At 43.3% G+C, this 72,089-nt stretch overlaps 2 protein-coding genes across 2 annotated transcripts in view; both read left to right on the top strand.

Annotated features, from left to right (window-relative positions):
• The window catches only part of ptchd1 (patched domain containing 1), a 33,597-nt gene extending 26,997 nt beyond the window's left edge, over window positions 1-6,600 (top strand). Inside the window, exons 3-5 of the mRNA XM_056434359.1 lie at window positions 3,102-3,507; window positions 3,697-3,841; window positions 5,274-6,600. Coding sequence (XP_056290334.1) covers window positions 3,102-3,507; window positions 3,697-3,841; window positions 5,274-6,404 — 1,682 coding nt within the window. The 3' untranslated portion in view covers window positions 6,405-6,600. The remainder of the gene's footprint in view (window positions 1-3,101; window positions 3,508-3,696; window positions 3,842-5,273) is intronic.
• Window positions 6,601-21,530: 14,930 nt separating this feature from the next.
• On the top strand, window positions 21,531-60,433 carry LOC130206623 (adhesion G-protein coupled receptor G2-like). Its single transcript, XM_056434674.1, is given in 25 exon segments — window positions 21,531-21,630; window positions 23,231-23,556; window positions 24,362-24,626; window positions 26,618-26,691; window positions 27,801-27,866; window positions 27,968-28,005; window positions 28,125-28,223; window positions 29,323-29,381; window positions 29,474-29,521; window positions 52,664-52,834; window positions 52,944-53,017; window positions 53,108-53,244; window positions 53,331-53,487; window positions 53,943-54,098; window positions 54,246-54,258; window positions 54,261-54,367; window positions 54,662-54,707; window positions 54,818-54,921; window positions 55,924-56,048; window positions 56,149-56,417; window positions 56,517-56,616; window positions 57,615-57,901; window positions 58,678-58,779; window positions 59,464-59,574; window positions 59,665-60,433. Coding segments are annotated over 25 exon segments (3,057 nt in total). The 3' UTR covers window positions 59,688-60,433.
• The last annotated feature ends 11,656 nt before the right edge of the window (window positions 60,434-72,089 follow it).

Below are 72,089 nucleotides of genomic sequence, written 5' to 3'. Positions count from 1 at the left end.
GTATTGGAAGCTCATTTTGCAAGTGACTTTTTTTTCGTCCCGACGACCAACAACAGACGGATTGGAAGCTCATTCTGCGCATGCGTTAAATGCGTTTAAAAAAAAAACTAGTTAAACCTGAAATTGAATTAACTGAGTTAACGCGTTATTTTTCACAGCACTAATCAATATAAAGAACATAGATACACAGGCATACAATCATACAAATTAAAGATTTTTTAAATAAAATATATTAATATAAATAAGGGTAAACATTCCAACACCTACACACATATATCTATTTATGCACATACAAATATACCCTCCTTTAAACATACACACATAAAAGTGCCCCTAATTTCTTTTTAAATGCCCCTGGGTTTCAGTCAGTGAGGGGAAAAATTACCCCCTAAAAAATATGTAAATGCCCTCCCGTGAATACCACTGCTCTCTCTGTTAATATAATTCTTTTTTAAATTCGGTTTTAGGCGAAAGATTGCCGCGGCACTAACATCGCCGGCCAAGTGCGACTCCAACAGATGTGAATTACAGCCGATACACCGAATTTAATGAAGCAGGGAAGAAAGTTTATTAAATGTGGATCGATGGCGCCACTTAATAAAGGTCATTATGGTATGTGGGAGGGGGGGGGGGGGCGTGGCCTCAGCTCGGGCGGGTTCGGTCCTGATGCGGTGACGTTGACTATGTCGCAGTGCAAACTCTCCCCCCCCCCCGGTTTATTATAGGGAATAAAACACTTTAATCACACTGCAAGATTTAAAGAGCCCAGACACATACATGCGAGATTTTTTATAACAATATGTATTTTCCTCCAGTCACTTTCTTTGTGTATTTGTTGTTGTCGTATGTCTTGGTACACATGATATTCAGGTTCAGGGTACACAAACACGCGAAGAACAACACACATCAAATGCTGCTCCCTCCCAAGAAAGAAAGAAAAAAGAAGAAGGCAAAAAAGCATAGAAAATAATTAAATAAAAATAAGATAAATATTTTAAATAAAAATGGTCCACTCCTGAGTGTAGTGGTGTATGTAATTGAATAAAAATAAGATAAATAATTTAAATAATAATGGTCCACTCCTGGGTCTAGTGGTGTATATAATTAAATAAAAATAAGGTAAATATTTTAAATAATAATTGGTGTATGTGCTATGTATGCTTTCAGATAGGAGTGTGTATGGTGTGTGTGTGTGTGCACACAGAGCAGTTCAACCAATTATTATTTCTTAATTCCCAAATGCCTTGAAACCACCCAAAATTCAGCAACAAAAAAAAGAAAGTCAATTATTTTACATGAATTCATGTCAATTATTCTAACGTTAAATGTGATTCAGTTATTCTGTTTTAACGGCTTAGATCACATGATCAAAGGGAATAGAAAACAGAAATACATCTCCATAACTCATCATTTAAACAAACCAGGGAGCATCCAGGCTGGTGGCCCCACACATGGAGTCCATACCATAATGACTCTGTAACGTGGAGGAGGAAAGGCTTCTGTTCGGGCTTAAAATAACCGAGAACAGAGGAGACTCGAGGGGGAATGGAGTACGAGAGGGAGGGGTGGAGGGGGGGGGGGTGAGATGGGGTGAGATCCGGATTCTCTGAGCAGAAAACGAAGTTAAACGGCAGTTAGGAGGAGGGGGAGGGAGGGAGGGAGGGAGGAGGGAGGGAGGGGCGGGGTTTTCACAATCAAGGAGGCAGACGGGGAAGAAGAAAGAAAAAAAAAGGTGGGAGGAAGCGTGAGGCGAGAAAAGAAGGGATGTGATTACAGAGGATACGGGCAGAAGGAGACGAACGGCACGGAGACGAGAGAAATAAATACAAATAAGTGGATTTGTGTGGACGATTCGGCGTCTTTCTCCCGCTGAAGAAATGTAGTTAAATAACAAGGGAAAGAAGATATATAGAAGAGAGAGAGAGAAAACACATCATTTTTCATTATTATTTATAACAAAAAGAAAAAAACATATATATATATATACTGTATATATATGTACTGTGTATATATATATACAGTATATATACAGTGTATATATATATATATACATTATTATAACAAAAAGAAAAAACATATATATATATATTCTGTATATATATATATATCCTGTTTCTATATATATCCTGTATATATATATATATATATTCATTATTCATAACAAAAAGAAATAAAAAGAATATAAATATATATATATATATACAGGATAAATATACATTATATATATGCTGTATGTATATATACAGTATATTCCACACTGTCTTTATGTGTTCCCCTTGGTATCATTATTGAACAGTATTGAACACTATACTGTGTAACACAGTAATATCACAGGTTCTGATAGGCTGATGACAAAAGGACACGCCCCTTTATCTTCTGGCTATACATTTTTTTCTCACGTCTTCGTTATCCGGCTCGACGTGACGTCATTTAATAAATATTAAAACAATCCTTGTTAGCAAGTGTTGTCTGGAGCCTCTCACCCCCTCCCACTGTCATTCACTGTCTAATTCCCTCGCTTTCACACACACACACACACACCCCACACACACACGCCACACACACACTCACACACACACACACCTACGCCTGAAGTGGCGGCACTTAAGGTGTTAAGTGTTTCGCCGTGGTGAGGTCAATGGAGAGAGAGAGAGAGAGAGAGAAGATGGGGGGGGGGAGGGGTGGGTTGCAACTGGTGACTCATGGATGCCATGGCAACCATTGTAGAGGAAACCATATTTTTTTTAAACACACACACATCTGTTTGCACGTATATAAACATGGACGTTTATGCGCCCGCTCAAAGACGCGGTGCGTTTAAATCCCCGTAAAATAGAGCGTCGATCCGAACCATTGAACGCAGCATCGGAACTGTGTTCTTTAACCGCAGTTTATACGCTTACACATCTGTTAATTAAGGAGGATTTGGGTTAAAATGTTTTTATTATTCAGCATCTGTATTGACTGGTGAGTATAAAAAAAATAAAAAAAATTACCCACAATGCTTGAGGAAAGAGGCGTAATAACGATCCGTGGCGTTTCATATCGCTCGTCGTTAATTGACGCCGCCTAACTGTCGATTCCGTCCGCTCCCCCGCCAGGCCACGGGCTCTTCGGCTCCTTCGAGATGCTGTCGTCGTGGCGACGGACCCGCGATGACCAGCACGTGAAGGAGCGCGTGGCGAGCGTCTTCGAGGACGTGATGCTGCGCTTCTCCGGCTCCACCGCGCTCCACCTGACCACGCTGGGCCTGGCGGCGTCGCCGCTCACCAACATGGAGGCGGTGCGCCTCTTCTGCCGCACCGCCGCGCTCGCCGTCGCCGTCGGCTACGTGTACACGCTGTCCTTCTACAGCTCCTGCCTGGTGTTCACCGGCTACCTGGAGACCGGCTACCGGCACGGCTGCTTCTGCCGCCGGGTGCCCAAACCCGACCGGCTGGACTCCAAGCCGGCGTGGTACCGGTGCCTCATGTACACGCGCTACCAGGAGGAAGCGCCGGCGAACAACCCGCCGCCGCCGCCGCCGCCGCCGCACGGGGTCGATCACGATCACGGCCACGCCGCGGCGAACTCCAACCTCACGCAGACGCACGCGGATCCGCCGCCGCACTCCAGCCCCCACCCGCACACGGCGGACGGACACGCCGCCAACTCCACCCACCCGCACCTGCACCCGCACCCCCCCCCGGTGATCGCCGAGCCCAACCCTCAGGACTCCCACCTCTTGCTGGGGTGCGTGAGGCGTTGCTACGGCGACTGGATCACCAACACCTACGTCAAGCCCTTCGTGGTGCTGCTGTACCTGGTCTACATCTCCTTTGGCTTGATGGGCTTCCTGCAGGTAGGGGCAGCAGTTACATAATCACATGTGTTAACCACATCCGGGACATCACATCCTTCAGGGTTCGGTCGGTTAGGAAAACCTGGAAAAGTCATGGAATTTTACAAATGTTTTAATCCAGACCTGGAAAAAAAAAATCCCCAAAAAGTTTTGGAAATGTGTTATATTCCTTTCAGGCCAGGGTTCTGTAAAAAAAACATTTTCTTAGGTACTTCTTCAAAGAACCTATAAAGGTGTCTCAAAGAACCTTCAAACAATGGTTCTTTAAAGGCCCCATTTCTGGTTCCACAAAGAACCTTTCAGGCCAGGGTTCTGTAAAGAACCATTTTCTTAGGTACTTCTTCAAAGAACCTATAAAGTGGTCTCAAAGAACCTTCAAACAATGGTTCTTTAAGGTACCATTTCTAGTAAAAGAACCATCCATAAAGAACCATTCAAACCAGGGTTTCTTTAAAGAACCATTTTCTTAATTACTTCTTCAAAGAACCTATAAAGGTATCTCAAAGAACCTTAAAAAAATGGTTCTTTAATGCACCATTTATGGTTCGACAAAAAACCTTTTTAACCAGGGTTCTGTAAAGAACCATTTCCTTAAAGAGATATTCAAAGAACCTTCAAACAATGGTTCTTTAAGGCCCCATTTCTGGTTCCACAAAGAACCTTTCAGGCCAGGGTTCTGTAAAGAACCATTTTCTTAGGTACTTCTTCAAAGAACCTATAAAGGGGTCTCAAAGAACCTTCAAACAATGGTTCTTTAAGGTACCATTTCTAGTAAAAGAACCATTAGAACCATCCATAAAGAACCATTCAAACCAGGGTTTCTTTAAAGAACCATTTTCTTAATTACTTCTTCAAAGAACCTATAAAGGTATCTCAAAGAACCTTTAAAAAATGGTTCTTTAACGCACCATTTATGGTTCAACAAAAAACTTTTTTAACCAGGGTTCTGTAAAGAACCATTTCCTAAAAGAGATATTCAAAGAACCTTCAAAACATGGTTCTTTAAGGCCCCATTTCTTGTTCCACAAAGAACCTTTCAGGCCAGGGTTCTGTAAAGAACCATTTTCTTCGGTACTTCTTCAAAGAACCTATAAAGTGGTCTCAAAGAACCTTCAAACAATGGTTCTTTAAGGTACCATTTCTCGTAAAAGAACCATCCATAAAGAACCATTCAAACCAGGGTTTCTTTAAAGAACCGTTTCCTTAAAGAGTTCTTCAAAGAACCCATAAAGGTGTCTCAACCGAAAAAATGGTTCTTGAGTCGGTGATGGTTCTTCGTAGAACCACAAAGCCTTTTAAAGAACCCTCCCTGTTCTGTGTGTGCGGTGGTGGTGTGTGGTCACTATGTGGCATCGTTTTAAACACACTCCCCCTCTATAAAAACACGAACACATTAATAAAAAAAACCCAACCCTCTCTCTGTCGTCGTCAGGTGACTCAGGGCTCCGACCCCAGCGCGCTGGTCGCCATGGACACGGCGACCGTGCTGTACACGCGCGCCCAGCAGCGCTACTTCAGCGCCTACTCGCCCGTCATCGGCTTCTACATCTACGAGAGCGCCCCCTACTGGAACGCCTCGGTGCAGCACGACCTGCTGGAGTACGCCAAGGGCTTCCAGCGCATCAGCTGGCTGGAGGCGTACCTGAGCTACCTGTCGGAGCGCAACCAGTCCGCCAGCCAGCCGCGCGAGAACTTCACGCGCACGCTGCGCCGCGCCTTCCTGCGCGAGCCGCGCTTCGCCCACTTCGCCGACGACATCATCTTCGCCGAGCGGGGCCCCGGCGAGGAGCCCGACGTGGCGGCGTCGCGCCTCTTCCTGGTCGCCAAGACGACGGAGAACAAGCGCGAGGAGATGTCGGTGCTGCTGGACACGCTGCGGCGCCTGTCGCTGACGTCGCGCGTCCGCTTCCTGGTCTTCAACCCGTCGTTCGTGTACCTGGACCGCCACGCCGCCGCCGTCAGCTCGCCGCTGCGCCACTCGCTGCTGGCGGCGCTCCTCCTGCTGGGCCTGTCGTCGCTGGCGCTGGTGGAGCCGCTGGTGGCGGCGTGGCTGGGCCTCACGCTGCTGTCGGTGCAGTTCGGCGTGCTGGGCTTCATGACGCTGTGGGGCGTGGAGCTGGACTGCGTGTCGGTGCTGTGCCTGATCGCGGCGCTGGGCCACGCCGCCGACTGCTGCGGGCCGCTGCTGTGCGGCTTCTCGTCGGGCCGCGGCGGCAGCCGGACCCGCTGGGTGAGGGTGGCGCTGGAGCGGCACGGCGTCCCCTCGCTGCAGACGCTCGTCTGCTACGGCGCCGCCCTGGTGCCCGTGGGCTCGGTGCGCTCCAACCTCACACACACACTGTTCCGCTGCCTGGCGCTCACCGCCGGCTGCTCGGCGCTGCACACGCTCGCCTTCCTGCCCACGCTGCTCACCTTCCTGCCGCCCTGCAAGGACCGGGGGGGGGGCGGCGGCGGGGGCCCGCCGGCCGACGGCGGCGGCGACGGCGAGGTGCAGAGGCAGGAAGTGGAGGGCGTCGAGATGAACGACAGCACGCGGGTGGTCGACCAGATCACCACCGTCTGAGCGCGGGGCGACGACGAGGAGGACGATGACGATGACGACGTTGGGTTTTCTTTCTTTCTTTTTTTTTTCTTCTTTTTTTCTGGGCCCCTTTGTTGCCATGGCGACTGACGGCCCGGGAATTGGTTTTCACTGTGAGCTGCCGCTTCTGCGTCTGCGGACGCCGATTTCTTGTAAACGGAGGAGGAAAAAAAGGAGAGTGTCACCGAGAGGAAGACGGGAGGAAAGAAAGGGGGGTGGAGAGAGAGAGAGAGAGGGAGGGAGGGAGAGAGGGAGGGAAAGAGGGAGAGAGAGGGAGAGAGAGAGGGAGGAAGGGAGAGGGAAAGAGAGAGGGAGAGAGAGAGGGGGAGAGAGAGAGAGAGGGAGAGAGAGGGAGAGAGAGGGAAAGAGAGAGGGAGAGAGAGAGGGAGGGAGAGAGGAAGAGAGGGGGAGAGGGAGAGAGAGAGAGGGAGGGAAAGATAGGGGGAGAGGGAGAGAGAGAGGGAGAGAGAAGGAGGGAAAGAGAGAGGGGGAGAGGGAGAGAGAGAGGGAGGGAGAGAGAGGGGAGAGGAGAGAGAGAGGGAGGAGAGAGAGAGGGAGGGAGGGAGAGGGGTAGAGGGAGAGAGAGGGAGAGAGGGAAAGAGAGGGAGGGAGGGAGAGAGAGGGAAAGAGAGAGAGAGAGAGAGAGAGGGAGGGAGAGAGAGGGAGGGAGCGGGAGGGAGAGGGAAAGAGAGAGAGAGAGAGGGAGAGTTTAGTGAAGACAGAAGAGGAAGATGGGTTTCCAATGCAGTGTATCCATGGTTACCTGCTTGTTGCTAGTGCTGTGAGCCCGCCCCCCCCCCCCCCACACTCCTCAAACAGCCAATCAGAGGCTCAGGATCCACCAAGGTCTGTGATGGCATCGCGGAGGAAGTGTCAACAATTTTTTTTTTTTTTCACGTGTCAACAAAAAAGTTGCTCTCCGATCTGATCCCGTCTGTTTTTGCTACTGATTTGTTTCCGTTCACCACGCACAGATATACGGCGCTGCCGCCGCGCCGGTACCACGCCCGTGTTTCTACCTTGATGCCGGACAAATAAAGTAAAATCAAGAAAACGGGTTTTGTACGTGGTTTTGGATTTCGATGCAGGTTTTAAGCATTTTTTTTATTTTTCTCATGTGGGGAGATATGACATATACAGTCCGGGCGCTGCTTGTGTTTTATTTAGTTTTTTTTTAAGGTGGAACCGCTCGCAAGATTAGCCTCGAGTTTGTAACTAAAATATCACGAGTCGTAAAAATTGCATTTTTAACCATCCGAGCACTCGCATCTGAAGAAAGAACGCTTCAGATAATAAGGACTTTTCAGAATGTCTTTGAGGTAAAAGAAAAAAGAAAAAAAAAGCTAGATACAAAAAATATGGATTGCAACTATGTTGATATGTTGATATTAGGCTTGAGCGATATACCAGGGTATGTAAAAAAAAAAAAAAAAAAAAACAGGCTGTATGATGATCAATACAGTCATAAATGCAAACACTCTGCTTTCTACGACGCTGTATTGATGTGATGTGATGTAGTGCACAGCTCCCGCCACCAGAGGGCGTCTCTCCACGGTCGAGCTGAGCTCAGAAAGATGGCGACTTGAGTGCTTTTTAATTTCTTCTTCTTTTTTTTTGTAGTTTCGAAGAAGATTCAAACCAAAGCGGTTCGTAGCCTCGTGATTTTTTTAATCCGACCGCCGGTCTGCCGCCATATTCACGCCCACCTGTACGATCATATATTCATATGTGCGCCTTACCATTAGCGAGTGAACGTAGCGAGTACAGCGGGGTGTACAGTTTAGGCAACCTGTCCGTGAGTAAACGCTTCGACTCCCATGTATTGCTTGCCACCTGCTGCTGATTCAAGTAAAAAAAAAAAAAAGGGGGGATGGGGGGCGGGGGAAGCCTCCGGATGGGGATGGCTTTACTATTTTCTTCCTCTTTTAGCGACGAGCCGCACTTTAGAGCTCCCCCCCCCCACCCCCCTCGCCTGAAAATTAAAAGAATTGCAAAAAATAAGAATTGAATTCTTCTTTGTTTTTGTTTTTGTTGGATAAAAAAACCCAAACCCTCTATTCTGTCTGTAAAAAAACGAAATGGCGTGTGGTTTACAATTTCAACCAATCGCCTCATGACATCCATCAATCCATCAATCTGCACCGTAGTGTGTGTGTGTGTGTGTGTGTGTGTGTTCACTGGAACTCTAATTTCCACTTCTTTCCACAGAAAAATAGACCCAATGAAAACTCTTGACAGTGACCCCTCCCCCCCCCCCCCCCCTTCTCAGTACAATAGTGTAATATAGACACGGACTATGCTGCTGCTATCTACTATATACAGTAGGCCTTACTATCATGGTTACTATGGTTACTTAGTAAAGTGTCAACAGCTATTCATCAGCGAATCACTACGTATGATGAGTTTTATTCACGTCCAATCAAAATCTGGTCTTAGACATTTATTTACATGCATCGACCATTTTTATTCATATACACTACCGTTCAAAAGTTTGGGGTCATCCAGACAATTTCGTGTCTTCCATGAAAACTCACTTTTATTTATCAAATGAATTAAATTGAATAGAACATATAGTCAAGACATTGACAAGGTTAGAAATAATGATTAATATTTGAAGTATTAATTTTGTTCTTCAAACTTCAAGCTCAAAGGAAGGCCAGTTGTATAGCTTATATCACCAGCATAACTGTTTTCAGCTGTGCTAACATCATTGCACAAGGGTTTTCTAATCAGACATTAGTCTTCTAAGGCGATTAGCAAACACAATGTACCATTAGAACACTGGAGTGATAGTTGATGGAAATGGGCCTCTATACACCTCTGGAGATATTTCATTAGAAACCAGACGTTTCCACCTAGAATAGTCATTTACCACATTAACAATGTATAGTGGGTATTTTTGATTAATGTTATCTTTATTGAAAAAACAGTGCTTTTCTTTGAAAAATAAAGACATTTCTAAGTGACCCCAAACTTTTGAACGGTAGTGTATATCTCTCTGCTTTCCTGAACCCAGGACTAAATTATCATGAAATCAGTTTATTGCAATCGGTTACCGGCGGTTACCGTCGTTCCTCCCTTCATGTAACTAAAAACGGGCATCGTCGAGGATCCGTACGGGTCGCGTGACGCCATCGAGGCCGCGTTCCTCCACTCGCTTTGTTTAATCTCTTAATCCAACTTCATCCGAGGCGTCGCCCCGGTTACGGAGAACGGCCCCGGAGGCTGGGCTGGAACCCGGGAAGCGTGTTCTGATGTATTCGCCTTTTCTTAAATAACACAATGGGAGTTTTTGTGCGTTGGTGCCTCCAGTTGGTGAGTAGACGTCAGAGTGTCCGGTGTAAGATGGCCGCCTCCAGTGTGTGTGTGTGTGTGTGTGTGTGTGTGTGTGTGTGTGTGTGAGAGGCCATTCCCTCTTCGTGGTGAAGCCAGATGTGTAAACAGCTGCAGACAGACGTCACGTTTACAGACTCACAAGATGCTCAACAACCTGCAGAGGAGAAGAGGTGAACGCACACACACACACACACATGGACACAAGGACAGACACACAAACAGACACATGGACACACACATACACACACACACAAGGACACACACACGGACAGACAGACACATGGACACACAGACACACTCGGACAGAAACAGGGACACATGGACACAGACAGACAAGGACAGACACACACAGGGACAGACACACAAACAGACACATGGACATAAACGGACACACACACATGGACAGACACACACACAGGGATAGACAAGGACAGACACACACAAGGATAGACAAGGACAGACACACACAGGGATAGACAAGGACAGACACACACACACACAAGGACAGACACACACACAGGGATAGACAAGGACAGACACACACAGGGACAGACACACACAGGGATAGACACACACAAGGATAGACAAGGACAGACACACACAGGGACAGACAAGGACAGACACACACAAGGACACACACACACATGGACAGACAACCACACAGACACACAAACACATACTGACACAAGACACACACACACACACACAAGGACAGACACACACACACAGGGACAGACAAGGACAGACACACACAAGGACAGACAGACACACACAGACACACAAACACATACTGACACAAGACACACAAACACACACACACAGGGACAGACAAGGACAGACACACACACAAGGACAGACAGACACACACAGACACACAAACACATACTGACACAAGACACACAAACACACACACACAGGGACAGACAAGGACAGACACACACACACACAAGGACAGACAAGGACAGACACACACAAGGACAGACACACACACAAGGACAGACAGACACACACACACACACACAAGGACAGACACACACAAGGACACACACACACACAAGGACAGACACACACACACACACAGGGACAGACAAGGACAGACACACACAAGGACAGACACACAGACACACAAATACATACTGACACAAGACACACACACACACACACACACACACACACAAGGACAGACACACACACACACACACAAGGACAGACACACACAAGGACAGACACACACACAGACACACAAACACATAGGGCTACTGACACAAGACACACACACACACACACACACACACACACACACACAGGGACAGACAAGGACAGACACACACAAGGACAGACAAGGACAGACACACACAGACACACAAACACATACTGACACACACACACACACACAGAAGACAACTCTCCACAGGAGTGCTGCGTCACAGTTGTGCGCTGCAGCTCCACTGATCCGATGTTGTGTTTCTTCTAAAAGTGAACAAAGCCCGACAAATATAAAGAAAATAAAACCTCGCTGTCTCTATCGCCCCCTGGTGGCCAATCATCCACTTCATTATCCGAGACCAGTGGTTCTCAAATGTGGGTACGTGTACCCCTGGGGGTACGTGAAGGTACTCCAGGGGGAACGTGAGATTCTTATAAAATATATTTAAAATTAGCATCTATTCAAAAATCCTTTCAATAATAGTTATTTGATTAAGAATCAATGAAACATAAATGTAAGTTCATAAACATAACTGTATATTAAGTAGGCCAGTGGTTTTCTCAAATGGGGGTACGGGTACCCCTGGGGGTACGTGAGATTTAAAAATATATATTTAAAATAAGCATCCATTTAAAAATCCTTAAAATTTTTTATTTAATTAATAATCAATAAAACATAAGTGTAAATTCATAAACTTAATTTTGTATTAATTAGGCTATTCAAAATATTATCCCCAAAAAAATCTGCGTCCCTCCCATATGAGGATGGTTTGACCCAACCCGGCACACACCACCTGCCACTCACTGCCACCTTGGACACTTAAACAATGGAGTCGTGATTGAAGCACACACACACACACACACACACACACACACACACACACACACACACACACACACACACACACACACACACACTCACACAGCTGTGTGAAGCAGGAGCACCCTGACCAGGAGCACCCTGACCTGGGACACAGAGCTTCTGGAGCAGTGCCTCCCCTGCGCCTCCACATATTTAGGTGAGGCCTCCTCCTCCTCCTCCTCCTCCTCCTCCTCCTCCTCCTCTCCTCTGATCTCAGGAGTCTCCTCCCTGACCCCAAGACTCATAATGACCATCAGAACGAGTTCAATGCAACAATCTACAGTCCAATCAATCAGATACTGATGTTTATTACTTCTTCTTTTTTTTAAACTTTTTTTTGCACTGTTTAAGGGTACTTGGCTGAAAAAATGTTTTTCACAAGGTACACCGCTAAAAAAAAGTTAAGAACCACTGTTTAAGATACACACACACACACACACACACACACACACACATACACACGCAGACACACACACAAACAGACGCACATGCACACACATACACATGCAGACACACACGCACACAGACACACACATACACACACACGCAGACACACACATACATACACACATGCACACACACGTATGCACACACACATGTACACACTCGTACACACACACACACACGTACACACACACACACACACACGCACTCGCACAAACACTGACGAAAACACACATGCACACATTCACACGCAGACACACGTACACGCACACACATACGCACTCGCACAAAAACACGCACACACTGACACACACACACACACACACATTAAAGACAGTACGATTGGAGGAGCCTTGTCGCCCCGAGGCTGCTCCTGTCTTTGTTTGTTCATTTTACGTCTGACGTCTGATGCCATTCCTCAAATTCACAGCGTCAGTGTGTGTGTGTGTGTGTGTGTCAGAGAGAGAGAGAGAGAGAGAGAGAGAGAGAGAGAAGATGTTCGACTGGTTTGTCTACATGAATCCAATATGTCATTCTTGAGCCTGCTGTGTAATTTTGGAGTGTTTTTGCAATTTTCTGCAACACACGTCATTTTATACAGTCATGCATACACACACACACACACACACACACACACACACACACACACACACACACACACACACACACACACACACACACACACACACTCCAGATAAAGGCTAATACCCGGTCCAGGAACTGTCTGGACCTGCATCCTGTAAGACCAGCTGCTGCCCTCTCGTTCTGGGATAGAAAAAAAGAAACAGATAAATTATATATAAATTAAAAAAAACATGATAAATAAAAACATGATAAATAAAGAAATAGTAAATAAAAACATGATAAATAAATACATTATAAATAAAAACATGATAAATAAAAACATGATAAATAAAGAAATAGTAATTAAAAACATGATAAATAAAAACATTATAAATAAAAACATGATCAATAAAAACATGATAAATAAAAACATGATAAATAAAAACATGATAAATAAAGAAATAGTAATTAAAAACATGATAAATAAATACATTATAAATAAAAACATGATCAATAAAAACATGATAAATAAAAACATGATAAATAAATAAATAGTAAATCAAAACATGATAAATAAATACATTATAAATAAAAACATGATCAATAAAAACATAAATAAAAACTTGATAAATAAAAACGTGATGTATCGAAAGAAAACTTCTCAACATTGTTTATTATGTCTACCGGTCTCTGCCCTCCTCTTCCTCCGGAGGCGTGTCAATACCTGGTGTGCTGTCACATATCAACAATTCTGATTTCCTGGACGCACCTCCACACGCTCTCCCACACACACGCATACACACACACTCACCCACACACACACCTGATGCTACAGACGATGCTCTTATGTAACAGACAGGTGCATACAGGGAAATAAGAGGGAGAGCGACCGAGGGCAAAGGAAAGGAAAATAGAGGAGAGGAGAGGAAGCAACAGAAGAGAAGAAGAAGTTTTTTTGGGACTCATCACTGATGGATTATTGATATTATGGGAATTATGAATGGCTGTGTGCACATGTGCATGCTTTCACACCCGTGAACCTACACATGCTTTTGAAAAGCGCCAGGTAAGCGATCTACAGATTCCTCTCACTAATCTTTTACTTTTGAACACCAAAAATGTAAGAAACAAACTCGACAGCGATTTAAATATTTAGTCTGAAGATGTCACGTAAGATTCAAAGAACTATTTGAAGTTTATTCACGCTGCTTGGCTTCAGATTAGGAAAATGAGATTAAGATTGACGATAACAATAACAATATGGCTCCTGTGGATAATACACAACATATTGATAATACACAATTTATTAATAATACACAACATATTGATAATACACAACATATTGATAATACACAATTTATTAATAATGCACAACATATTGATAATACACAATTTATTAATAATACACAACTTATTAATAATGCACAACATATTGATAATACACAAATTATTAATAATACACAACATATTGATAATACACAACTTATTAATAATGCACAACATATTGATAATACAGAACTTATTGATAATACACAACTTATTAATAATGCACAACATATTGATAATACACAACATATTGATAATACACAACTTATTAATAATGCACAACATGTGATATAATCCCATCCTAATAGACACTATGAGTCGAGTTAACACTAAGCTATGAACTATAACACTTTATTATTAATAATCCGTGTTCTGTCGATCCCATCAGTCTGGGAACAAAACAAAGTGACACTGCAGGGAAAAGTAAAGAATTCAAAAAAATAAACAAAAGATTTTTCACCACATTTTTTACATTATTAGAGCCGTAAACATCATCATAAACTTTATGCAAATATAGCTGGTGCTGTAATCTTCATCTGGCGAAACTTGCAGATCGACATTTTATCAATAAGGATTCAAGAAAGCCGTTCCCTTTTTTTTCACCGTGACATCGAGCCGTGCAATGTGACCTTTGCGTGTTTCAATGTGCGCGTCACATGTTTGTACACATGTGCGAGGTTAGAATTATAATGTAGGAGCGCGGGAATGAACGATATGGACAAAGTCACTTTCTTTGGCTGCACACCTCTGTGGCCGTTTATTTCCTCACACGAAACATTTCCCCCGTGACACTGACACCTCGTGACCTTTAAACCCCTCGACGCCACCCCGTTGCCCTGGTTACGCTCCCAGCTCTTAAAGGGACCCGGTCACGTATCCTGCACACCACCCTACTCGTCTTGTGAATTATGTGCTCCCAACAGAGTCCCCTACATACGCCCCCCCAGAATTCACCAAGACTAAAGAAAACAAAAAAACACCCTCATAGTCTCGGGGCCCGAATCAACCGTCCTGCCCGACTCCTTGTTCCTGGAGCCGGAATTGGAGGCAGCGCGGCCGTCGCCGGCAGCTTCTGGGCCTTGCAGCGGCGTGGTGGAAATATAGGAGGGCGCCCGCGCCGCGGGGGTTCGGCCAACCTGACCGGCCGGTCTAGGTCGAGCTGTGCTGGTTTCAGGCGATCAACCGACAACTGCTCCACTTTACCGCCAACGTCGACTTTGAAGGTTTTGTCCCCGGCCTCTAGAATGCGAAACGGTCCTTCGTGGGGCGGTTTAAAGGGCCCACGGCGGCCGTCCTGGCGAATGAAGACGTACTCCGCTGTCTTTAGGCTGGACGGGTCTGTGACCTTGGGGATGAACTCCCCAGGAACCCGCAGCGGCTGGCCGTACACCAACTCGGCGGATGGAGCTTGAAGGTCCTCCTTGGGGGCTGTTCTGAGCCCCAGCATGACCCATGGGAGCCTGTCCACCCAGCCCCCGTCCTTGAGGCTGGCCCGGAGAGCACAACCCATTCGCCTGTGGGTGATGAGCAGCAGTACGGTGGAGCTTCACCCCCAGGCTTTCTGCTACTGCGTTCCAGAGCGCCGACGTGAACTGTGGGCCTCTGTCCGAGGAAACGTCAGCTGGGGCCCCAAACCTGGCGACCCGAGTCCCAATGAACGCTCGAGCCGCCTCCTCCGATGTCGTCGATGACAGCGGGACGGCCTCTGGCCAACGCGTGGTTCGGTCCACCGCGGTGAGGAGGCGTGTGAACCCTCGGGACGGAGGAAGGGGTCCCACCAGATCCACATTTACATGTTCGAACCTCCTTTCTGGAACTGTGACAACGGGGCTTTTATGTGGCGGTGGACCTTGGCACGTTGACACACCACACAAGTCCCTGCCCATTTTCGCACATCTTTCGTCAAGCCGTGCCAGACAAACTTCGCCTTCTTGCCGGGGTGCGAAAGACCATGAATAGTGTCAAACACTTGCCGTCTCCATCCGGTGGGAATAACCGGTCGTGTCCGACCAGTGGAGACGTCGCCGAGGAGCGTGGTCCCATTTTCGCCGAATGGAACCGCCTCCAATTGCAGTCCCGTTGTTGCCGTCCTCAATTCCTGAGCGCCTGGGTCCGAAAACTTGATCCTCCGCCATCTTCGCATAATCCAGTCCCAAATGAACCGGCCCCACGACAGCTCTTGATAAACAGTCTGCGACCAGGTTATGTTTGCCTGCCACATGTTGAACATCCGTGGTGAATTCGGAGATGAAGGAGAGCCGGCGCTGCTGGCGGCCTGACCGTGGTTCAGCCGTCTTACGCATAGCGAATGTCAATGGCTTGTGATCCACAAAAGCTGTGAACTGTCGAGCCTCTAGCAGGAACCGGAAATGTCGAATGGCAAGAAACAGGCCGAGGAGCTCCCGATCAAAAGTGCTGTACTTTCTCTCGTTAGGACGCAGCTGTCGACTAAAAAAACCGAGTGGTTGCCGTGCCCCTTTCACCCACTGCTCGTACACGGCGCCCACTGCAACATCTGAAGCGTCAGTGGCGATGGCGATCGGAGCCTTGGGTGCGGGATGTGCCGGCATCGTTGCCCTAGCCAGAGCAGTCTTGGTATCCCCAAATGCCTGGTCCCGCTCCTCTGTCCAGTCAACCGCTTGTTTGACCGTCTTGCCTTTCAGGGCTTCGAAAAGGGGTCGCATCAACTGTGCTGCCCGGGGGATGAATCGATGGTAAAAGTTTACCATTCCTAAAAACTCCTGAAAGTTAGCCACCGCGTCCACCTTCGCTGGAAGGGGAACGGCCCCGTCTTTAGTGACGCGATGTCCAAGGAAGTCAATGGTTGTCAACCCAAACTGACACTTAGCCGGGTTGACGATCAACCCGTGTTGGTTGAGCCGAGCAAACAACATCCGCAGGTGAGACATGTGCTCTGCCCTCGATGAACTGGCAACCAGGATGTCGTCCAGGTAAACAAACAGAAAAGGCAGGTCCCTAAGCACAGTGTCCATGAGGCGCTGGAAAGTCTGTGCTGCATTTTTGAGGCCAAACGGCATCCTCAAAAATTCAAAGAGGCCGAAAGGTGTGATCAGTGCCGTTTTGGGAATATCCAGAGGTTGAACGGGCACTTGATGAGAACCCCGAACCAGGTCGACCTTAGAAAACACCACGCTACGAGTCTTGTGAATTATGTGCTCCCAACAGAGTCCCCTACAACATATTGATAATACACAACTTATTAATAATACACAACATATTGATAATGCACAACATGTGATATAATCCCATCCTAATCGACACTATGAGTCAAGTTAACACTAAACTATGAACTATAACGCTTTATTATTAATAATCCGTGTTCTGTCGATCCCATCAGTCTGGGAACAAAACAAAGTGACACTGCAGGGAAAAGTAAAGAATTCTAAAAAATAAACACAAGATTTTTCACCACATTGTTTTACATTATTAGAGCCGTAAACATCCTCATAAACTTTATGCAAATAAAGCTGGTGCTGGTATCTTCATCTGGCGAAACCTGCAGATCGACATTTTATCAATAAGGATTAAAGAAAGCCGCTCCCTTTTTTTCTTTGTTTTCACTGTGACATCGAGCCGTGCAATGTGACCTTTGCGTGTTTCAATGTGCGCGTCACATGTTTGTACACATGTGCACTCAAAAAAATGATTCAAGCCCTTCTTAGAGGTGACACATTTAAATATTGTTTGATACATTTAAATAAATCAATTACAAAACGAAGATATTTATATTGAATGGGTGTAACACAAAATGTAGGAATACTTTCATTTATTAGATTTATTTAGGTTACACTCACAAAAACGATTCAAGCCCTTCTTCGAGGTGACACATTTAAATATTGTTTGATACATTAAAATAAATCAATTACAAAAATAGATATTTATATTTAATGGGTGTAACACAAAATGTAGGAATACTTTCATTTATTAGATTTATTTAGGTTACACTCACAAAAACGATTCAAGCCCTTCTTCGAGGTGACACATTTAAATATTGTTTGATACATTAAAATAAATCAATTACAAAAATAGATATTTATATTTAATGGGTGTAACACAAAATGTAGGAATACTTTCATTTATTAGATTTATTTAGGTGCTAAATTTGAGTTGGAGTTGCATATAATTATTGGATGGAAAACCTGCCAACAATTTAATTGAGTTCATCCAATGAGTCATTTCTTTGAGTGTGCGAGGTTAGAATTATAATCTAGGACACGGGACAGGAACAAGTAGTCTGTATGCGATAGAGAAAGCTTCTCACGGACTTCATCGCCTCGCAGAATATATCTAAATAGCACATTTAATTGCATGTAACTCACAATGTATGCTATGTATTAATATATTATATATGCAGCAATGATAAACATGTACAACAAAATCAAGCATTATTGACGAGATACAAAGACGTCTTGATTTAATGCGTCTTAACTTTGGTTCAGGAAGTGTTTTGTGTTTTTATTTTGACCACTAGACTGTATTCAGTGAAGTTAGAGGACATCAAGGCGATCAGATTTAACACTAATTATGTGTTTATGATATTAATAGATCACGAGATGACGTGTCACTTGAAAGAAAGGAATGATCCGAAACATCTATTATCACCCGACTGCGTATTTCCCCTCATTTTTGAGGTTTTTAGCGTCTTTAAGATGAATGTTTGGTGTTTTCTAGCCCCAAATAATCATAGTTAGCCACAAAGCGGACGCTTCAGGGGCTGAAAAGCTAGATATTTCCCTCAGGAGACCCAAACGGAGCTGAAAGGAGAGGGAATACTGGACTCTAGTGCAGGTGAAATCATCGTTGGACCCTCTGCAATTTGCTTACCAGCCTCATGTGGGAGTGGACGACGCCATCATCTACCTGCTGCAACGAGCTCAGTCGCACCTGGATGGAACCGGTGTCTCTGTGAGAGTCACTTTCTTTGACTTCTCCAGTGCATTTAACACCATCCAGCCACTGCTGCTGAGTGAGAAGCTGCGTGGCCGTGTGGACGCGTCCACCATCTCCTGGATCACTGACTACCTCACAGGCAGACCACAGTTTGTCAGAATGGGGCGTGTGCTGTCTGGAACGGTGGTCAGTGATGTTGAGCCCACAGGAACTGTTCTGTCTCCTTCCTCTTCACCCTGTACACCAGTGACTTCCAGTACAACACGGAGTCATGCCATCTGCAGAAGTACTCTGATGATTCTGCAGTGGTCGGGTGTATTAGGGATGGACGGGAGGAGGAGTACAGGGCAGTGGTGAGTGACTTTGTAAAGTGGGCCGATGAGAACCACCTGCGGCTGAACGTGGCCAAGACCAGAGAGATGGTGGTGGACTTCAGGAGGAAGGCGACAGCTCCTACACCTCTGAGTGTCCTGGGAGTGGACGTGGACATGGTGGAGGAGTACAAGTACCTGGCGCCCATCGACAGCCGACTGAACTGGAAGGCCAACATCAACGCTGTGTACAAGAAGGGATGAGTCGACTCTTTTTTCCTGAGAAAGCTTGATCCTTCAACGTGTGCAGCAAGATGTTGGAGTTGTTCTACCAGTCGGTTGTGGCCAGTGTGCTGCACTTTGCCATTGTCTGCTGGGGAGCAGCATCGAGCCGGTGACCCCAGCCGCCTTAACAAACTGGTTAGGAAGGCTGGCTCCATCATCGGCTGCCAGCTGGAGCACCTGGAACAGGTGGTGGAGAGGAGGACGTTGAAGAAACTGGTGTCCATATTGGACAACCCGGACCACCCTCTCCACCACCTCCTACAGGGACAGAGGAGTTCTTTCTCCAGACGTCTCCTCACGCTCCGCTGCCACAAGGACAGATACAGGAGAACATTCCTGCCGACGGCTATGAGGCTCTACAACAGTTCACCTCTTGCCAGATCACCCTAACCCTTCTTATATTTTGTGTTTTGGTTTTTTATTCTTGTGTGTTGCTGCTACTGACTCGACAAATTTCCCCTTGGGGATTAATAAAGTATATATCTATCTATCTATCTATCTATCTATCTTAAGAAATTAATAATAATGTTGATTTCAGTCTCCTTGATGTGTAAATAAGCCTTTTTTCCGAACAACGTCTCTCATAAGATGATGCAATGACCACGAATTGAAGCTGCTTCATGAACGGGGGTGAAAAAAGAGGTCGAACTATCAGTATTTTCTTCCATCTAATTCTATGAATTTGGACATCGGAGCCATTGTGTAACAAAGTACTTTACGTTTTGAAGCCGGATACTGTTTCAGCTCCGGGTTTTTTTTTAAAGCAGAAAGTGAGGTGTAGTCCATCGACATCCTACAGACGCCACACACGCAACCATAACCCGCAGCCTGTATGGAGGCCTGAATGCGGCGTGGTGAAACCCAAACCCGCCGCCCTGGAGCCAATCCGTGAGCGGAGACAAAAGCCGCGCGCGTTATTAAACCGATTTGGTTTACCGCGCCGGAAAGGATCGTTGTGGGTGAAATCCCACGGCTGAAACAATGAACGCGGACCAGGAAAAGGAAATATGGGGTCAGATCAGAGACTCAAACACGAGGGCGTTAGATGTAAAGCAGAAATAGTGGTTATTTCTTCCTTGTTGAATGGCGGAAAAGACAACTGGAGAAAAGCCGCAGAGATAAGCCCCGCCCCCTCTAAGGCGCGAAGGAAGAAATCAAGTGATTGGTCAAACACAAGGCCCGCGGACCAAATCCGGCCCGCCGCATCGTTTTATGTGGCCCTGGCGGCTTTAAAGACACGTGATCACCTTTTCTTAACAAAATTGAAGAAAAATGTCCCGTGCTTTTATTTTGAAGGTTTCAAATTAAATGGATTCATGTTGTAATATTAGAGACATTTTCTTTTGTGCAATATGTCAACACCCAAATAAACAATAATCAAATGCAAAGAGAGTTATTTAACAATACATTTGAGTAGTTTATATATTTTTATGTTTCAGTTACACCGGCCCTTTAAGAGGGCAGCCATGATGTGGCCCACGGTGAAGATGAGTTTGACACCCCTGCTCTATAGCATTCGCGAATCGAGCTAGGCTGGGGAGTCTCAAAAACCCACAAACAAATGTGGAGCGATCCACAAACAAACAAATCGTAATTTATTCATGTGTGCATTGGAATGTATTTGTGAATCCTTCTGTGTGCATTTGTGAGTCTAATTAATTTGTGAATTGTTCTGTGTGCATTTGCAATTATTGAGGCTGATCTGACCCCATGAGGGAGGAACCGCAATTTGAATATGTTTTAATCGAGTGATAGCGAAGCGGCTGACACACAAAAAAAGAGCGCGGGCGTAAACACGCCCTCAATAAAACCCAAAGAGGAAGAGGAAGATTTATTGTGATGTCGCCTTGTGTTTCCAGGAAGATGCATGACCTTTGCTTCGACGGAAGGTGGAGGTGGAGATGGAGGCAGAACTTCTTTCTCGTCATCTGGCTTCTCCTGTTGTCAGCCACTCCACCCAAAGGTAACCCGGGAGAAGAAGAAAAATACATCGAGGGCCACGGTTTTTGCCTAGCAACAGTTCACGACAGATGTGATTCCTTCCTTAAATTTAATTGAATCGTTACCACCACTTTATGATTAATTCGTAGGCACAAATTAAATAATTGGGTCCTGATCATTGCCTGGTAATGGAGAGAGGCTTTTTAATTGAGCTTTATTTAAGCTTGGGATGAGTTATCAAGACATGTTCACAACACATGCAAGGGATTGGTAAACGTCAATTAGTGTTTCCAATTGATTATTACCCGAGAGTTACACTTCTCAATGGGTCAAATCCACAGTGTAATCTCGTCGGCTTTTGTTGTACCCAAGTGCGTGAGTCATGAACCCAAAGCATCGCTGAGCGGTTTGGTGGCCCTGTAGTCCACATTTGATCTGATAGTACACATACAAGGTGAATTTGTCATTCATTTTTTTGTCTTTTTTTTCTTCTGTGGACAAAATGTTTTGTTTTTATTCATTTTTAACTCATTTTGGACGGTCATTTTATTAATCAATATTATATTTTTTTCCTCTTTTTTTTTGGGTCATTCATTCAATTGTTCACCCTCCTTTTACCTTTTTTATTTTTACTACATATTTTTTGGGTTCAATTCAATTTGACGCCAGCAATTAAAACCTCCAGAATTATTAAATAAATATTGTTTTTAAGTGTGAGTGTGAGGCTTTTGTTTGTTTGTTTGTGTTGAAAGAACAAACACATTATTAAACATGGAATGGGGTCAATTATATCTAAGGCGGGGAGTGTAATATGATTGATTCAAAAATGACCCTAAGGCAACACAAGGGTTAAAACAATTTTCCGTTATATTTTGTTGTGTTTTTTGTTCATTTGTAAAACTTTTTTATTATTGTGTCTAAAAAAGAAAAGAAAAAAATTGTAAAAAATAATAAAGAAGGAACACGAGATAAATATATTCTTGCTTTATAAAACTGCTTAGGGGTGAAGATTAGATGACAGGTGATCTCACCTGTGACCTGCACTGCAGCTGTTGAATCAGATCTAGGATCAGTGAGAGTACAGTCAGCTTATCAAGGTGGAGTAGCAGTCAATAAGGCATGAAGGCGATCCGGTTCAGGACTAATATTGTTGCTCGTAAAAACATTTTCTAAACAAACAAATGAACCGATTTGTCATCTAACACCGGTTGGTTGTGCTATTAGCACATTGTGCAGCGGCTCGACTACACCGGCTAACGATAACTATCTAACCAAACCCTTTTCTTTGAAGTGGCATGAATCAATATGTTATTCTAACTATATGACAAGGCATAATGCAAAAGGTGTAAATAATGAACCTGCAGGGAATTCTCATCCTAATTTTGTACCTTTCGTCTGAATAAAGTCGGCGACGAACGGAGTCTTTAGCGATTTAAAGAGACAGAGCCAAAAAAGACGTGACTTATCTTTATCAGGATGAATTATAATGTTGCTTAGTATCTGCTGTATGTCTACATAGGCAGCTGTTGAATGTATTGTGTTTACAATAAAAGCCTTTTGAGTTTAAGTTGAATTCAAACCGTTCAGTGCAGTGAAGGCTGTGAATCTGTATTTCTTCCCAGCTGACGGTTATTTCCTGGGAGACACGAAGGCCGTTCTAAACGGCTGCGAGGACCACTGGACGCTGCAGGACGGCGTCGCCATGCCGCGGCTCTTTCAGATGACTTTGTGCGTGGACATCCGCGTGGTCGTCCCCGGGGCCTGGGTGGCCTTCTCTTACAGCTCGGCCCACGCGCCCAGACCCGAGCTGGGCCTGGAGGGGGACGACGACGCCCTGTACGCGTGGCTGCTGAGAGTCCGACACCGGTTCCCTATCCGGCTGTCCCCGAAACACTGGCACAGGGTGTGTCTGAGGAGGGACGTGACAGGCAACTCCATCAGCCTGGAGGTAATACTTGGTGTACTCGTACGTGGAGATGGGAGTATTCTGAGTTTTGTCAATGTTACGCTGCCACACTCTATTACAGGTAATTCAATTCAGTTTAATTCAGTTTATTTGTATCCTCACATCGGACCAGGAAAAACTCCCAAATAACCCTTCAGGGGGAAAAATATCCTGAATTTAAAAAATGGTGTGGTTAGATGTAGTGGCGCAAAACGTACAATGTGTTCTGAAATGTAGTTTTAAGTACCTCGCATTTGTACTTTATGTTCCGCCACCGCCATGGGGAGTGTACACGGTATCTGCACACACTAGGTTGTGTACATGACATGACAGAAATTTTATATGGCACAAATACCGGATGATGTGGGCGGTTGTGGGAGTTAAAGACATAGCAGAGCTTATTAAAATACCATTTGGACCGGTTCACCGAAGTACGTGAAGTTATGCCGAGTAAAGATTTTTACAGCAGGCTATATCAATGACAATAGATACAACTCAAATGGAAACACCAGTTTATTACAACTCTTCTCTTATTTGTGTAGTTTAGGCCATTGTTTGTGAAGGTGACACCGAATCCACAATATTTTAATCTCTTTATTCGGATGTACAGTCGGCTATAATGGAAAGAAAGGGGGGGTAATAGTTTATGAATCTCAATATGATCATCCAAGGTGTTTCTTTCCAACAAAAACGTGACCTTCTCAGATTTGCTAAAACTCATAATTGCGTGAGGCGAAACTTTTGAACTCTCGTCATTCAGGAAACCAGTTTGAGCAAAACAAACACACAAACCGTGTAAATGTTTCAGGTCGACGGGAGAACGGTGGGGAAGAGGACGGTCATCGCTGGGGCCATCCCCCCCGCCGGCTCCCTGTGGCTGGGCTGCCGTCCCAGATACCGGCCCCCGGGGGGAGCCGCGGTGAGCGGGCAGGTGGAGCTGTACCTGTTCCGCATGTGGGCCGACCTCGCCCGCCACGGCCCCTGCGAGGACGGCACCGTGATTGGCTGGAACGCTCGGTCCTGGGGCGTGACCAGTCCCCGGGCCAGACGGAGAGACCCCGCCCTCCTGTGTGGTGAGACGGTCACGCGTTAGCTCTTTTTTAAAATCTCTTTATCTCTACTTTCGGAGGCTTTTCAAGATGGGGATATTGTACATGAAACACTTTCACTAACTAACTGCATCAATGACAAAATACAGCTTATTCTGACATTTGTTACCACGGATTTCATGAATTTAAGAGACTAATTAAATCCTTGCTAACGCAAACTGTAGCGCTGCATGTTCCCAATGAATTTGAGACTTTAGTTCTTGCTAACGCATACTGTAGCGCCCCATTTTCCCACTGGATTTAACAGATTTTAATTCTTGCTAACGCAAACTGTAGCGCTGCATGTTCCCAATGAATTTGAGACTTTAGTTCTTGCTAACGCAAACTCTAGCGCTGCATGTTCCCAATGAATTTGAGACTTTAGTTCTTGCTAACGCAAACTGTAGCGCTGCATGTTCCCAATGAATTTGAGACTTTAACTTCTTGCTAACGCAAACTGTAGCGCCACATGTTTCCGATGAATTTAAGAGACTTAAGTTCTTGCTAATGCAAACTGGAGCGCTGCATGTCCCCAATGAATCTAAGAGACTTTAATTCTTGCTAACACATACTGTATCGCTGCATGTTTCCAATAAATTTAAGATACTTTAATTAACGCTAACACAAACTGTAGCGTTGAATTTTTCCAATGAATTTAAGACTTTAATCCTTGCTAACGCAAACTGTCACGCTGCATGTTCCCAATGAATTCAAGCGACTTTAATTCTTGCTAACGCACATTGTAGCGCCGCATGTTTCCAATGAATTAAAGAGACTTTAATTCTTGCTAACGCAAACTGTAGCGCCGCATGTTTCCAATGTGTCATATGGAATGAATCCACTTCTAACCCCCAGTAGTTGTGCATGTTCTTAGAGCATGCTGGATGTTGAATGTTGCATGTTTTTCATGTGTCCTGTAGACAACAGACGTTTGAGAGGTCGGGCTCGTGCTTACAGAAGCGTAACCGACGGTGTGTATTCACGTGACACACACACACATCCATGCATGTACATTTGTCTCAATGCATTGGTGTATTTGTATGTGCCTGTTTGTAAAGAGAAGTACTTACGAAAGGAAATATCATTTGAGTGTCCTTTAAATGTTTATTTTAATTGTTTTATTTATATACTTTATTGATGATAATGCACAATATTAATTTTGTGTGTATGTGTTAGTCAGTTTACAATTGAAAAGGGTCCTTTAAATGTTTATTGGGTTATTTTATTTGACCTTATGGAACCGATTTAGCTTCGAGACTTCAAAATGTGCTTTTCAAGAAAGTCATCGACAAAATATTATCAGTACAGTTACAGTAAGAAAGAAGAAACGGGTGAACAATTGTAGTGTGTTTTTACCATAATTAATATTCTAATATAGAAACTGCTTTGATAGAGAGAAAACCTTAATTTTCATTCACTGTTTCAGCACCCACGATCGGACTTGGACAGTTATTCTCATTTGGTGAGCAAGACAGTAATATCCGATGAAACAAGACTTCTAATCATCTTCAAATCATCGTATGACTGGTCATCCTTCTTCCCTCATCTTCTTCTTTTTTTCCAGAGGCGACTTTAACAACCTTGAGTCCTGTCAAAGCAACACCTGTCACTAACGAGAGCACCCAGAGGTCTGAGGTCACAGGTGAATGATGCTTACGGTAACTGTGCCCCAATTTGGTTTTGGCTGAATCTCGTTCGCAGCAAATGATTCAAAGTTCTACTTTTCGTGGTTCAATTCATCATTTTGGACGGTTATGATATATAATAATGCCAGCAAATAAAAATAAAAAACCAATATTAAATATAATTTAAGTCTTCTAATTTCACCTTTTCTTTACGGGTCCCCATCAGTAACATGTAACATCGGCGAACTCTGCTCCAATACAAGTAAGAGAACATCCACCGTTTGTCAAAGAATAATCACGGTGTTTTATTCCGCCATATTTACGAGCTCACAACTTCCTTTCCTGCCGCAGGTGCTTACTATTGGACGGCCATAAGCGTGGCGGCCACGGGCGGCGACAAGACCGAACAAGACGTCCACGACTTGGTGAGAGTGCCGCGCTCTCCTCATTCCCTTTGCCACCGTGCCCATTGTGCCTCCACTTCCGAGCCATAGGTGCCAACGTGTCACAAACAAGTCTTACACGTTTGTAATAGCGGGACATTCCAACCCTGATGATGCACCTGAAGTATATTTGGCTTTGGAATTTTAACAATCGTTTATCGTCACATGAGCTTTTGATGAAGACAATAGAATCCGATTAAAAGTATTTGAACTGTGCATCATATCTTATTTTCTATTTGTGTAAAAGTAGGTGTTTTCTCTCTGTTAAATCAGCACATTGGCCTTAAAATTAAATATAGATTTCAAGTTGCAGGTGCTTGATTTCCAGCCTTAAAGGAGTTTTAAGGTGTTTAAATTCTGAATGGGATGAGCTGTAGAGGAACCACAGCTCTCATTGTTCTCAATCAATAGAACCACAATGTTCCCTGAAATAGTCAGCAAACCGGTTATTTTGGCTCAGGTAGAGGTGAAGAAATTGTATTAGCTGAATCCAACCTGGCAATTATATTCTTATTAATTATAATAATAGCTCTGGCTATAAAGTGCAAACATATAAATGCTGTGTGAATCCCAAACACATTCAGTTTATGATTGTAGAAGACTAAAGGAAACCACCAAAAGTAAATACCAAGCTGGAACAAAAAATTATTTTGATTTTTTTCTTCTTACAAAATTACTCAAAACAATTCATCAATTTTACAAAATTGGTGCAGATTTAAGGTCATTTTGTTTTTTGATCACCGCAGAAGAGTCATCGTCAAGATTTAGTTTGTTATTCAAGCGAAGGCGTCTCATAACAAGAAGAGAAAAGATGAACAGTTAGTCATGACAACATTTTAAAAGGTTGATTTTACACATTTGACCTAACAAGGCACAAAATTAAGGGATTAAATAAAATAAAAAATCCACACAGTTCCTTTGTTTGTCTGATTCTTTGGTCCTTTAGGATGCAAACGGTTCAGATCGTGCTGATATTTTAAAAGCAGGGGAAAAAATGGTCACCGTTTTAATAACTAAACGTTGTGTGTTCAGAGCTCTACATTTCTCACAGCATCATCTTGTCTTCCTCTGACTCTCCATCTTTCCCTCAGGTGTCGAATGCGTTCAGTTGCCACGGCACCGATGGATTCTTCTGTCGTGCCGATGTACAAATTCAGGTCAGTCCGTCCCAGAAAGAGAAGACAGCATTTTCACTTCAGAAATACATTCTCTCCTTCAACGACAGGCTGACTCCCTCTCCCTCTCCCTCTCTCTGCAGACGATGCAGGTGAACTGCAGTGCAAAACGTGCCATAAGGTAACAGCTTGTCAGCGGGCGTTGTTGTGATGACTTGTGCGTTCACGACTCCCCCCCCCCCCCCCTCCTCACCGTGGTTCTTTGCTTCCAGTCAAACGACCTGCGATGTGCTGCTGCAGCTCCATCTCGCCGTCTCGGCGTGTCAGCTGCAGCTCGCCGGCGTCTCTGCACTGCAGCAAGCCGGAGATCAACTGCTCCGAGCGAGCGTCACGGCAGAGGTGGAGAGAGTTGGTGGGCCATTTTCAATCAATTGATTTACCTCTTTCATTTGTTGCCAAAAAACACAAAAACAGAATTTTCCGCACACCCATCTATTGACACATCCAAATATATAATCCACATTTTTTAAAAATGTTTCTCAGCAGAGTATAAAATAGATGATACGCCTGCATTTATAATAACCAGGACATAAAGAAATTGCATCAGAATAAACGTGAAAAACGATAGAAAATCACACAAGCGTTCGTATTTATGCCCCGTTGACGTTATCCATTCTCTTGCCCCAGACCACAACTCATAACTACATGCCTAACTCAAACCGTAACAGAAAACCAGAAGAATTTATTTTCCTACAGCTAACTCGTATTGATTTTGTCCACGTCAGCTCGAGATGTTTGTGGGGATGTGGAGCCCTCTAGTGGCGGGTTTGTGAGGTGTACATCCTCGTCCTCCCTGGATGAAATCTGCCAGGGAAACAAAACTTCTGCACTTACATGGTAAGCAATACCTTAAATTTTTTTCCCAGGTAGCGTGAATACCTTTACGTATATATGTACACTACCGTTCAAAAGTTTGGGGTCACTTAGAAATGTCTTTATTTTTCAAAGAAAAGCACTGTTTTTTCAATAAAGATAACATTAATCAAAAATACACTCTCTACATTGTTAATGTGGTAAATGACTATTCTAGGTGGGAACGTCTGGTTTCTAATGAAATATCTCCATAGGTGTATAGAGGCCCATTTCCATCAACTATCACTCCAGTGTTCTAATGGTACATTGTGTTTGATAATCGCCTTAGAAGACTAATGGATGATTAGAAAACCCTTGTGCAATTATGTTAGCACAGCTGAAAACAGTTATGCTGGTGCTATAAGCTATACAACTGGCCTTCCTTTGAGCTTGAAGTTTGTAGAACAAAATTAATACTTCAAATATTAATCATTATTTCTAACCTTGTCAATGTCTTGACTACATTTTATCTTCATTTGATAAATAAAAGTGTGATTTTTCATGGAAGACACAAAATTGTCTGGGTGACCCCAAACTTTTGAACGGTAGTGTACACTCTGTATCTTATCCGTGATTATTCACTTAGCTCCCGCATTGAGCCCAACTCTCACCTGGCTCTGGAACTTCAGACTGACTCCTGCAGCAGTGAGTATCACAAAACCACAGACTCACATTAAACTTCTCCAGAACTCACCGCTGCCTTTGTTGCTGTAACTGTGTTCCATCTGTTCCTTCAGGCGACGTGCCTCGGTATTGCGACTGCGACGCTTTCTGTAGCTCCGCAGGTAAGAAAACCGCCAGAATACTTAGTCTCCCTCTGACTGCATGTGTTTGTACTGCGAGCGTGTCATGTATTACACACTTTAAACACACAATTGGACACCGTTTGGGAGTTAGATGTGAAGTTTGATTCCAAACTAATGCGTGTTTGCTAAATATGACACTACAGCCAGACGGTTAGCATTAGCTTAGCACCAAAACTGGAACAACGGGAAATGGTGTGTAAGTAAGTAAGTAACGTTTATTTATATTGCACAGACAAAGTGTCACAAAGTGCAGTAAAGTAGTCAGTTAAAATAATTTGGCAATAATAGAGGGAAAACATATCAACAGTTTAGCTAGCCTGGCTCAATAGTCTTGCTAATCTAAGCTAACATGAATTACCTTGTGTTTTTTAGCTAGAACATACAATTTCTCAGAAGGTGTGTGAGAAGTTTGTCTTAAACCAAATTGACTTTTTTTTTCTCTTCAGGCCAGTTTTTTGCCATGAAAATCAATATCAACAGTGCCTCTGTTGATGAAGAACAAATAAAAGCATTGGTATGTACAGCACAGTATGATTTAACAATATTTCCAAATGTATATGACATGATATGTACTGACCTCTAATCCTTTTACCAGTTGTCTAGACGTAGTCTAACCAGCAAGTGTAACCCTCTGCCAGAGTAAGTCTCCATCCCGTTTGAATCACTTACAGTTTATTCGTGTTGACCATCGGAAATTAAACAATGTGAACAATTTTTTTTCCCAGGTCAGAGTGCCGACTAATTTTAAGCCGCTACAAGGTAAATCTTACAACAGATAAAAGATTGGTACTGACTAAAGTCCTTCTCCTCACGTTGATCAAGAGCTGTTAATCATGCATTATCATAACTTTATTCATACAGCATGTTCATCTGGTATGCCACGGGACACAAGAGAGGTACAGAGATGGTTTTTTTCTATTGTGTACACATTATCTGCACATAAAGAATAGCTTATCAAACAAACCATGTTGAAAGCAGTCACTATATACCTTTACGTTCCTTATTACCGTCGCATTGAAAATGCGGAAGGTAATGTTTTGATCGCCGTGTATTTATGAATTTATTTGTATGCGTGTTACTCGCATAACTTAAAAAGTATTAAACCGAATCGCATGAAATTTGGTGGGATGATTGGTTATTATCCGGGGACCCTTTGATTAGATTTGGGGATCGATCGGGTCAAAGGTCAAGGTCAAGGGCATGACAAGGTCAAAATCTTCTTTTTACCATAGCGCGTTCAATTTCTATACAATTGGCATGCAACTAATGCCAATTGTATAGAAATTAATTCAATGCCCAATCTTGTGATATGCGAAGGTATACGCTCTACCGAGTGCCCGTTCTAGTTATTACAATGTATTTGATGATCAATACATGTATCTGAAGGTGGATTATTATTATTTTAAACCCTTTTTGCTGCTGGTCTCTAGGTTGTACAACTGCATGGTGATACTGGAGATGTCTGCACCTGTCAATGGATGCTCCCTGACCGAACTTCTCCAACGAGTCATTAACAGCCACAGTGACATAACAAATGAAAGGCCTCTGACCCGCATGGGTAAGTGTCCAGGTTCATCGTTTTTCTATTTATTTTAAAGCTCTATTATATTGAAACATATATTTTGTAAATGTGTTATTGTTGGGTCCTCAGTGGTATGTGGTCCTCCTGGTTCGGCTGTCAGTACTCTGTTGGCATCCAACCTGACCTGGGTTGACAGTGACCTGGTGACCTCTGATGTGTGCCAAGCTGACCCCACTCTGCTTAAATGGTAAAGGAGAAACACTTTACTCTGGCGGTGGCCTTTTGGGGCGTATTTATTGTCGCGCATGTTGGGCACAAGAGAAATAAAGTCTCTGATCATGTTTATCGTTATTTTTGGGAATTCAGGAACTCAAATACGGAACTGTTGATGGATGAGTCAGTCTGAGGGAAATGTAAATCACTAAGGAGAGTAGCTGCTAGCATGGGTTGAACAAAAGATGCATTTGATCTTATTTGAGAGAGTTCATACTGAATAATATATTTAAATATTTTTATCCTAATGGCTTCTTTGTTCTTTGAGCATCTCTAATATTCAAGGCGCTGTCCTCCAAGTATTTTACTTCATACACTGTTTCTCTACGTGTTTCTTTTTAGTGAAGCAAATGAGAACCTTGCTGTGCTTCTAAAGGACAGCTGCCCCACAGAGCCTCCCACGACAGTTACACCATCAACCAACCCCACCACAGAGTTCACTACAAATACAGTTACACCATCAACCAACCCCACCACAGAGTTCACTACAAATACAGTTACACCATCAACCAACCCCACCACAGAGTTCACTACAAATACAGTTACACCATCAACCAACTCCACCACAGAGTTCACTACAGCTACACCATCAACCAATCCCACCACAGAGTTCACTACAAATACAGTTACACCATCAACCAATCCCACCACAGAGTTCACTACAAATACAGTTACACCATCAACCAACCCCACCACAGAGTTCACTACTAATACAGTTACACCATCAACCAACTCCACCACAGAGTTCACTACAGCTACACCATCAACCAATCCCACTACAGAGTTCACTACAAATACAGTTACACCATCAACCAACTCCACCACAGAGTTCACTACAGCTACATTTACACCGTCAACCAATCCCACTACAGAGTTCAGTACAACTACATTTACACCATCAACCAATCCCACTACAGAGTTCACTACAACTCCATTTACACCATCAACCAATCCCACTACAGAGTTCACTACAGTTACACCATCAACCAATCCCACTACGGAGTTCACTACAACTACAGTTACACCATCAACCAATCCCACTACAGAGTTCACTACAGTTACACCATCAACCAATCCCATGACAGATGTCACTCCAACTACAGTTACACCATCAACCAATCCCACTACAGAGTTCACTACAGCTACAGTTACACCATCAACCAATCCCACCACAGAGTTCACTACAGCTACACCATCAACCAATCCCACCACAGAGTTCACTACAGCTACACCATCAACCAATCCCACTACGGAGTTTACTACAGTTACACCATCAACCAATCCCACTACAGAGTTCACTACAGTTACACCATCAACCAATCCCACTACAGAGTTCACTACAGTTACACCATCAACCAATCCCACTACAGAGTTCACTACAACTACAGTTACACCATCAACCAATCCCACTACAGAGTTCACTACAGCTACAGTTACACCATCAACCAATCCCACTACAGAGTTCACTACAGTTACACCATCAACCAATCCCACTACAGAGTTCACTACAACTACAGTTACACCATCAACCAATCCCACTACAGAGTTCACTACAACTACAGTTACACCATCAACCAATCCCACTACAGAGTTCACTACAACTACAGTTACACCATCAACCAATCCCACTACAGAGTTCACTACAACTACAGTTACACCATCAACCAATCCCACTACAGAGTTCACTACAACTACAGTTACACCATCAACCAATCCCACTACAGAGTTCACTACAACTACAGTTACACCATCAACCAATCCCACTACAGAGTTCACTACAACTACAGTTACACCATCAACCAATCCCACTACAGAGTTCACTACAACTACAGTTACACCATCAACCAATCCCACTACAGAGTTCACTACAACTACAGTTACACCATCAACCAATCCCACTACAGAGTTCACTACAACTACAGTTACACCATCAACCAATCCCACTACAGAGTTCACTACAACTACAGTTACACCATCAACCAATCCCACTACAGAGTTCACTACAACTACAGTTACACCATCAACCAATCCCACTACAGAGTTCACTACAACTACAGTTACACCATCAACCAATCCCACTACAGAGTTCACTACAACTACAGTTACACCATCAACCAATCCCACTACAGAGTTCACTACAACTACAGTTACACCATCAACCAATCCCACTACAGAGTTCACTACAACTACAGTTACACCATCAACCAATCCCACTACAGAGTTCACTACAACTACAGTTACACCATCAACCAATCCCACTACAGAGTTCACTACAACTACAGTTACACCATCAACCAATCCCACTACAGAGTTCACTACAACTACAGTTACACCATCAACCAATCCCACTACAGAGTTCACTACAACTACAGTTACACCATCAACCAATCCCACTACAGAGTTCACTACAACTACAGTTACACCATCAACCAATCCCACTACAGAGTTCACTACAACTACAGTTACACCATCAACCAATCCCACTACAGAGTTCACTACAACTACAGTTACACCATCAACCAATCCCACTACAGAGTTCACTACAACTACAGTTACACCATCAACCAATCCCACTACAGAGTTCACTACAACTACAGTTACACCATCAACCAATCCCACTACAGAGTTCACTACAACTACAGTTACACCATCAACCAATCCCACTACAGAGTTCACTACAACTACAGTTACACCATCAACCAATCCCACTACAGAGTTCACTACAACTACAGTTACACCATCAACCAATCCCACTACAGAGTTCACTACAACTACAGTTACACCATCAACCAATCCCACTACAGAGTTCACTACAGCTACAGTTACACCATCAACCAATCCCACTACAGAGTTCACTACAACTACAGTTACACCATCAACCAATCCCACTACAGAGTTCACTACAACTACAGTTACACCATCAACCAATCCCACTACAGAGTTCACTACAACTACAGTTACACCATCAACCAATCCCACTACAGAGTTCACTACAACTACAGTTACACCATCAACCAATCCCACTACAGAGTTCACTACAACTACAGTTACACCATCAACCAATCCCACTACGGAGTTTACTACAGTTACACCATCAACCAATCCCACTACAGAGTTCACTACAACTACAGTTACACCATCAACCAATCCCACTACAGAGTTCACTACAACTACAGTTACACCATCAACCAATCCCACTACAGAGTTCACTACAACTACAGTTACACCATCAACCAATCCCACTACAGAGTTCACTACAACTACAGTTACACCATCAACCAATCCCACTACAGAGTTCACTACAACTACAGTTACACCATCAACCAATCCCACTACAGAGTTCACTACAACTACAGTTACACCATCAACCAATCCCACTACAGAGTTCACTACAACTACAGTTACACCATCAACCAATCCCACTACAGAGTTCACTACAACTACAGTTACACCATCAACCAATCCCACTACAGAGTTCACTACAACTACAGTTACACCATCAACCAATCCCACTACAGAGTTCACTACAACTACAGTTACACCATCAACCAATCCCACGACAGATGTCACTACAACTACAGTTACACCATCAACCAATCCCACTACAGAGTTCACTACAACTACAGTTACACCATCAACCAATCCCACTACAGAGTTCACTACAACTACAGTTACACCATCAACCAATCCCACTACAGAGTTCACTACAACTACAGTTACACCATCAACCAATCCCACTACAGAGTTCACTACAACTACAGTTACACCATCAACCAATCCCACTACAGAGTTCACTACAACTACAGTTACACCATCAACCAATCCCACTACAGAGTTCACTACAACTACAGTTACACCATCAACCAATCCCACTACAGAGTTCACTACAGCTACAGTTACACCATCAACCAATCCCACTACAGAGTTCACTACAGCTACAGTTACACCATCAACCAATCCCACTACAGAGTTCACTACAGCTACAGTTACACCATCAACCAATCCCACTACAGAGTTCACTACAACTACAGTTACACCATCAACCAATCCCACTACAGAGTTCACTACAACTACAGTTACACCATCAACCAATCCCACTACAGAGTTCACTACAACTACAGTTACACCATCAACCAATCCCACTACAGAGTTCACTACAGCTACAGTTACACCATCAACCAATCCCACTACAGAGTTCACTACAACTACAGTTACACCATCAACCAATCCCACTACAGAGTTCACTACAGCTACAGTTACACCATCAACCAATCCCACTACAGAGTTCACTACAGCTACAGTTACACCATCAACCAATCCCACTACAGAGTTCACTACAGCTACAGTTACACCATCAACCAATCCCACTACAGAGTTCACTACAGCTACAGTTACACCATCAACCAATCCCACTACAGAGTTCACTACAACTACAGTTACACCATCAACCAATCCCACTACAGAGTTCACTACAACTACAGTTACACCATCAACCAATCCCACTACAGAGTTCACTACAGCTACAGTTACACCATCAACCAATCCCACTACAGAGTTCACTACAGCTACAGTTACACCATCAACCAATCCCACTACAGAGTTCACTACAGCTACAGTTACACCATCAACCAATCCCACTACAGAGTTCACTACAGCTACAGTTACACCATCAACCAATCCCACTACAGAGTTTACTACAGCTACAGTTACACCATCAACCAATCCCATCACAGATTTCCTTAGAATCATAGTTACACCATCAACCAATCCCACTACAGAGTTCAGTACAACTACATTTACACCATCAACCAATCCCACTACAGAGTTCACTACAGCTACAGTTACACCATCAACCAATCCCACTACAGAGTTCACTACAGCTACAGTTACACCATCAACCAATCCCACTACAGAGTTCACTACAGCTACAGTTACACCATCAACCAATCCCACTACAGAGTTCACTACAGCTACAGTTACACCATCAACCAATCCCACTACAGAGTTCACTACAGCTACAGTTACACCATCAACCAATCCCACTACAGAGTTCACTACAACTACAGTTACACCATCAACCAATCCCACTACAGAGTTCACTACAGCTACAGTTACACCATCAACCAATCCCACTACAGAGTTCACTACAGCTACAGTTACACCATCAACCAATCCCACTACAGAGTTCACTACAGTTACACCATCAACCAATCCCACTACAGAGTTCACTACAGCTACAGTTACACCATCAACCAATCCCACTACAGAGTTCACTACAGCTACAGTTACACCATCAACCAATCCCACTACAGAGTTCACTACAGCTACAGTTACACCATCAACCAATCCCACTACAGAGTTCACTACAGCTACAGTTACACCATCAACCAATCCCACTACAGAGTTCACTACAGTTACACCATCAACCAATCCCACTACAGAGTTCACTACAACTACAGTTACACCATCAACCAATCCCACTACAGAGTTCACTACAGTTACACCATCAACCAATCCCACTACAGAGTTCACTACAACTACAGTTACACCATCAACCAATCCCACTACAGAGTTCACTACAGCTACAGTTACACCATCAACCAATCCCACTACAGAGTTCACTACAGCTACAGTTACACCATCAACCAATCCCACTACAGAGTTCACTACAACTACAGTTACACCATCAACCAATCCCACTACAGAGTTCACTACAGCTACAGTTACACCATCAACCAATCCCACTACAGAGTTCACTACAACTACAGTTACACCATCAACCAATCCCACTACAGAGTTCACTACAGCTACAGTTACACCATCAACCAATCCCACTACAGAGTTCACTACAGCTACAGTTACACCATCAACCAATCCCACTACAGAGTTCACTACAGCTACAGTTACACCATCAACCAATCCCACTACAGAGTTCACTACAGCTACAGTTACACCATCAACCAATCCCACTACAGAGTTCACTACAGTTACACCATCAACCAATCCCACTACAGAGTTCACTACAGCTACAGTTACACCATCAACCAATCCCACTACAGAGTTCACTACAACTACAGTTACACCATCAACCAATCCCACTACAGAGTTCACTACAACTACAGTTACACCATCAACCAATCCCACTACAGAGTTCACTACAACTACAGTTACACCATCAACCAATCCCACTACAGAGTTCACTACAGCTACAGTTACACCATCAACCAATCCCACTACAGAGTTCACTACAGTTACACCATCAACCAATCCCACTACAGAGTTCACTACAGTTACACCATCAACCAATCCCACTACAGAGTTCACTACAGCTACAGTTACACCATCAACCAATCCCACTACAGAGTTCACTACAGCTACAGTTACACCATCAACCAATCCCACTACAGAGTTCACTACAACTACAGTTACACCATCAACCAATCCCACTACAGAGTTCACTACAACTACAGTTACACCATCAACCAATCCCACTACAGAGTTCACTACAACTACAGTTACACCATCAACCAATCCCACTACAGAGTTCACTACAACTACAGTTACACCATCAACCAATCCCACTACAGAGTTCACTACAACTACAGTTACACCATCAACCAATCCCACTACAGAGTTCACTACAACTACAGTTACACCATCAACCAATCCCACTACAGAGTTCACTACAGCTACAGTTACACCATCAACCAATCCCACTACAGAGTTCACTACAGCTACAGTTACACCATCAACCAATCCCACTACAGAGTTCACTACAACTACAGTTACACCATCAACCAATCCCACTACAGAGTTCACTACAACTACAGTTACACCATCAACCAATCCCACTACAGAGTTCACTACAACTACAGTTACACCATCAACCAATCCCACTACAGAGTTCACTACAACTACAGTTACACCATCAACCAATCCCACTACAGAGTTCACTACAACTACAGTTACACCATCAACCAATCCCACTACAGAGTTCACTACAACTACAGTTACACCATCAACCAATCCCACTACAGAGTTCACTACAGCTACAGTTACACCATCAACCAATCCCACTACAGAGTTCACTACAGCTACAGTTACACCATCAACCAATCCCACTACAGAGTTCACTACAACTACAGTTACACCATCAACCAATCCCACTACAGAGTTCACTACAGCTACAGTTACACCATCAACCAATCCCACTACAGAGTTCACTACAGCTACAGTTACACCATCAACCAATCCCACTACAGAGTTCACTACAGTTACACCATCAACCAATCCCACTACAGAGTTCACTACAGTTACACCATCAACCAATCCCACTACAGAGTTCACTACAACTACAGTTACACCATCAACCAATCCCACTACAGAGTTCACTACAACTACAGTTACACCATCAACCAATCCCACTACAGAGTTCACTACAGCTACAGTTACACCATCAACCAATCCCACTACAGAGTTCACTACAACTACAGTTACACCATCAACCAATCCCACTACAGAGTTCACTACAGCTACAGTTACACCATCAACCAATCCCACTACAGAGTTCACTACAACTACAGTTACACCATCAACCAATCCCACTACAGAGTTCACTGCAACTACAGTTACACCATCAACCAATCCCACTACAGAGTTCACTACAACTACAGTTACACCATCAACCAATCCCACTACAGAGTTCACTACAGCTACAGTTACACCATCAACCAATCCCACTACAGAGTTCACTACAACTACAGTTACACCATCAACCAATCCCACTACAGAGTTCACTACAGCTACAGTTACACCATCAACCAATCCCACTACAGAGTTCACTACAACTACAGTTACACCATCAACCAATCCCACTACAGAGTTCACTACAACTACAGTTACACCATCAACCAATCCCACTACAGAGTTCACTACAACTACAGTTACACCATCAACCAATCCCACTACAGAGTTCACTACAACTACAGTTACACCATCAACCAATCCCACTACAGAGTTCACTACAGCTACAGTTACACCATCAACCAATCCCACTACAGAGTTCACTACAACTACAGTTACACCATCAACCAATCCCACTACAGAGTTCACTACAGCTACAGTTACACCATCAACCAATCCCACTACAGAGTTCACTACAGCTACAGTTACACCATCAACCAATCCCACTACAGAGTTCACTACAACTACAGTTACACCATCAACCAATCCCACTACAGAGTTCACTACAACTACAGTTACACCATCAACCAATCCCACTACAGAGTTCACTACAACTACAGTTACACCATCAACCAATCCCACTACAGAGTTCACTACAGCTACAGTTACACCATCAACCAATCCCACTACAGAGTTCACTACAACTACAGTTACACCATCAACCAATCCCACTACAGAGTTCACTACAGCTACAGTTACACCATCAACCAATCCCACTACAGAGTTCACTACAGCTACAGTTACACCATCAACCAATCCCACTACAGAGTTCACTACAGCTACAGTTACACCATCAACCAATCCCACTACAGAGTTCACTACAGTTACACCATCAACCAATCCCACTACAGAGTTCACTACAGCTACAGTTACACCATCAACCAATCCCACTACAGAGTTCACTACAGCTACAGTTACACCATCAACCAATCCCACTACAGAGTTCACTACAACTACAGTTACACCATCAACCAATCCCACTACAGAGTTCACTACAGCTACAGTTACACCATCAACCAATCCCACTACAGAGTTCACTACAGCTACAGTTACACCATCAACCAATCCCACTACAGAGTTCACTACAGCTACAGTTACACCATCAACCAATCCCACTACAGAGTTCACTACAACTACAGTTACACCATCAACCAATCCCACTACAGAGTTCACTACAGCTACAGTTACACCATCAACCAATCCCACTACAGAGTTCACTACAGCTACAGTTACACCATCAACCAATCCCACTACAGATGTTCACTACAGCTACAGTTACACCATCAACCAATCCCACTACAGAGTTCACTACAGCTACAGTTACACCATCAACCAATCCCACTACAGAGTTCACTACAGCTACAGTTACACCATCAACCAATCCCACTACAGAGTTCACTACAGCTACAGTTACACCATCAACCAATCCCACTACAGAGTTCACTACAACTACAGTTACACCATCAACCAATCCCACTACAGAGTTCACTACAGCTACAGTTACACCATCAACCAATCCCACTACAGAGTTCACTACAACTACAGTTACACCATCAACCAATCCCACTACAGAGTTCACTACAGCTACAGTTACACCATCAACCAATCCCACTACAGAGTTCACTACAACTACAGTTACACCATCAACCAATCCCACTACAGAGTTCACTACAACTACAGTTACACCATCAACCAATCCCACTACAGAGTTCACTACAGCTACAGTTACACCATCAACCAATCCCACTACAGAGTTCACTACAACTACAGTTACACCATCAACCAATCCCACTACAGAGTTCACTACAGCTACAGTTACACCATCAACCAATCCCACTACAGAGTTCACTACAGCTACAGTTACACCATCAACCAATCCCACTACAGAGTTCACTACAACTACAGTTACACCATCAACCAATCCCACTACAGAGTTCACTACAGCTACAGTTACACCATCAACCAATCCCACTACAGAGTTCACTACAGCTACAGTTACACCATCAACCAATCCCACTACAGAGTTCACTACAGCTACAGTTACACCATCAACCAATCCCACTACAGAGTTCACTACAGCTACAGTTACACCATCAACCAATCCCACGACAGAGTTCACTACAGCTACAGTTACACCATCAACCAATCCCACTACAGAGTTCACTACAACTACAGTTACACCATCAACCAATCCCACTACAGAGTTCACTACAGCTACAGTTACACCATCAACCAATCCCACTACAGAGTTCACTACAGCTACAGTTACACCATCAACCAATCCCACTACAGATGTTACTACAGCTACAGTTACACCATCAACCAATCCCACTACAGAGTTCACTACAGCTACAGTTACACCATCAACCAATCCCACTACAGAGTTCACTACAGCTACAGTTACACCATCAACCAATCCCACTACAGAGTTCACTACAACTACAGTTACACCATCAACCAATCCCACTACAGAGTTCACTACAGCTACAGTTACACCATCAACCAATCCCACTACAGAGTTCACTACAGCTACAGTTACACCATCAACCAATCCCACTACAGAGTTCACTACAGCTACAGTTACACCATCAACCAATCCCACTACAGAGTTCACTACAGCTACAGTTACACCATCAACCAATCCCACTACAGAGTTCACTACAGCTACAGTTACACCATCAACCAATCCCACTACAGAGTTCACTACAACTACAGTTACACCATCAACCAATCCCACTACAGAGTTCACTACAGCTACAGTTACACCATCAACCAATCCCACTACAGAGTTCACTACAGCTACAGTTACACCATCAACCAATCCCACTACAGAGTTCACTACAACTACAGTTACACCATCAACCAATCCCACTACAGAGTTCACTACAGCTACAGTTACACCATCAACCAATCCCACTACAGAGTTCACTACAACTACAGTTACACCATCAACCAATCCCACTACAGAGTTCACTACAACTACAGTTACACCATCAACCAATCCCACTACAGAGTTCACTACAGCTACAGTTACACCATCAACCAATCCCACTACAGAGTTCACTACAACTACAGTTACACCATCAACCAATCCCACTACAGAGTTCACTACAACTACAGTTACACCATCAACCAATCCCACTACAGAGTTCACTACAGCTACAGTTACACCATCAACCAATCCCACTACAGAGTTCACTACAGCTACAGTTACACCATCAACCAATCCCACTACAGAGTTCACTACAACTACAGTTACACCATCAACCAATCCCACTACAGAGTTCACTACAACTACAGTTACACCATCAACCAATCCCACGACAGATGTCACTACAACTACAGTTACACCATCAACCAATCCCACTACAGAGTTCACTACAGCTACAGTTACACCATCAACCAATCCCACTACAGAGTTCACTACAGCTACAGTTACACCATCAACCAATCCCACTACAGATGTTACTACAGCTACAGTTACACCATCAACCAATCCCACTACAGAGTTCACTACAGCTACAGTTACACCATCAACCAATCCCACTACAGAGTTCACTACAGCTACAGTTACACCATCAACCAATCCCACTACAGATGTCACTACAACTACACCATCAACCAATCCCACTACAGAGTTCACTACAGCTACAGTTACACCATCAACCAATCCCACTACAGAGTTCACTACAACTACAGTTACACCATCAACCAATCCCACTACAGAGTTCACTACAACTACAGTTACACCATCAACCAATCCCACTACAGAGTTCACTACAACTACAGTTACACCATCAACCAATCCCACTACAGAGTTCACTACAGCTACAGTTACACCATCAACCAATCCCACTACAGAGTTCACTACAGCTACAGTTACACCATCAACCAATCCCACTACAGAGTTCACTACAGCTACAGTTACACCATCAACCAATCCCACTACAGAGTTCACTACAGCTACAGTTACACCATCAACCAATCCCACTACAGAGTTCACTACAACTACAGTTACACCATCAACCAATCCCACTACAGAGTTCACTACAACTACAGTTACACCATCAACCAATCCCACTACAGAGTTCACTACAGCTACAGTTACACCATCAACCAATCCCACTACAGAGTTCACTACAGCTACAGTTACACCATCAACCAATCCCACTACAGATGTTCACTACAGCTACAGTTACACCATCAACCAATCCCACTACAGAGTTCACTACAGCTACAGTTACACCATCAACCAATCCCACTACAGAGTTCACTACAGCTACAGTTACACCATCAACCAATCCCACTACAGATGTTACTACAGCTACAGTTACACCATCAACCAATCCCACTACAGAGTTCACTACAGCTACAGTTACACCATCAACCAATCCCACTACAGATGTCACTACAACTACAGTTACACCATCAACCAATCCCACTACAGAGTTCACTACAGCTACAGTTACACCATCAACCAATCCCACTACAGAGTTCACTACAGCTACAGTTACACCATCAACCAATCCCACTACAGAGTTCACTACAACTACAGTTACACCATCAACCAATCCCACTACAGAGTTCACTACAGCTACAGTTACACCATCAACCAATCCCACTACAGATGTCACTACAGCTACAGTTACACCATCAACCAATCCCACTACAGAGTTCACTACAGCTACAGTTACACCATCAACCAATCCCACTACAGAGTTCACTACAGCTACAGTTACACCATCAACCAATCCCACTACAGATGTCACTACAACTACAGTTACACCATCAACCAATCCCACTACAGAGTTCACTACAGCTACAGTTACACCATCAACCAATCCCACTACAGATGTTACTACAGCTACAGTTACACCATCAACCAATCCCACTACAGAGTTCACTACAACTACAGTTACACCATCAACCAATCCCACTACAGAGTTCACTACAGCTACAGTTACACCATCAACCAATCCCACTACAGAGTTCACTACAGCTACAGTTACACCATCAACCAATCCCACTACAGAGTTCACTACAGCTACAGTTACACCATCAACCAATCCCACTACAGAGTTCACTACAGCTACAGTTACACCATCAACCAATCCCACTACAGAGTTCACTACAGCTACAGTTACACCATCAACCAATCCCACTACAGAGTTCACTACAGCTACAGTTACACCATCAACCAATCCCACTACAGAGTTCACTACAGCTACAGTTACACCATCAACCAATCCCACTACAGAGTTCACTACAGCTACAGTTACACCATCAACCAATCCCACTACAGAGTTCACTACAGCTACAGTTACACCATCAACCAATCCCACTACAGAGTTCACTACAGCTACAGTTACACCATCAACCAATCCCACTACGGAGTTTACTACAGTTACACCATCAACCAATCCCACTACAGAGTTCACTACAACTACAGTTACACCATCAACCAATCCCACTACAGAGTTCACTACAACTACAGTTACACCATCAACCAATCCCACTACAGAGTTCACTACAGCTACAGTTACACCATCAACCAATCCCACTACAGAGTTCACTACAGCTACAGTTACACCATCAACCAATCCCACTACAGAGTTCACTACAACTACAGTTACACCATCAACCAATCCCACTACAGAGTTCACTACAACTACAGTTACACCATCAACCAATCCCACTACAGAGTTCACTACAGCTACAGTTACACCATCAACCAATCCCACTACAGAGTTCACTACAGCTACAGTTACACCATCAACCAATCCCACTACAGAGTTCACTACAGCTACAGTTACACCATCAACCAATCCCACTACAGAGTTCACTACAGCTACAGTTACACCATCAACCAATCCCACTACAGAATTCACTACAGCTACAGTTACACCATCAACCAATCCCACTACAGAATTCACTACAGCGACAGTTACACCATCAACCAATCCCACTACAGAGTTCACTACAGCTACAGTTACACCATCAACCAATCCCACTACAGAGTTCACTACAGCTACAGTTACACCATCAACCAATCCCACTACAGAATTCACTACAGCGACAGTTACACCATCAACCAATCCCACTACAGAGTTCACTACAGCTACAGTTACACCATCAACCAATCCCACTACAGAATTCACTACAGCGACAGTTACACCATCAACCAATCCCACTACAGAGTTCACTACAGCTACAGTTACACCATCAACCAATCCCACTACAGAGTTCACTACAGCTACAGTTACACCATCAACCAATCCCACTACAGAGTTCACTACAGCTACAGTTACACCATCAACCAATCCCACTACAGAATTCACTACAGCTACAGTTACACCATCAACCAATCCCACTACAGAGTTCACTACAGCTACAGTTACACCATCAACCAATCCCACTACAGAGTTCACTACAGCTACAGTTACACCATCAACCAATCCCACTACAGAGTTCACTACAGCTACAGTTACACCATCAACCAATCCCACTACAGAGTTCACTACAACTACAGTTACACCATCAACCAATCCCACTACAGAGTTCACTACAGCTACAGTTACACCATCAACCAATCCCACTACAGAGTTCACTACAGCTACAGTTACACCATCAACCAATCCCACTACAGAGTTCACTACAGCTACAGTTACACCATCAACCAATCCCACTACAGAGTTCACTACAGCTACAGTTACACCATCAACCAATCCCACTACAGAGTTCACTACAACTACAGTTACACCATCAACCAATCCCACTACAGAGTTCACTACAGTTACACCATCAACCAATCCCACTACAGAGTTCACTACAGCTACAGTTACACCATCAACCAATCCCACTACAGAGTTCACTACAGCTACAGTTACACCATCAACCAATCCCACTACAGATGTTACTACAGCTACAGTTACACCATCAACCAATCCCACTACAGAGTTCACTACAGCTACAGTTACACCATCAACCAATCCCACTACGGAGTTTACTACAGTTACACCATCAACCAATCCCACTACACAGTTCACTACAGCTACAGTTACACCATCAACCAATCCCACTACAGAGTTCACTACAGCTACAGTTACACCATCAACCAATCCCACTACAGATGTTACTACAGCTACAGTTACACCATCAACCAATCCCACTACAGAGTTCACTACAGCTACAGTTACACCATCAACCAATCCCACTACAGAGTTCACTACAGCTACAGTTACACCATCAACCAATCCCACTACAGAGTTCACTACAGCTACAGTTACACCATCAACCAATCCCACTACAGAGTTCACTACAGCTACAGTTACACCATCAACCAATCCCACTACAGAGTTCACTACAGCTACAGTTACACCATCAACCAATCCCACTACAGATGTTACTACAGCTACAGTTACACCATCAACCAATCCCACTACAGAGTTCACTACAGCTACAGTTACACCATCAACCAATCCCACGACAGAGTTCACTACAGCTACAGTTACACCATCAACCAATCCCACTACAGATGTTACTACAGCTACAGTTACACCATCAACCAATCCCACTACAGAGTTCACTACAGCTACAGTTACACCATCAACCAATCCCACTACAGATGTTACTACAGCTACAGTTACACCATCAACCAATCCCACTACAGAGTTCACTACAGCTACAGTTACACCATCAACCAATCCCACTACAGAGTTCACTACAGCTACAGTTACACCATCAACCAATCCCACTACAGATGTTACTACAGCTACAGTTACACCATCAACCAATCCCACTACAGAGTTCACTACAGCTACAGTTACACCATCAACCAATCCCACTACAGAGTTCACTACAGCTACAGTTACACCATCAACCAATCCCACTACAGAGTTCACTACAGCTACAGTTACACCATCAACCAATCCCACTACAGAGTTCACTACAGCTACAGTTACACCATCAACCAATCCCACTACAGAGTTCACTACAGCTACAGTTACACCATCAACCAATCCCACTACAGAGTTCACTACAGCTACAGTTACACCATCAACCAATCCCACTACAGAGTTCACTACACACAGTTACACCATCAACCAATCCCATTACAGAGTTTTTGACAGATACAGTTACACCATCAACCAATCCCACTACAGAGTTCACTACAGCTACAGTTACACCATCAACCAATCCCACTACAGAGTTCACTACAGCTACAGTTACACCATCAACCAATCCCACTACAGATGTTACTACAGCTACAGTTACACCATCAACCAATCCCACTACAGAGTTTACTACAGTTACACCATCAACCAATCCCACTACACAGTTCACTACAGCTACAGTTACACCATCAACCAATCCCACTAAGTTCACTACCACTACAGTTACACCATCAACCAATCCCTCTACAGATTCACTACAGTTACACCATCAACCAATCCACTACTACAGTTACACAGTTCACTACAGTTACACCATCAACCAATCCCACTACAGAGTTCACTACAACTACAGTTACACCATCAACCAATCCCACTACAGAGTTCACTACAGCTACAGTTACACCATCAACCAATCCCACTACAGAGTTCACTACAGCTACAGTTACACCATCAACCAATCCCACTACAGAGTTCACTACAACTACAGTTACACCATCAACCAATCCCACTACAGAGTTCACTACAGCTACAGTTACACCATCAACCAATCCCACTACAGAGTTCACTACAACTACAGTTACACCATCAACCAATCCCACTACAGAGTTCACTACAGCTACAGTTACACCATCAACCAATCCCACTACAGAGTTCACTACAACTACAGTTACACCATCAACAGAGTTCACTACAACTACAGTTACACCATCAACCAATCCCACTACAGAGTTCACTACAGCTACAGTTACACCATCAACCAATCCCACTACAGAGTTCACTACAGCTACACCATCAACCAATCCCACTACCGATGTAACTACAACTCCAGTTACACCACCAACCAATCCCACTACAGAGTTCACTACAGCTACAGTTACACCATCAACCAATCCCACTACAGAGTTCACTACAGTTACACCATCAACCCCACTACAGACTACACAATCTACAGAGTTCACTACAGCACAGTTACACCAGCTACAGTTACACCATCAACCAATCCCACTACAGAGTTCACTACAGCTACAGTTACACCATCAACCAATCCCACTACAGAGTTCACTACAACTACAGTTACACCATCAACCAATCCCACTACAGAATTCACTACAGCTACAGTTACACCATCAACCAATCCCACTAGAGTTCACTACAGCTACAGTTACACCATCAACCAATCCCACTACAGAGTTCACTACAGCTACAGTTACACCATCAACCAATCCCACTACAGAGTTCACTACAGCTACAGTTACACCATCAACCAATCCCACTACAGAGTTCACTACAGCTACAGTTACACCATCAACCAATCCCACTACAGAGTTCACTACAACTACAGTTACACCATCAACCAATCCCACTACAGAATTCACTACAGCTACAGTTACACCATCAACCAATCCCACTACAGAGTTCACTACAGCTACAGTTACACCATCAACCAATCCCACTACAGAGTTCACTACAGTTACACCATCAACCAATCCCACTACAGAGTTCACTACAGCTACAGTTACACCATCAACCAATCCCACTACAGAGTTTACTACAGCTACAGTTACACCATCAACCAATCCCACTACAGAGTTCACTACAAAGACAGTTATACCATCAACCAATCCCACTACAGCGACAGTTACACCATCAACCAATCCCACTACAGAATTCACTACAGCTACAGTTACACCATCAACCAATCCCATTACAGAGTTTTTGAGAGATACAGTTACACCATCAACCAATCCCACTACAGAGTTCACTACAACTACAGTTACACCATCAACCAATCCCACTACAGAGTTCACTACAACTACAGTTACACCATCAACCAATCCCACTACAGAGTTCACTACAGCTACAGTTACACCATCAACCAATCCCACGACAGAATTCTACAACTACAGTTACACCATCAACCAATCCCACTACAGAGTTCACTACAGCTACAGTTACACCATCAACCAATCCCACTACAGAGTTCACTACAGCTACAGTTACACCATCAACCAATCCCACTACAGAGTTCACTACAGCTACAGTTACACCATCAACCAATCCCACTACAGAGTTCACTACAACTACAGTTACACCATCAACCAATCCCACTACGGAGTTTACTACAGTTACACCATCAACCAATCCCACTACACAGTTCACTACAGCTACAGTTACACCATCAACCAATCCCACTACAGAGTTCACTACAGCTACAGTTACACCATCAACCAATCCCACTACAGAGTTCACTACAGCTACAGTTACACCATCAACCAATCCCACTACAGAGTTTACTACAGTTACACCATCAACCAATCCCACTACAGCTACAGTTACACCATCAGGTTACACCATCAACCAATCCCACTACAGAATTCACTACAGCTACACCATCAACCAATCCCTCTACAGATTTGACTAGAGCTACATTTACACCATCAACCAATCCCACGACAGAGTTCACTACAGTTACACCATCAACCAATCCCACTACAGTACAGTTAACTACAGCTACACCATCAACCAATCCCACTACAGAGTTCACTACAGCTACAGTTACACCATCAACCAATCCCACTACAGAGTTCACTACAGCTACAGTTACACCATCAACCAATCCCACTACAGTTACACCATCAACCAATCCCACTACAGAGTTCACTACAACTACAGTTACACCATCAACCAATCCCACTACAGAGTTCACTACAACTACAGTTACACCATCAACCAATCCCACTACAGAGTTCACTACAGCTACAGTTACACCATCAACCAATCCCACTACAGAGTTCACTACAGCTACAGTTACACCATCAACCAATCCCACTACAGAGTTCACTACAGCTACAGTTACACCATCAACCAATCCCACTACAGAGTTCACTACAACTACAGTTACACCATCAACCAATCCCACTACAGAGTTCACTACAGCTACAGTTACACCATCAACCAATCCCACTACAGGTTCACTACAGCTACAGTTACACCATCAACCAATCCCACTACAGAGTTCACTACCTCGACAGTTACACCATCAACCAATCCCACTACAGAGTTCACTACAACTACAGTTACACCATCAACCAATCCCACTACACAGTTCACTACAGCTACAGTTACACCATCAACCAATCCCACTACAGAGTTCACTACAGCTACAGTTACACCATCAACCAATCCCACTACAGAGTTCACTACAGCTACAGTTACACCATCAACCAATCCCACTACAGAGTTCACTACAACTACAGTTACACCATCAACCAATCCCACTACAGAATTCACTACTACAGTTACACCATCAACCAATCCCACTACAGAGTTCACTACAACTACAGTTACACCATCAACCAATCCCACTACAGAGTTCACTACAACTACAGTTACACCATCAACCAATCCCACTACAGAGTTCACTACAACTACAGTTACACCATCAACCAATCCCACTACAACTACAGTTACACCATCAACCAATTCCACTACGGAGTTTACTACAACTACAGTTACACCATCAACCAATCCCACTACAGACTTAACTACAACTACAGTTACACCATCAACCAATCCCACTACAGAGTTCACTACAGCTACAGTTACACCATCAACCAATCCCACTACAGAGTTCACTACAACTACAGTTACACCATCAACCAATCCCACTACAGAGTTCACTACAACTACAGTTACACCATCAACCAATCCCACTACAGAGTTCACTACAACTACAGTTACACCATCAACCAATCCCACTACAGAGTTCACTACAACTACAGTTACACCATCAACCAATCCCACTACAGAGTTCACTACAGCTACAGTTACACCATCAACCAATCCCACTACGGAGTTCACTACAACGACAGTTACACCATCAACCAATCCCACTACAGAGTTCACTACAACTACAGTTACACCATCAACCAATCCCACTACAGAGTTTACTACAACTACAGTTACACCATCAACCAATCCCACTACAGAGTTCACTACAACTACAGTTACACCATCAACCAATCCCACTACAGAGTTCACTACAACTACAGTTACACCATCAACCAATCCCACTACAGAGTTCACTACAACTACAGTTACACCATCAACCAATCCCACTACAGAGTTCACTACAGCTACAGTACAACTACAGTTACACCATCAACCAATCCCACTACAGAGTTCACTACAACTACATTTACACCATCAACCAATCCCACTACAGACTTCACTCCAACTACACCATCAACCAATCCCACTACAGACTTCACTCCAACTACAGTTACACCATCAACCAATCCCACTACAGAGTTCACTACAACTACAGTTACACCATCAACCAATCCCACTACGGAGTACTACAACTACAGTTACACCATCAACCAATCCCACTACAGAGTTCACTACAACTACAGTTACACCATCAACCAATCCCACTACAGAGTTCACTACAACTACAGTTACACCATCAACCAATCCCACTACAGAGTTTACTACAACTACAGTTACACCATCAACCAATCCCATCACAGATTACTACAACTACAGTTACACCATCAACCAATCCCACTACAGAGTTCACTACAACTACAGTTACACCATCAACCAATCCCACTACAGAGTTTACTACAACTACAGTTACACCATCAACCAATCCCACTACAGAGTTTACTACAACTACAGTTACACCATCAACCAATCCCACTACAGAGTTCACTACAACTACAGTTACACCATCAACCAATCCCACTACAGAGTTCACTACAACTACAGTTACACCAGTTACACCATCAACCAATCCCACTACAGAGTTCACTACAACTACATTTACACCATCAACCAATCCCACTACAGAGTTTACTACAGTTACACCATCAACCAATCCTACCACAGTTCACTACAACTACAGTTACACCATCAACCAATCCCACTACAGAGTTCACTACAACTACAGTTACACCATCAACCAATCCCACTACAGAGTTTACTACACTACAGTTACACCATCAACCAATCCCACTACAGAGTTCACTACAACTACAGTTACACCATCAACCAATCCCACTACAGAGTTCACTACAACTACAGTTACACCATCAACCAATCCCACTACAGAGTTCACTACAACTACAGTTACACCATCAACCAATCCCACTACAGAGTTCACTACAACTACAGTTACACCATCAACCAATCCCACTACAGAGTTCACTACAACTACAGTTACACCATCAACCAATCCCACTACAGAGTTCACTACAACTACAGTTACACCATCAACCAATCCCACTACAGAGTTCAGTACAACTACAGTTACACCATCAACCAATCCCACTACAGAGTTCACTACAGTTACACCATCAACCAATCCCACTAGTTCAACAACAATCTTCGAATTGACAACCAAAGGACCAGGAGTCAATTTGACAACTACTGCAGCCCTCACTTCCGCTGAAGCTACGTCAGACACAACAACTACGCATGGGATATTTCCGGTCGAGAGTAACACAACTACTTCAAAGGTTCCCTTGACTTCTTCGACAACACCTTTCCAATCCATCCCGCGTCCAACAATATCCGGTTTGTATAATTGATCAATTACAGTTTGGGTTGGAGCCTCTTATAAACTTTTCAATATGGTTGATCAACGGCTGTAATAAGCTTCCTTTTACCTCCACAACCACCTCAGGGACATCCCGGGAGGAACAAGCAAACCAGCTGCTGAATCAAACACAGGATGCGTCTCAGCTCAACTCCTCCCAGGTGACGCTACTGATGTATTGGCGTTGTATAAAAAGAAGCTTTTTTTGTATAACTCTTTCAATTTAATTCATTATTGGATTGATGTTGCAGGTGTCACAGTTGGTGGGAGACTTAGAGAAGCTCCTGGATGGCCCCACTATCTCTCAGTCTCTGGGACAAATGGCTGTCAACGTAATAAGCAACCTGATGGATGTCGACTCCGTGGCCCTGTCTGCGTCTTCTGACAGGTACAACTCACACAACCCACGCGGACACATACGTTCCCATACCGTTGATTTCAATGAAATGTTTCGTCTTCTTGTCCTTCCTACAGGCTGGTTCGTCTGGTCGACGATCTGGGTCTCAAACTAGTCGTCAATGGCGACAATGTGATCGTCTCTTCGGGTTCGCTGGTTTTGGCAGTGAAGGAAGTCGATGGGACGAACTTTCCACTTACATCCGTTGACATATTCAACACGGATAACGTCCAGGTAGATTTGAAGTCGACAATCTGGTCTCTCTGCTTTTCGGAGGACACAATTCAAGAACTCTTACGAACAGATCTTAACGAATGAGTGATGCAAGGCAATTCTTGTCACATACTTGAAATTCTCTCTTTGGGAAGAACACTCCACAGGGCAGAACATATTCTGTTCATCACATCATAATTCTTCTTTTTACAAACTTTTATTTTTTTTAATGAAACTTCTCCAACATTTTTAGGCGCTTTGACTATCTAATGATTACATCACATGGACGTGCACCCACTTATTTATGACAAGTTTCTGGAACACTCCAAATTTGCAGAAAAAATAGAGATATTTAAATGTAAACAAATTTCAAATGCAACTACTGTGACATAAAGTGACCTTAATGATGATGAGACAGGTGAAATAAGGAAGTGCCAGACCTTCTCATTCACCTGTTAACTTTGGTATGTGTCCAGATCCGTTCCCTCAGTAGATCCCGATCCAAGAGGTCTGGGTCTTCTCTGGGGTCTGTATCCTTGCCCTCCTCCCTCACCGATGGACTCAGTCTTGAGCAGCAGAATCAGGCCAGCAGGGTCCAGTTCACCTTCTACACCAAATCCGCCTTCTTCCAGGTATTTTCACATCATCATATCATGTAATCTCTTACATATGGTTTCACCGAATACGACACTATTTCCAATGTCCAACATGCTTAAAAAAAAAAGGTTTAGTTCAATAGAAAAGGAAATAGCTCTAACATGTTTGTCTTTGTGCTACAGGATGCAGCACTAGGTAAGAAACCCTTGTCAGTCCAGTCCTGGCTGCCAGTGTGGCCAATCTATCAATAAGCAACCTGAAAGAGAATATCCAGTTCACCATCAGGAACATCGAGCCCGTACATGTGAGTGTGCACACGCATACAAATCATTAGTTTCCTCATGAAAGCCTCACATCACTCAAATGCCCAGCATGGTCTCCTGAAAAATGACATTCCATGTTGCATAATAGGACGGGATGGATGGATGCAAACACAAGACTTTCACTACTTTTCTTTTTATCCCATGTGAAACAGAAACTAAAAAATTCTAGATGACCTCCAAATGCATTTCAATAAATTCTTTAAAAATATTGAAAGTGTTAACGGATCGCTCATAGTTCCTCTCTGACTTTTTCTTCTTCCAATTGTGTTTTTCAGGAAAACTACACAGCCTCCTGTGCATTTTGGCAATCCGCTCCGAATGGTGAGTGTCGTGTGCGAGCTAAATCTAGAGGGTTGGGTTGGTCACATTTCCACTGGATTAAATTACCCCGTTTGTTGTGGTTGTTGTTGTTGTTGTCTTCTCCGGTCCAGGTGGAGGAGGACACTGGAGCTCGGCTGGATGCTTCGTCGTCAACGCCACACGAGAAGACACGACCTGCAGCTGCAACCATCTCACGTCCTTCGCAATTCTGCTGGTTCGTGTGCATATTTCTTTACACGTGTGTGACATACGGAGGTGGCGGCCTCACAGCGAGAGTGTGTAGAGTTTGCGTGTCACGTCGGTGTGAATGTGAGCGTGAATGGTTGTCCGTCTGCGATCTGGCCACCTGTCCAGGGTGAACCCAACTATATTTAATTCAGTTTATTTTATAGAGCCCAATATCACACATTACAAATTCTCCTCAGAGGGCTTTACGATCTGTACACATACGACATCCCTGACCTTTGACCTCACATCGGATCAGGAAAAACTCCCAAGAAATAGAGAACAAAAGTTCACAGGGTTAGAAAAAGGGAAGACACCTTCAGGAGAGCAACAGAGGAGGATCCCTCTCTTTAGGGTGGACAGAAGCAACAGATGTCATGTGACCAGAATGAAGCATTACAGAGATACATAAACACATTCAATGAGTATGGAAGCATGTATGAACGAGAACGGGCACTCGGTAGAGCGCATACCTTCGCATATCACAAGATTGGGCATTGAATTATGAAAATGTTGGCATTAGTTGCATGCCGATTGGATAGAAATTGACCGCGCTATGGTAAAAAGAAGATTTTGACCTTTTCATGACCTTGACCTTTGACCCGATTGATCCCAAAATCTAATCAAATGGTCCCCGGATAATAACCAATCATCCCACCAAATTTCATGCGATTCGGTTTAATACTTTTTGAGTTATGAGAGTAACACGCATACAAATAAATAAATACACGGCGATCAAAACATAACCTTCCGCATTTTCAATGCAAAGGTAATAATTCGTAGTAGATATGGACCACGATCCAGACCTCCACAATCCATGAGACAGAAGGAGGTAGAGAGAGAGGGGGGGAGGGGCAGTAGGATATTCCCAATAACTGTCTCATTAATGTCGTATAAACATGTTGAAGAAGCAATAGAAACGACTCTCGTCTTCTTCTACACGGCTGTTGTACAATGTGCATTACTATATATTTGTGTGTTCTGCCTTCAGGATTTGTCCAGAGACGTGATAATTGACCGCAAGCATGCGCAGATCCTCACTTTCATCACCTACATCGGCTGTGGGCTCTCCGCCATTTTCCTGGGGTTCACCTTACTGACGTACCTCTTATTTAAGTAAGAACCTACGACCGTGCCAAGGCCACTTGAATCCGAGCTTCACGTCAAAGTTCCAATGAAATAAATCCGCGTATCCTAACAAACGCTTTCTCTCCAGCAAACTGCTGCGGGACATTCCCGCCAAGATCCTGGTCCAGCTCTGCATGTCCCTCCTCCTCCTCAACCTGGTCTTCCTCCTGGACGGCTGGCTGGCGCTCTACCCGGCGAAGGGGCTCTGCATTAGCACCGCCTTCTTCCTGCACTACTTCCTGCTGACGTCGTTCACCTGGGCGGGGCTCGAGGCGCTGCACATGTACCTGACCATCGTGCGGGTGTTCAACCCGTACTTCAGCAGATACATGCTCAAGTTCTCCCTGATTGGCTGGGGTGGGTAACGCTCGGCTCCCATTGGTCAAGATCGTTTGGTTTTTTTAATCGATATAAAAAGGAGATGTTTCAGCTGATTAACATCCTGGTCCTTTGCAGGCATCCCTCTTCTCATGGTGACAGTTATAATATCAGTGGACAAAGACAACTACGGTCTGGTCACCTACGGACAAAACACCGATGGCACAACAGATGACTTGTAAGTCTCAATGTCCTTTTTGCATGTTTGAATTGAGTCAGCAGTATAAGGCTAACTTGCTAAATGTGTATTATTAATAAGTTGGTTTTGAAGTATGCTCGACCTGGTCACAGGTTTTCTTTCGTTGAGCCGAGCGTAGAGCAGCGGTTAGGCCTCTTATATAATGAAACCGTCTCTATTCGATACTGATGCCTGTAAAATGTCCTCAGTAAACAGACAATACTATCGGGGGAAAAATAACTGTCTATCTATTATCACTCCCTCCAGGAAATACACGACACCTCAGTTCTTCGGTTACTGATGGATTTATTCGTCTCACGTCAAACAACAACACCGTCAAACTGTAGGAATACATTTCAACATACGTTGGCGTTCACATTACATGAAACATAAAGAACGTGAAACATAAAGAATGTGAAGCGTAAAGAACGTGAAACATAAAGAATGTGAAACTTAAATTACGTGAAACGTAAAGAACGTGAAACATAAAGAAGGTGAAACGTAAAGATCGTGAAATGTAAAGAATGTGAAACGTAAAGAATGTGAAACGTAAACTATGTGAAACATAAAGAACGTGAAACTTAAATTACGTGAAACGTAAAGAACGTGAAACTTAAAAATAGTTCCTATCAAGTGTAAATACAAACAGAATCAATATTCAAGAAACAAGTTGTACAACTAATAATATGTAAGCAAGCCTATTAAATAATGAGATAAATAATATTTATGGCAGGTAAATATATATCTTATTCTTAATTCTTGTAATCTGTGTCGACGGGTTCAGATTCTGCAAAACCATCCCCCAAAATAAAAAATCAAGCAGGTTGAACCGGTGCGGGCCGAGGCGTCAGACCCGACTCAAACAGTCCAAAAACCTTTACCATCTTTAGTATCCTGAGGCATCTCAGTAAGAACAACCACCTCGGAGACAGCAAGCGAGGCAAAACATTTTGGGTTGTTAAATATTTATTGGAACTTTTCTTTTTCTGCCGCTGTAGCTGTTGGCTGCGTAACCACATCGCCTTCTACGTGGGCGTGGTGGCCTACTTCCTCCTGATCTTCGTTCTGTGCCTGCTGGTCTTCATCGTCGTCATGATCCAGCTCTCCCGGGTCAAAAAGCAGAACCCCCAGAACCAGCAGCCCAACCGGGGCGTGATGGCCGACCTGCGCAGCGTCGCCGGCCTCGTCACCCTGCTGGGTCTCACCTGGGGGTTCGCCCTGTTCGCCTGGGGGCCGCTCTACCTCCCCTTTGTTTACCTTTTCACGATATTCAACTCTCTGCAGGGTGAGACTTGTATGAATGATGTAAACAACACTCTTTTATGATGAAACCGATATGTTTTTTTATCCAAATTACCGAAACCATAAAATGCAAATGTATACCCTAAAATATATATATTTTAATATATTATATATATATATATATATAAATAAATAAAATATATTTATATATATATATATTTATATGTATAAATAAAATATATTTAAATATATATAAATAATTTAAAATATACAGTATATATATATATACACAAACACTACCGTTCAAAAGTTTGGGGTCACCCAGACAATTTGGTGTTTTCCATGAAAACTCACACTTTTATTTATCAAATGAATTATAAAATGAATATAAAATATAGTCAAGACATTGACAAGGTTAGAAATACTGATTTTTATTTTAAATATTAATGTTGTTCTTCAAACTTGTCGCTCAAAGGAAGGCCAGTTTTATAGCTTCTCTCACCAGCATAACTGTTTTCAGCTGCACTCACATAAAAAGGGTTTTCTACCCCTCCGTTATTCTTCTAAGGCGATAACACAATGCACCATTACAACACTGGAGATGGGCCTCTATACACCTCTGGAGAGACTTAATTAAACACCAGAGAATAGTCATGTCCCACATTAATTATGTAGAGAGAGTATTTATGATTCATTTAATGTTATCTTCATTGATAAAAAAACTAGCTTTTTTTATTTGAAAAATAAGGACATTTCTAAGTGACCCCAAACTTTTTTTTCTAGTGTATATTTTCTAATCGATTAATTTGTCCTTTTCAGGATTTTTCGTCTTCGTCTTCCACTGCGCTTTGAGGGAGAACGTCCGCAGGCAGTGGAGAACGTACCTCTGCTGCGGGAAACTGCGATTGGCTGAGAACTCGGGTAGGTTCTCCTCTCTGACCATTCGAATGGACCCGTGTGGGCGGGGCTCTTCTACGTGGGAGGCGGGAACAGACGTCAGACGAGCTCAGACTGCATTCTAAATCACCCAAATTTGCATTAAAAAAAAGAAAATAGCGCTCCCTCTTAGAGTCACAACTCTGGCAAAATTGACACTTTTAGTGCAGTGAGTCACTGTATGTCAATAAATAAATAAATAAATACATACTAGAATTTGGAAAAAGGTCCTTTTACGTCCAGAACATGCCTGAGAATCACGACATGTTGAGTTTTTTTGTCTCAAAGTAATCCAGTAATAGTCGTCTGATAGCGAGTTTGTTTTTATTACTTTACATTTTCCCAATTTGCCAAAATGTAGACTAATAAAATAAATAGGGCTTAAATTGTAGCGTGCAGCTTAAACTACTTCATCTATAGCTGCAGAACCCATTATGGGAAATGTAGTCCCAGAAATATGAGTGTATGATTATCCACCAAATAGAAGGAAGACAGAAAAATAATAAGTGTCATTTTTTAAATATAAAATGACACTTTTACTATTAAAAAGAACATTTTAATATGAACCGTTTCGAATGTTAACGAATAATAAAGTGAAAACTGGAAGAATCTGGACTCAACTGACACAAGTTTGGTCTCACACACACACACACACACACCTTTCTGCAGATTGGAGTCGGACGGCCACCCAGAACAAAAGGGGGACGTCCGTCGCCACGGCAACCACCTCAATCCCCTACCTCACCTCCCAATGCTCCTCCGTCGTCAGCGACGGCACCGGTACGTTTTGGCACGTCGTAGTTTTGGGTTAATCGTCCGATCGCCACGCGTGACTCTTCACTCACCCGGCGTGCCGCTCTCTCCCCACAGACTCCATATTCACGGACACCTGAACATCCGACGCGCTCCTCGGCGAGAGTCCGAGGCCCGGCAGCCGTGGCGACGGACCGGTTTGTGACCTGCAACGGGCGTCCAGTCGGAGGTGACCGATCTCCTGCAGCTCGACGCAAACGCGAATCCCCCCAGGAGTGGACGCCCCAGAGGAACGCTCCTCCTCCCGCGAAGGTCGTGCAGGTGAAGGACGGAGGAACCTCTCCACGCCGTTTCGATGTTAACGGTAGAATACATGAATATATGAATAATGCAAGAGCATCGGCCGCGGTGGGAAGTGTACAGGAGGCGTGTTTTTGACTGAAATATTTAAAAGAAAATCACTTTTATGGCCGTGACTCGATTATTTTTTTATTATCAGCGCCGTTACTGTAAATAATAAATTATCAGATTATCGAGAGTCTTATTTTTCTGTGTTTTTAATATATATATATATATATATTATATATATAGATCACGAAGGGACCAATTCCCAACGTCCTCTGGGAAATGATTCTCTTTATTAGAGACGAGGTGGAATGAAGGGGAAAATGCACAAGCCAAAACTCCATCATAACAAATATATTTGTATGAGTGTTTAAGGGGAGTGGCGGTTCCAGACCATTTCAAATGGGGGGGCAGGCACCTCCGAGTTGTTCTGTTTGTATGTTAGAGAGTCTTGGATTCAGTGTATGGAGAATGAAGAGACATATATTGCTCAATGCCCTTGTGCACGCCGTGAGATCATTAAAACGTACACTCACCTGTCGACTTGGTCTCTTTTCTTCTTCTCCTGCGTGACGTCTCTACATCTTTAAAATCAAACCTGTTCAGCAGAAAACTCGCCAATTATGATCCCAGCAGAACTCCCTCCCCCGTCTCTCTCCCCTCCCCCCCTTCCCGGAGCCAGTTAAATCAGGCCTGTGAGTGCCCCCCCCCCCTCCCCCAGGCAGCAGTCGGCTATTAAAAAGTCTTTACAAAAATGGCCCGACAGAACGACCTCCAGCGAGAGCCAGAGGAGACGGCGTGCCGTGGGAATGATGAGAGAATAGTGCAGCCGTTTGAATTATTCCTTGAAATAATCATATATATGTTTATATATATATATATATATATTTAATATATATATATATATATAATATTTTATATGATTAAGACCAAAATACTGAATACTAACTGCAGGTCCCAGATTGTCCTTAAAAAATAATATATATATATATAATATATATTTAAAATATATATTTAAAAAATATATATAGATATATATAAAATATATATATATATATATTTCTGTATTGTGTTGCAATAGGGTTGCCACTTCAACTCTACTTATTACAGCCAGACTTTCTAGAAGAAATGGACGTCGTCACGGTAACTGAAGCCTCAGGTTGGGCTCTCTGGCGGTCGCCATCTTGTTTTTTGTTTTTTTACAACCAGAAGGGACGAAACCAACGAATGATGAAGACGTTAATAGACGACCGAAAAGGTTTCGATTAGGGTTCGTGAACTGAAGACAAACGCAGCGGAAGGGTTAAAGGTCAAATACAAACGCTGTGGGAGCAACCTGTCCATCACAAGGTCGCCACGCCTCTAAAGCAGAGGTACGCGTACCCCTGGGGGTACGGGAAGGCAATATTTTTAAATCCTTTAAAAATAGTTATTTAATAAATATTCAATAGAATTTAAGTCACTTCATAAACTTTATTTTGCATGATCTATATTAAATCAGACAGTGGTGGCACAGCGCTGGTCAGGGGGCACTAAAAATATATTTTATTATCACTGAAAAAAGGGATAGAACCGCCGCCCTAAAGCATCATACTCTGCTTTATGGTGCATCTGACTCTCAATGGACCGTAATTTATGAAATGAACATTGTGAAGTATTAAAACTCGTGATTGAGACCCTGAAACAGACGACTTGAGACCAACAACACACCGACGGGGAGCCATGTGCACATTCATACACTCCACTTTTCTGTTTAATACGCGTGTGTGTGGCTGCAGCAGAGTTCTGTTTGTTTGTTTGTTTGTTTGTTTAACTAGCCATCTATAAAAACCTGTCAGGCTATTTAAATCACAGTGTCCATAGCTTTTTTTAAATTGTATTTTTAGGCCTATTGTTGGCTATATTTCGAAGCCTAATTGTGCACTCTAATATAATCGCTCCGTCATATAACTTCATAATCATATATAGCATTATCTTTTATGCTCATCCAAGCTACTTTACTTATTTCCAAGAGATTTATGATCAGATTCCTCGTGTCCAAGGACCATATTTAAGTGGTGCTTCATTGTGAAGAAACTCACTTTCAGTCGATCCGTCCGCATCGTATCTTCACTGGATGTTTTATGCATCTGATATTTATGATAGCAACAGACTTTTTGCTGGTAACAACTATGACATCATTAGAACTTTTTCTTATATGAATAAATACGTTATTGACCGACTGTGAGGCCCGAATACTGAACAATCTGCAAGCTCACACATCTTCCACCAGATGTCAGCGTCCCCTCACACCCAGTTAAATATGTTCACTCAGAGAAAAATACTATTTAACACCCATAATCCCGTCATTCTGAATTTATGCTTTACAATTCCATCGCTAACATTTAACAACGGAGTGTGTAAAGCAGAAATCGGCCCCGAAACAACCGATTTACACGATCCCTAATCCTTCCAGATTATTCACGCATGCATGCAAATCCTTCTTGAGATGCAGAGCCTGTTTGGTTAAAACCAATTTTCCAGCAGATTATACTGACTGATGGACATGCCTGTCAAAGAGGGGGAGGGAGGTGGGGGAGGGGGGTGTACTTCTAGTTTTTAATTTTAATTAGATTTGAAGGTTAACTTTTAGTGCGAGTGTGGCTCACGTGCCTTAATCGCCTCTTTAGAACGAAGGATGTGTGGGAGGAGTGGAAACGAGAGAAGAAAAGCACGTTTTAACGACTCACGTTTCATTTCTTAATGGATGCTTTACGGTCCTACACAAGAGTGACCCCCCCCCACCCCCCTAGAGGGGTGTTTCGGTAACACCTGACCAGCAGCGGTTTGCTTGTAGAAAAAGGTGAACCAAGTTCATTCAAACATTCAAAGGATCTGCTGTGTTTTAAAGTTTCAGAGCCGAGGCGCATTGATCAAGGGCACTACGGCAGGGTTAGTCGTTGAACCTTCGGCCCGTCTGAAGATTCCCTTCCTCACAAATCTTCACGTCACAACCACGTTAAAAAGAAACACGTAAAAAAACGTTTTTTAAAAAAAACGTTTAAAAAATGAATGAAAAAAAAGGTAAATATCCCAAAAGGTGAAGCAGTGAGAAATAAAGACACGCTGCATGCACTGAGAGAAGTAGTGAAGCACATTTGGAGCCGTTAGCTCTCGTTAGAACTCTGAGATGTTGCACCCTGCAGCCCTCAGATTGCAAAACATCGACGTTTACGTCACAGTTCGCTTGGCACACTTTGTATTTGGAGATATTGCCTCTATTTACGAATAATCTTGACATATTAGTTGCGTTCTGCCCCTCGTGAGGAGTATTGTTTTTGCACGAGACATTCTGGCAGCTGGATTGCAGGTCCGATTTCTTTGTTATTGCCGACTCACCGGACGCAGCCTCACCAGTCAGGAGTGGTCGTGAACCGTAAGTGATGCTTGATAAAAAAGGTCAAAATGGCTGCCAGTGAGACGTTGTTTTAACGTGAAGGCGGTGTGATCAAATCAGAATTGCCGGCTGTGTATTAACTTATGCGCGAAGCATTCCTGTGTGAACACGCGCATGCTAACGCCTCAACCCGCTGTTCCCTTTGCTGAAGTTGGGAGTACACGGAGACTCTGTGAGCAGCTCGGTTCCGCGTGCTCAGCAGAAATAAAAGCCTCCTCCCCGGGGGGAGCCGAGGGATCGATAACGAAGCCCTCAATCAAATGTCGATCCAGAGGAAACCTCGGAATCAGCAGGATCTTTATTGTTTTCGGCAAAATGAGAATTTAAAGTCAGAATTATCGGTTAGCAGATCGCCCTCCGGCTATGACAGCCCCCTACGTTTTTTTTTTTACATGCATAGAGATGTAGACCGCGTGGTGAAACATGGAGGTTCAGTCTCTACACAGGAACACAATTCAGACATGTTTCTGGTGGTTAAACCCACGCCGGGCTCTTCAGGTAACCACAACCTGTCGGTGTTGGGTGGGTACGAGGCTTTTCGTCGTCCGGTTCCCACGCTTTCTGACTTTTCTTTATATTTGACTTAGATTCTGAAGTCATTTTAAAGACCAACCATGATGTGTGTGTTTTTTTACTAAATCTAACCATGGTGACGGTCTACACGTTGTGTGATGAGTTGGGAATGACAACGGGATGCAACAGAACAGGACTTTTGGGTTTGCGAAAGACTTAACGCATATTAATACCCCCCCCCCCACTTTGAAAATGGAGTGATTATTTTTAGAAATTCTGTATTCTTTAGGTCAGAGATTGAAGTATGGTGATGAGTGGTGAGAAGAGTTCGCGCTTCTCACGTTGATTTCATCGTTTCACGATACTTTGAGGTCCTTTCTGTGCATTCGGTAGCTTCAGATTACGCCTCTCTAAACGTCTCAGCGGTGCACAAGTTAAAAAATGAAATAATTGTTTTCTTCGTATTTGTTGACCCCAAACGTTAAAAAAAGCAACACCATCCATACAGTTTATTATTCAGTTTTTTTAACTGACGATTTTTACTAAATTACATTTGTTGTCAGAGAAGCAGCTTTAGACTCTTCAGACTCGGCTCATTTAAAAAGTACCGGAGGAAGGACGCTCAATATCCAAGTTTTAGTTCCTATATTAAATGCTAAAGTTCCCGCTTATAAGTTGACTTGTATCCCCTGCCGAGTGAGTTTCGCCCGGCTCTTGAATGCCAGCACAAGGACTCAGAGCCTCCTCTCTGACAATGGAGGGATTACTCACTGGAAGTTGTGTTGTCACTTATTGAAGAACACACAGTTTGATCTTTTACCATCTGACCACACAGCTCTGCATTCCTTTCATCAGCCGATATGAAAGAAAGCAAACATCTTCTCACTTTGTATTCTCCACACAATTCTCCAACCTCAAATCTCAAATCAACACAAAGTTATTTTCAGGCCATGATGAAAGCTGTATTACAACACCCACGCCACCACATTCAGCTGATCCCGCCCCCTGCACACCTGCCCCTCGTTACCTAATCAAGCCACACCTGCTCCTCATTAATTCAGCCCCCGAATACCCGTCCGTGTTCCACCCTGGATGCCAGACTGTTGTCGTATCTTCGTGTCATTACTGTTTATGCAAATTGGATTTAATAGTTAAATTGATCATTTCAGAGACGTCGAAACAAGTTTATATTATTTTTATTAACACATTTTTTAAAGTGTTGAGAGTTTTTTGTTTCTTCCCGACTAGCAGGCTCATTTAAACTCGAGTCTCAGAGCGAGGGCGATGACATCATTCTTTAAAAGCGGGGCGTGCCGTTTACTGTCGGCCGGATGATGAAGAGGCTTTGGAAATGCAGATATTAAAACGTCATCAATCAAAAGTGTGCAAATGCAATCCCAACGAGTGTTTATGCATCGATCAATATGGCAGATCTGTGGAGGGGTAGCGCCCACCGGGGGGGGGGGGGGGCATGTTACCCCCATGGGGAGGCGCCTGGCCAACACTGTGTGGTGTGAGGGTTGACGTGTATAAATAGAGTTGATACCTTCACTGAAAACTGACACTGACAAAACTACATTTTGAGTAAAAGTTGTCTCATGGCGACTCTGAACTACACAAGCCTAAAGTTTCAAATCAAGTGTGTGGGTAATTGAATTATATTTTACATTTTAGAGAAGAAACATATTATACCCAGTGGGCATAGAGGGAAATTAACCCATAATCAAGTCATTTTAAACTTTCTTTTTTTCTTTTTTTATCTCCCAGTTTGTTTTGAGACTAAAAAAATCAAATCAAAGTCACAGCTTATTGTTATTGTTTACTATCTTGACAATATAGAAAACAAAAAAGCTTGTGAGACAATTTAAAAGTGAAAATAGTTGCTAATTTGAAGACATATTTTTCAATATATGCATCAAAAGTACACACACAAACACACACACACACACACACACACACACAGACCAGCTGTATTGTCTTCTAGAACGATCTGCAGGCAGTTTGACTTCTAACGCGACCTTGAGTCCAAATTTGACTCTTGACACGAGAAAATTGAAGGAAAATTAAATAGATTTTTTTTTAAAGCCGCTTAAATCTCTTCCTACAGGAAACAGCCACTTTATCCGTCTCTTGAAAGCTTTCCCTTCAGGCGAGGCTTTCATAAAGGACTCTCTGCCCCTCCCTTGGCTTTGCTTTGGGAATAAAAATAGCCCATCAATTAGACACGCTTACCATGTCAGTTAGCAGCAGACGCCTTACTTCTTAATGCAGGGGGGGCGATGGAGTGTCTTCCAATGAAAAGACTGAGCTACAAAGATCTTCGTGATCTACACGTTCGTTATTTTCCAAAAGCAAAAGACAAAACTCCTTTTCCCCGGATGACTCCCGCGTTTCCTTCTCCCTCCCTCTGCCTTTTATTAGGCCGTATTGTGATCTACTCGGTTGCCCCTGACAACCGCGAGCGGCGGTCTTGAGAAATCACCCGAGAGACGTATTGATTAAATTCAGTTCAATCAACCCCAAAACATAATGGAAGCCCGTGTCTTCACGGGGTTTATAACGTCTCTAATTAAGGGGAGAATCGATATGTTGAACAGTCGGATTCATATTCACACCCGACGAGGAACTTTGAGTCAATGCTGAAGACAGTGATGAATACATAGTTAACTGAGATTAAATCATGTCATGATGCATCACAGCAGCTTCCTCATAATCTCTTTTGACCCCTGGTGCAGTTCTCACAACAGTAGTGTGATCTTTATGCAGATGTCAGCGTGTGTTATGCTTCTTATTTAAAGATCACATGACTAGGTGGCACCACTCAGGGATGCACGGATATCGGATCGATATTGAATCAAATAGATGGGTTATCAATAGGGTTGATTTATTCAATTATTGTAGACTGGAATTTGAATTTCTGTTTAAGTTGAAACCAAGTTTTTGCTGCAGTAAAATCATTTTCATGATTTTCTACTATATGTTGCTGGTGTATGATTTATTTTTTAAATATTTAAATAACAATTCAGTGCGTTTATATTCATCGCTACATTTATTTTTACAAAGTCAGGAAAATGTCTTTGCATTGTGTAGATGAAATAAAAAATATAAATATCTTTCTCGACTCAACCTGGAAATATTCTGGTGTTCGTACGATTGCCGTTTTAGAAAATTTAAAGTGGATTTTTATTATCCGTCTAAACTTGACAAACATATTTCCTTCGGTCTGTGAAAATTGTCAAATTGTTCACCTTGAAGTAAAGAAACTCTGGTTTAGAAGAGTAATAAATAGACGGTGAGAATATCCATTCATGTGGGAAACCAAGGTCAGCAGATTGCCAAATTATTTTAGGCTCCGCCCCCCACTTTACAAAACTTCTTCCTTCTTCTGCTGTGAAGCTTATTATGCAATCATCTCCGATTTGATTTCCCAGGGCCGGAAACGCTGTCGCTGGCAGGCGGTGAAGATGGTGCTTCTCACCCGATGGAGGCCCGGCGCTGTGGAAGAGACCCTGCTGCGCCCGTGTGATTGTTTCCCGTAAAGTAGGCCAGGAACTGCTCATCAGGAGGAAGTCATTATCTCATCGCTGATTGATTACGGCACAATGCATTTGTCGTATAATTTCTATATATATAAATATATATACTGTTTATAAATCTGAGAAGATCCATAAAGACATCTGCAGTTACCACGTATATCGCTATTGGTGTAGCCAGAGAAACGGTAATCGTTGACATAGCACACTAAATTTACTTTCCCATTACTGCTCCTTATTACTTATTAATAATGCAATGCAGCAGAAATATATCTCCACAGATGGCTCCTTCACGCAGGACATAGTGCCAGTTTTAATCCTCTAAAAACAGCTGTTTTTGTTGTTTTCCCCTTTAATCGCCGACATGACCCCCCGACACGCTCTTAAGTCTGAATATATGTTTATTATTTTGCAATCTGGGTTTAAATAAGCAACAAGCTCGACTGTGAAAGCGATCAAAAGCCTTTTCCTTTCGGGGTCCAACATCTGTCGTCACTAATTATTCACCTGATTGATAATGGTGTGTTTAGGACCCCAGAGCAGCGCCACCCAGTGTATATATAGAAGACATGCATGTACTTATCACATTTGGCTCTGACAAAACCGCTTCATTCACTTCCCAACTCTGCAAAGAACCAATTGACCTTCTTATTTCTCACACCACATCACACAGCTTGTATTGGCAGCCCAAAAATAAAATCTCTTTTGAGATCCGACAAACAATCGATGTCTGTTGTCCCTTTAAAAAAATTTAAAAAACTATGCATGCTCTAACCGGTAGTGACACACCATTGATTAGGCTACAAACAGTGGTCGGCTGCTCTTTCTCTCTCGGTCGTTATGTTCAATAAGGAATGCAGCGTTTTTTAAATGTGATCCCAAAGTCATCCGGACGGGTTCAAAGTGTGTATCGGGTTCCTTCGATTCGGTGTGAGGTTTCGACCCGAGATCTATGTGACTGGATCTGAGCCATCTGAGATATTTCATAGCATGTTCAAAGGGTCTGTCCAACACACACACACACCAAATAACTTGACTGTAAACACAGTAAGGGACAGTGACATGAGGACGAGCGTTAATACTTTAAACATTGCATCTTGATACATGACATCAACATTGAAATGGTCAGAACTGAGGTAGTTTGTCTCGATGCGTTCTTCTGTCAAACACAAGGCCCGCGGGCCGAATGGGGCCCACCACGTCATTTTATGCGGCCCCTGACGGCTTGAAAGACATATGATCACCTTTTATATCCTGTGCTTTTATTTTGAAGGTTACAAATTAAATAGATTTGTGTCATAATATTAGAGAAATTTTCATGTGAACAATATTTCTACTCTCGAATAAACAACAATCAAATGCAAAGAGAGTTATTCAACAATATGTTAGGGAGTATTTTATACACTGCTTCCGTTACACCGGCCCTTTAAGAGGCGGCCATGATGCTGACGTGGCCCACGGTGAAGATGAGTTTGACGCCTCTGGTCTTGCCATTCGACACCCACTCCCCCATATGCATGAATGGATGAATACACACATCTTTGTCTGCCTCACACGGGATGAAAGGAGTTGATTGTGTACCTTCAGGAGAGGTGTTTCCTCTCTGATGGTTAAACACTTCCTGTAGTTCTTTCTAAAACTCTAGCGACTCCCTTTTGGGATTTTGTCCATGAAAGTTTTCATTTTCTGGAAGTGAAACTCTTTTACTCACTTTGAGACCCTCCCCTCAAAAAATATCCGTCTTGTCACGAGGCAGTCATATTTTAAACGAAGGACGGTAATCCTGTTAACTTCTCCCAAAGGCACATTTTAGGTCAATTAGAGTTAAGCCAAAATGTACTAATCACATAGACTTTGCCATTGGCTAAAATTAAATTTTTTGCACGCACAAACAGCCTAATTTATTGTTTCCTCATGGCGCTTTCATTCAACATATCCTGCAGGTTATATATCAAGACTTTACCCCAAAACGTGCTGTTTTTGCATACATAGTCTACATTTTTAATTTCCTGAGTTTTGGGTTCTCAGTGTAACACAAATTTCTAGGCAACAGATTCAAGACGAGAGAGAGAGAGAGAGAGAGAGAGAGAGAGAGAGAGAGAGAGAGAGAGAGAGAGAGAGAGAGACTGTTTGACAGCTTTTTATCGCCCAACTTCATAGGATTATTTCCACTCTTTGAAATCCTTTCATAAGTTTCTAGGACCTTCTTTTCTTCTTAAAATCCATTAGCTTTTTCCACATTTGGCGTTTTTTTTTAAAATTCATCGTATCATTCTCTCTGTCTATTTTCCTTCTGTTTTTGTGGTCTGCAAGCCGTTGATGACTGGGTAAGGGTGTGAGGCTGCTCGTCTCATTGAGGTGAGAGTTCAATGATACTTGAACGAGATCATCAAACCCTTCGTCTCTCATCGGGTCTCCTGAAGGCCAGATGCCTGGTGTGGATGAGCGCTCAGTATCTATTCGATTCACCAAAAAACGACTGAATTATGAGCAACACAAAAAAATATATAAAAAAGTTTGATTTAACAGAATCCGAAAAATTCAGATAACAAATTTTATTAATACTTTCCCCAAAGCTCAAAGCCAAACACATCGTGTTAGTCTGCCAACATCACCCCTCACTGCCACATTTCTGCAATCTGTTATGTTGTCGCAAATGTTCAAGTTTTTTTTTTTGACAAGCCAAGTTGGAAATAGGAAGCCAAAGCGCTCTTTGAGTTTTTGGAAAAGGGCCCTGACAAATACTTTTTGGAAAGTCGTCTAGTTTTTGCTTTTTTTTTAGAGTTAGATGAAGATCGAAAAATCGTCTCATTGGAATTTCAGCAAGAAAACCAACAACCAGTGTGTTTACCAAAATGTTGAGCGATTCCTCCAGGAATACGAGTTGTTTATCTTCTTTAAAACATGTTTTTGTGGAAATTCCCCTCCCATCCTGACGGAAGATCCACGAATCCAATCGGGATTTGACTGCAACTTTCCTTCGTGTCTCGTAAAATGTCTCGATTACCTCCGACTGGGTCGGCACAAGACTTCTGAGTTGTCTCTGGTGAAGCTCAGGTGCAGAGAAACAAGGCTGGACTCCAGGTTTAAATAGAAAACAAAAAACTCTCTTTACTCTTGGAAAAAAGGGTTCAACATAAAAAACACAAGAAACAAAACACTGGTAACTTTACACTGGAATCGACCACGGGAAACAGAGACACTCGAAAATACAACACTCGGAAATACAGCACTAGGAAATACAACACGAGGAAATACAGCACTAGGAAATACAGCACTAGGAAATATAACACTAGAAAATACAACACTAGGAAATACAACACCAAGAAATACAGCACTAGGAAATACAGCACTAGGAAATATAACACTAGAAAATACAACACTAGGAAATACAACACTAGGAAATACAGCACTAGGTGTAGGGCATGAGTGATTAGGGAGACAGGGAAGTGGCTGAGGCCAGGTGAAAGGAAAGTACAATCAAGACACACTGGGGAAATACGGGGAGACACAGGGAGATACGGGGAAATACGGGGAGACACGGGGAGACAGGGTGAGACACGGGAGACACGGGAGACAGGGGAGACACGGGGAAATACGGGGAGACACGGAGAAATACGGGGAGACAGGGTGAGACACGGGGAAATACGGGGAGACAGGGTGAGACACGGGGAAATACGGGGAGACACGGGGAGATACGGGGAGACACGGTGAGACACGGGGAGATACGGGGAGACACGGGGAAATACGGGGAGACACGGTGAGACACGGGGAAATACGGGAGACACGGGGAGATACGGGGAGACACAGGGAGACAGGGTGAGACACGGGGAAATACGGGGAGACACGGTGAGACACGGGGAAATACGGGGAGACACGGTGAGACACGGGGAAATACGGGGAGACACGGGGAGACAGGGTGAGACACGGGGAGATACGGGGAGACACGGAACAGGGCGTTACATGGGTCCCCAGAGGATGTATCAAAATGAATTTGGTGGTACCCCAAGTGAGCAACTTTTTTGAGCTACTGCTGCGAGCTACTTGGATTGGAAAAGAAGTGGCACTGCAGGGTTTTCATGTGGGGTAATAAAAAAAAGGATCTAGCGTACTCTTGTTAGTTGTACTTAGGCCTTAAATACTTTGTGACTGAAAGGGGAAGGTGCGGTCAGCCTTGTCGAGCATCTTGCTCGAAAAACAAACAGATTCCTGAAAAGGCTCACAGTACCTCACACACACACACACACACACATGCTGATCCACCATCACGGATGCGTAGACTAATTTTGTCGACTCGGCAAGACTTGTCAACCCAATGACTGACAACGAGGCCACCGGAGTCGGCCCGAATGTTGCTCATGAATAAAGAACTGCGTAAGTTGTTCAGCTGAGGTGAAACTGTGGCCGTTCCTTGAGGGAATCTTTGAGGAATCTTCTTAACTGGCGGGTTTAACCTCTGCAATATGGAGTTTTGCGTAATGTCATGCAAATATTTTTTCTTTTTTTAAAGTGTCATTTGACATCAGGGAAAACGCTGTCAGGCCAAGTAGTAGGATGATTGATGACAAAGTAAGTGACTGCAGTCAGTTATTAACATAATTTCCCCCCCCACAACTGTACACAGAGACACAGTTCAATTTGAATAGTTACCGCCTGCAGGCTATACTTGTTTAAAATAATGGCAACCTTTGATTCATCCAAAGGCTCCGGTGATT

The sequence above is a fragment of the Pseudoliparis swirei genome, chromosome 16 (assembly GCF_029220125.1).
Source record: "Pseudoliparis swirei isolate HS2019 ecotype Mariana Trench chromosome 16, NWPU_hadal_v1, whole genome shotgun sequence".
NCBI classification, from domain to species: domain Eukaryota; kingdom Metazoa; phylum Chordata; class Actinopteri; order Perciformes; family Liparidae; genus Pseudoliparis; species Pseudoliparis swirei.
This window is presented reverse-complemented; position numbering and strand designations above follow the sequence as displayed.